Source organism: Camellia sinensis, chromosome 3 (genome assembly GCF_055761805.1).
Source record: "Camellia sinensis isolate YWXY chromosome 3, ASM5576180v1, whole genome shotgun sequence".
NCBI lineage: Eukaryota > Viridiplantae > Streptophyta > Magnoliopsida > Ericales > Theaceae > Camellia > Camellia sinensis.
Genome location: NC_138963.1, coordinates 203,927,483 through 203,999,571, shown reverse-complemented (window position 1 = coordinate 203,999,571; position 72,089 = coordinate 203,927,483). Strand labels below are relative to the sequence as shown.

The 72,089-nt window shown below is 32.1% G+C and overlaps 3 protein-coding genes and 1 long non-coding RNA gene across 6 annotated transcripts; 1 reads left to right on the top strand and 3 right to left on the bottom strand.

Annotated features, from left to right (window-relative positions):
• Nucleotides 1–389: 389 nt before the first annotated feature.
• On the bottom strand, nucleotides 390–6,878 carry LOC114281995 (polyadenylate-binding protein 2). The gene is made up of 9 exons (XM_028224615.2): nucleotides 6,163–6,878; nucleotides 4,840–4,958; nucleotides 3,658–4,314; nucleotides 3,432–3,509; nucleotides 3,265–3,354; nucleotides 2,050–2,187; nucleotides 1,192–1,368; nucleotides 892–1,095; nucleotides 390–803 (listed from the first exon to the last, which is right to left on the bottom strand). Exons 1-9 carry the CDS (start codon nucleotides 6,419–6,421, stop codon nucleotides 558–560), a joined length of 1,968 nt encoding a protein of 655 aa, XP_028080416.2. The 5' UTR covers nucleotides 6,422–6,878; the 3' UTR covers nucleotides 390–557.
• A 5,859-nt stretch (nucleotides 6,879–12,737) lies between these two features.
• On the bottom strand, nucleotides 12,738–14,738 carry LOC114281996 (WUSCHEL-related homeobox 4). Of its 2 annotated transcripts, none has more exons than XM_028224616.2 (3): nucleotides 14,204–14,738; nucleotides 13,427–13,738; nucleotides 12,738–13,141 (listed from the first exon to the last, which is right to left on the bottom strand). In XM_028224616.2, the coding sequence occupies exons 1-3, from the start codon at nucleotides 14,444–14,446 to the stop codon at nucleotides 12,995–12,997; spliced, it is 702 nt and encodes a 233-aa protein (XP_028080417.2). In that variant the 5' UTR covers nucleotides 14,447–14,738; the 3' UTR covers nucleotides 12,738–12,994. The 2 variants fall into 2 exon arrangements, with proteins under 2 accessions (XP_028080417.2, XP_028080418.2); XM_028224617.2 differs by having other exon boundaries at nucleotides 13,427–13,729.
• A 32,653-nt stretch (nucleotides 14,739–47,391) lies between these two features.
• Nucleotides 47,392–69,399, top strand: LOC114281997 (uncharacterized). 2 transcript variants are annotated; one of them, XR_014365130.1, is made up of 4 exons: nucleotides 47,392–47,558; nucleotides 49,915–50,016; nucleotides 53,407–53,474; nucleotides 69,068–69,399. It is a non-coding gene; the product is annotated as an uncharacterized LOC114281997 (long non-coding RNA). The 2 variants fall into 2 exon arrangements; XR_003636097.2 differs by lacking the exon at nucleotides 69,068–69,399 and having other exon boundaries at nucleotides 53,407–53,604.
• LOC114281998 (ethylene-responsive transcription factor ERF011) lies at nucleotides 59,154–60,666 on the bottom strand. Its single transcript, XM_028224619.2, has one exon. It carries the CDS (start codon nucleotides 59,876–59,878, stop codon nucleotides 59,369–59,371), a length of 510 nt encoding a protein of 169 aa, XP_028080420.1. The 5' UTR covers nucleotides 59,879–60,666; the 3' UTR covers nucleotides 59,154–59,368.
• Nucleotides 69,400–72,089: the final 2,690 nt, after the last annotated feature.

The window sequence follows — 72,089 nt, the reverse complement described above, 5'->3', positions numbered from 1 at the left end:
GAATCTCCCAACAATTTTCCATCCAACCTAAAAACAGGTCTCTTTATGTATTTATTTTTTCATTAAAAAAAAGAGAAAAGTGCTAACACCTAAGTTACATACTTCACAGAAATCTAAAAGCCAGATTAACATATAAACATCCAAATATTCACAGAGCCCGCCAAAAATCAAACAAACAAACATATAAACAACCGAATACTAGCAGAACACAAAAAAAAAAGTGCTAATATATTGAGGTAAGGTGAAATTGCAATGCCTAATCATTAAAACTACCACAATGAAATCATGCAAAAGGCTAGGCAATGCAGAAAACAAAACACAATTAGTAAATTTGCATGTCCAAACGGAAATCAATCTCAATCAAAACCATAGCAAAAACATACTGCAAATCTCAGAATCATCGGAAAATAAATTATCTAAAATCCAAAGCAAACAAAATGTTTCAAACTACAAAAATCCTACATGCCACTAAAACCAATCCGAAATACTAAATAGAATCCAGTACCCTCTCGCTACTAGCAAAACTTCAATTTAGATGGCAAACAAACCATAATTTCTCAGGAAACAAGGTGGTCATTCAGGGACAGAGATGCGAGCTGGTCAGTCGGGCTGTTGGACTGCTGCTGAGCCACGACATTCCTAAGGACCTCCATGGCCTCTGCAACTTTCGCTTTCAATGCATCTGGTGATTCGAGCAAATGCAGAACCTCAGTCTGGTCCATCTCCAGAAGCATGCCTGTCACCTTAGCCGCATGCTCATGCTCCAGCTGATCCACAAGCGGGTACAGATTTTCACCCAGCATCTACCAACCCACAAAATAAATTTGAATGTTAAAAGCATATTCTAAAATAGCCATGTCACAGAAAATCCAAGTATCAAAAATAGCATACCGTCCTCTGCTGATCAGGTGGTGCATTTGCAAGAGCAGTAGCCAAAGCTGGAACTGGCATGGGCTGTCCTATAGCAGCATCACGTGGCATCATGCCACTCATATCGTATGGAACAGAGAGCATGCCACCAGGAACTCCAGGCATTGAAACATCTGGCACATTGCGACCAGGCGGGTAACGATAGACACGTCCCCTAGGAAGCATCTGAAAAATGAATCGCACACAATTATTGCTTTTGTTGTAGATGTGGCCATGAAGATGAGCTTCAAAGAAAAAAGAATAAATCACGTGTAAACTAACCTGCTGTTGCATCATTGGCACAGGCTGCTGCGCTTGTTGCACGGGACCAGCTCCCCGTCTCCCACCAGGCCGCTGGCCCTGCTGACCCTGATGGACCATTGGAACAAAGAAATTTGGCATAGGAGCTCCACCTGGCCTCATTCCAGGAACAAGTTGCTGCTGGTAACCAAATCCAGCCTACAAAATGAACATGTTGAATTAGAATTAATCAAAAGCTGCCACAAATAACTACCAGGAAAACATGCCATACGGCAGAGAAAAAGCTCAACTGAAAACAAGGCAACCCAAATTCCAGACACGGCTAATTAAGCTACAAAAAATTCCTGTCTTCAGGTTTTACTACCAATTAAAGATATTAAGCAAAAAAAACAATAAAAAGAACAAATCTCAAACCAAGTTAAACTCTTTAAAATCCTCCTCCAAATCTACATTAAACAATACAAGCCATAAATGTTGCAATAGATTCTTCATAATTTCTCGTACATTATTCACATGCAATATTAGAGCCAAACTAAAAAGCCATATAAAAGAATGACAGCATTACATCAATGCCCAAACTTTAAGATGTTTGGGAGTAAATTACAGGACAATTGGTCAATTTATTGAGTATCTGTTTGTGAACAAGCAACACACCGTGTGTGTGTGTGTGTGTGTGTGTGTGTGAGAGAGAGAGAGAGAGAGAGAGAGAGAGTAACATCAAGAAAAAAGCATTGATTTTGAATTACACAGCTGCCAAGTTACTTAAAATGTGCTTGTGGAAACAGAGGTCAAGGAGAAAGGAATGTTCAACATATAAAGGAAGCGAGCAGAAATGGGCTAAAGAAAATAAATAAACACAAGTAAGCAAACAGTCAATACCTGGGGAGGAATAATAGCAGGGGGAGCTTGCCCATAAAATAATTGTTGTCCAAGACCTGGAGCACCTGGGGGATACATTGGCATACGGGGAGCAATTGATGGAGCCATTGCAACTGGCCGCATTTGCGAAAACTGAGCCTGCATAAATGACGTAAACATATGTAGAACAGAAGGCACAGTGGTCAAATCTTTACCCCAATTAAGAACCACAATATTATGGGCTGATTTTTTTAAACAATATTAAGAAACAAACATGGAGTTATACATGTACATACAAAACAATAACATCAGCAGTCAATGGAGGATAAACAAAGGAGGTTGTGGGAGACAACCAGCTCACGTCTACATTCACATCTCAGCTTTACCACCGCAAATATAAAGAGAACATTAAACAGAGATCAAACAAATGCAGGACATCAATCACCATTTACTAACTGCAAACTAGAAACGTACACCTTTGCAGCACTACAATACATCAACTACCATTTGACTTCATAGCTACAAATGCTGAAACAAACAAAATAACCTAGGGAAAAAAAGGAGCTCTTTGACAAACTCCAATTATTCCAACTGAAACCCTATCTCAGCATTTGCATGGAACCACAAAATCCAGATCACTGTGTGCCTATCTTTAAAATCCAGATCACATTTATGCACCTATAGTTTGATATTACGTTTAAGACAAGTATTATTAAGCCTAGGCCCCGTTTGGGGACTTACTTTTTTAGTCAATTAGCCAAAAAGTTACTAAATTAACCAAAAAGTCAACAACTTATACCAAAAAGTCAAAGATTCTCTTTTCTCTCTACTTTTTGCACATCTTTCGTAATTAGCCAAAAAGTCATCCCAAACATACAAGTTTTTTTTACCTACCTTTTTAGCCAAATAGCCAAAAAGTTACTAAATTAGCCTGCTCCCAAACGAGGCCTAAGTAACCCTGAAAATTACCATCAGTACAAACCAAATGTACCTGCATCTGTTACTTTCAAGAACTAGTAACAAATATTTAAAAAAAAAAAAAACATATAACAGGAACCGCAACACATGAAAAAAAATAACAAAAGCATTCATTCAAAAATAAATTGAGTTACTACAAGTTGCATACATATTTTGGTGAAGCAATTAATTTGCAAAAAAACTAGAAGAAACACTAGCATGATTTGTCATTAACAATATATTTAAAAAAACGCTGAATTTTTTTCCCAACGCTGTTACCTGCAACCTTGCTCTCCTCTCTTCTTTTCGCTGGGCAAGAGCAACATAGAGTGGTTTGCTTAGAAACATTTTACCATTCATCTCCGCAAGCTGCACGTGAAGAAGTAGAAATTAGGCATCACCTTAAAACAACTTAAACAAATGCAAATTCACAAAAATCCACTTACAGCACGAGATGCTTCTTCAGGTGTAGAGAAGGCAACAAATCCTGAACCTCTGCTAATTCCACTAGGATCACGCATGACCTATAAGTTTAAGGAAAAAAATTGAGGGAAAAATAAAGGGAAAAAGTATGAGATCCATCCACCTTGTTAACAGATTTATATGTAGGTAGATAGAGAGATAAAGGACATAAAGGTAAGTGAATTTCAATATTTTTAAATTGAACAAGACCTTGCAAGAAGTAATTGAACCAAATTCAGAGAACAGTTCCTTCAGCTTATCATCATCAACGCTGTCATCCAAGTTCTTGATATACAAATTCACCCCTTGAAATTTGTCCACCGCTTCCTTTACAGTCTGCTCAAACCGACTTTTTAGTTCAAGCTCTCTTTCAGACTTCTTCTGGGCTTTCCCAACGTACCACTCCTTATCATCAACTTTCTTACCATTTAGAGCCTCAACAGCTTTAGCGGCATCATCAGCATTTTCAAAATTGATAAATCCAAAACACTTGGATTTTCCATCACCATCCCTCATCACTACCGCACTAGTAATTGTTCCATATTCACCAAATGTATTCTTTAGATCCTCATCAGTTGTTGATTCTGAGAGGTTTTTCACAAATACATTATTAAATTTTGTCTTGCTCATGACAGTATCTCTTTCCTGCTTACGAAGAAAATGGCCAACGTAAACTTGTTTATCATTAATGAGCATGCCGTTTAACTTATCTATCGCATTCTGAGCAGCTTCCTCATTATCAAATTGTACAAAACCATAGCCTTTAGATTGGCCAGAAGGATCAGTAGCTATCTTGCAAGAAAGAATGTTTCCAAAGCTAGAAAAAGTATCGTGTAATGCTTTGTTGTCAATTGCTTTGTCCAAATTCTGCATCAAAACAAAACAAAAAAACAGAAATGTTATTCAAATGTGTGCGGTACAGGCAAAACAAAGCTGAAAATTAGATGTAAAAGGGGAAAAATGAGTCAAAGCCAATCTACTTGGGCAAGGTTATACATTCAGTTGAATGGTCTTAAATAACTAGCACCCATAATCAAATTGGCATTTTCATAAATAAAATGACAATACCATATCAAGCAAAGACAAAAAGAAAAACATACAAGAAAGGCCTAGACATGCAATTCCTGGCCATTATTTCTCTTCAGGCCTTGGTAACTGTTCTCTACAACATCCAACTTGGTGCAACAAACCCAGAGGTACAAAATTCAAGGAAACATCTACCTAGTTTCCTAGAACAATATTCTTCCAATCGGTCTGATAAAAAACCTAACCTACTGCCATTGCATTAAGGTTTCCTGGTAGCCTAGCAGCCACCAAATACTCTAAAATCAAGGAAGGAAAATAATTACATAATGGATGGGGGTGGAAAATGAAGAAACAGGACATTGATACCTTGATAAATATATTTGCAGTACCGCTTTTGCGAATACTGGGATCCCGATGAGAATACATAATTCTGATAGGCTTGCCATTAAGCGGAGTGAAGTTAAGCACATCCATTGCCCTTGCAGCTGTGATCACAATTAACCAAAAATGTCAAATATAGTTAGAATTACATGGCCATGCACCGGCAAGCAAACTAATGAAAGAGAGGCAAGGATTCCATTCAATGGCACAGGTTAACATGACAAACACATGTTAACTACACTAGTAAATATTTGTATTTTGTATCTAGGAATGCAAATAACGGTTTTACAAACTCAGGAAATGGCCATAAACGAGGCAAAATGCCTTAGCTCAGAATCAAAATTGTAAACAGGCATTCTAGAATATCTATGTTTAAACAAACATAGAGGAGTGCGTAAGTCACGCAAAATTTGTCCATATGGAGCCAACAAAGTAAAAACCGCACACACGAAGCAAATAACAATTCAAAATACCGCCGGTAAGAAATCAAGCAACAGAATATATCAAATTCAACATGATCATGCACAAAGAACTTATTGCAAGCTATGAAGAACTAACCCAACTCACAAGCACAGATGGAAACATCATTACATGAAAGCTGTAGCACAAGTCCATTCTAGTAGTCTTTAAATTAAGCCTGCAACACAAGTCCAAGTGGAACTGTAGATACTAAGAGCCCATTTGTTTCCACATATTTGCAGCCAATTGAATTACATGCTTAAGCAGATGTACTTAAAAAGGTGTTTGGTTCCACTTTTCACATTAAACTTGTTTGCCTTTTCAGCTCAAAAAGCTAACTGTTGTAAATCTGGGTTTTAGATTGTTCTAAAGCTAAAATTAACCTTTTTATAAAGTGTTAGCAAACAGGGCCTAAGTGGATTCAACTAATGCAATTAGCAATAATACCTCAAACCCATTAGTCCCTTCCCTTTTTTCTTATTCAAGTTGACCCAATACAAACTACTGGCACAAGTTCTTAAATTGCTTGGACAATTGACTGTGGAAACTCGATTTACACACATTCGACGCAACAAATTGTGTTAGCAACATCAGAAAATGTGACTACAAAGAGCAATACAATGCTACATTATCCATCTTGTTTATCAATAGTAATGTACACTATAATCTACTAATCAACACATCATCAGTCAATTAAATAACACAAATGTCGCAAATTTGCTTGATAATTAATACACCATATACATCATCGAATCAAATCAACAACACTAATTTAGCAAAATCGTCAGAGATTCGAACAACCCCAATTCAAATTCGTATCAACAGAAACGCAATTACAAGAAAACTGACCATCTTGAGGATTGCTGTAGTTAACATAGCCATAGCCGAGAGATCGCCGAGTACTGAGGTCCCTACAAACCCTAACCGACACAACCTGACCAACCTGGTTGAACAGATCATAGAGCTGCGAATCAGTCACGCTGAAGTCCAAATCCCCAACATACAACGACGTCGTCACGAACTGGTTCGCACCACCAGCCGCCGCCGCCGCCGCCGCACCGTTCGGACCCGAAACGTGACTCTGATGCTGCACCTGAATCTGCGCCATAAAAAAAAACCCTTCCCAACCTCTTTTTCTTTTTCTTCTTTTTTCAGATTTTCCCCCCTCTCCTCTGGGGTTGAAGAGACGAAACCCTAGAGAGACAACACAACAAAACACAACGCAACAAAATACAGATAAATTAGCTAAATTTCTTTTTTTGGGGTTTTTGAGGGGATAGGAGAGGAAGAAGAAGGGTAAAATGGGGATAAATCGTCGGGAGATCCGAACGGAACTGAGAAAGATAGAGAGAGAGAGAGTGAGAGAGAGATTTTTTTCGGAGGGCAGGGACGAACTGCACCGCACCGGCTGAGATGGAACTGTGGAGTTTATATACGGGGACTAGAAAACCCTAATTTGATACGTGGATGAGATCTGGACCGTGTGATGGATTCGTGGCCTTGTACCCGGCAGTTTCGTTTTAGACGACTAGGCGAAGGAAGGGAGTTGATAAGTGACGGGGTGGGTACGATCTGGTGCTTCGCAGGGTTGTGGAGATCTTGCGGCTTTCGCTTTTGATTTTGATGACGTGTGTGTGTGTGTGTGTGTGTGTGTGTGTGTGTGGGGAATCAAACTGTTAAGGCCTGTCATTTTCCAGCCCAGTTCAGTCAAATCTAGAATTCCTATTTTGGGCCTCATACGCTAAACTTGGGCCTTTTCACTACGTCACTGTAGCGTACTCGGGAGTGATTCTATTCACACCCAAATAATAACGTACATTAAGGGTAAGTTTGGCATCTTAAAAAATATTTAAAAAGTCAAAAAGTCATTATTTTATTTAAATCACATCATCTTATTTAAGTCACATCACATCTCTATCACATCACTTCAAACTCAACCCATACTCAACTCATATTTCATAAAAAGTCAAAAAGTGTACTTATAGGACACTCCAAACAACCTCTATATTAAAATTTTGAAAATTTTATTTTTATTATATTTAATGTAATTATATTAATAATGGCAATGCATATTAAATTTTAAAATAATTTTTTTCTCATAATACATTCTAATCGCACTCTTCATATTCAAATTTCTTTCATCTTCTTTATCAAATTTCAATTATTTTTTCTCCACCCTCTTCTTTATTCCAAAATTACAATCCACCTGCCTAAAACTTAGCATTTTTTTTAGATCAGCAAAAAATATAATATTTCATAAAAATGCAGTAATAAATGCACCATCCAAATACAATCCAAAGCAGAAAACAATATCCCCTACCTCTAAAGCACCGAATCAAAAAGAACACAAACAATTACAAACGTACAACATAACAACTGAACTAGGAATATTAGCAAAAGCCAATATAATGCAAGAAATAGAAAATCAATAAGTCTACCCCGAAATCAACATCAACATCAACATCACACATACACCTGCTCCCAGTAAACAAAAGTTTCATCCTTTACAAATCTTTTCCAGATTAAACAAGTCATTGAAAGTTACAACGGACCAGGCAGTCTTTATTTTAACCTAACTCACCATTATCGTCGAGGGAGGAAGTATTTTTTGAATTAATTTGTTTATTATTTAAGTGTATCACAAATTATGATTTTAGTTTGAAGGGTAATTTATGAAAAAAAATATAAGGTGTATTAAGAGTAAATTATAACCATAAATAATTTATAGAGAATACTGAGAAATCGAGCATACTGAAAAAAAAAATTTGGGTACAAACAAAGTCACCTCGTACTCATCTAATCGTGAGTTCTTAATTGTCAGTCCAAAAATTTGATCACCTTGTTTTATTTTCCTACTTTTCAGAAAGTTAAATTTTATTTTTCTTAATTTTATTTTTTTTTGTTTTTAGTAATTTTCTTTTGAATATTTTAAGAATTTTTTTTTTATTTTGTAGATGAACCTAACTTGCATAAATTAAAAAGTATAATATTTATGAAAAAAAATAAAAAATTGATCAAATACAAAAATATATATGGGAAAATTATTTATAAGTCCTATTAGGGAGACTTATGCTACATATGGTCCTATGAAAAAACTTATGTTCTCATAAGTCCTGTGTGAAGTTTGTTGACACATTTACCCTAAATATTAGTTGTTAATATCATAAATAATGGTAAAACCATATATAGGAAATTGAATGTTACCATAGATTAAGTTTGCGAAATGTAATGTGATACCTACATAAACGTAAAGTAACGTGTCACGTTCCGTTTCGCAAACTTACTAGGTTTTTGATTTTTTAAATTGAATTTGAAAATGTTACTTGTTCGTGTATTTTGAAATTCACATTCACATAGATATGATCTATGGTAACATTCAATTTCCTAGGAAATTGAATGTTACCATAGATTAAGTTTGCGAAACGTAACATGACACCTACATAAATGTAATGTAACGTAACGTGACCATATCAGATGGGACATTACATAAACGTAACGTGACGTGACACCTACATAAACGTAATGTAACGTGACACCTACATAAACGTAACGTAACGTGTCACGTTACATTTCGCAAATAGGATCTTATGGAACACATTCTTATCTAAATAGGACTTGAGACTTTATAACAAATTACATAGGACTTAACATAGCATAGGTGTCCGAAATAGGACTTATAAATAAGTCTCCCAATATATATATATATATATATATATATATATATATATAAATTAAGTATATTTTCGTATTCTTATGTATTATTGAATTTTAAAATATTTTTTCACAAATATTTTACTTAAAATATTTTAAAAAATCATTAAAAATTTTAAAAATACAAAAAATAAAAAAATCAATTGTTGAAAGATTACAAAAAAAATTTAGATTTTTTCTTTTATAATAACATAAATCCTGAATTTTTAGTTTTATCAATTTAAATCCTAATTTATTTATTTTCAATCTAAACTATTTACCTATTTTTATTAAGTAAAATCAACCTAAAAAAAAATTATTTTAGTCATTAAACTCAACAAAAATGGCATTTTAGATATTTTATGTACACCCACATTTAGTTTAATGGTTAAAATATCATTTTTTTCATCGGTTTTACCTGGCGAAAATGAGGACATGTTTATATTGAAAATAAATTAAAAGATTATAATTTAAATTGATAAAATAAAAAAATCATAATTTATTTTACTGTAAGAGTCCTACTCTAGGATTTTTTTTTGTAATTTTTCCTCTCTTTTTTTCCAGTGCAATTTCAGGAAAGTAATTAAGTTTTTTCAATTAACTACTCTCATACATTTTTAGCTCAAAGTTAAGAAGTCAGTCATTAACAAACGTAAAAATTGATAATTGTTGGACATTGTTGTATTTTTATTCTTTTTCCATTATGAATATCTTTGTTATGTTGGTTGCTAAGCATTTATAATTGTTGGAATACTTTTATCTAAACTTAATTACTTTTATATTTCAAAATAAATTTAGCAAACTATTCATGCATCACTGTTCTTCATCCATTAAAAATCATTTGTGATATCACTTAAAAACCATGCTAGTATTTGATGAGATGATCTAGATTAAAGCTAGAAAGTTAGGATCAGAGATGATATGGGAAAGATTCAAAACTTCAACTAATCCAATGAAAAAAAGGGAAATTAATATTAAAGAGTAGTTTTGAAAAATTATTATATAATAGTAAAAAAATTTATGATTTTAATTATTAATATTTATAAATTTTATTATTTTTTTATAAATTTTATTCCGACTTCCCCCATGAAAAAAATTCACTGAGAGATGGCTCTTTGTCTTGAAACAGAGGCTTCATTTCTCTCTTCTTTTATATATTTAAGCCCGGAAGTTAATGGGCCAAGCTGACATATTGGGCTGCTAAATTCAAAAAATGATAACCTTGTTTGGTTTTTTTATTTTTTTTGTTTTTAGTGATTTTTTAAAAAATATTTTAAGTAACTTTTTTTACATGCACATAATTTAAATGTATCTAAAAAGTAAAATATTTATGAAATATTTAAAAAATTTAATAAATACACAAACATATGAAAATTTACTATTTTTTGTAATTTTGCTGTATTTGATGAACTTTGTAAAAAAAATTTATAAATATTATACTTTTTAAATGTATTTAAGTTACGTGGACCTACAAGATTAAAACATAAAAAATTAATTTTTCTGAAAAGTGAGCGCAATTTTCTAAAACCAACAAGGTAAATATGATTTTATTAGTATGCCGAATTTTAACAGAAGGCTCAAACATTTTTTTTTTTTTGTTGATAAATGGATGTCTGGGGTAGTTGTGCATCAGACGAATCTCTAGTGACCTCTTGGAATAATTTAAATTTGAGATTTTGGATCTTGTCATTTTTTGTTGATATAAGAAATGGATATGTAAATAAGGTACTCCACATACTCGTTAGGAAGTATTGTCCTTAAGCACCTATAGCGCATATGCAGGGAACCTCACTGCACCTACGTTGTTGACGAAGCTAAGACTTGCGTGTTCTGGGCGCTAAGAAGTATGTTTAATCCAAATAAGAGGTTATGAAAACTCGAATCCAGATTTTGAGCGAGAAATTCGAAAGTCATGCCACTAAATCAACCCATCAACCCCTGTTGGTGAATCTTATTATTATCTACTACTTGGATAATCATGTGGAATTATGACTAGAAGCATATTTATCTAATATATTATTTTTTTTCTCCATTATATCAAAAGTTTTATATGAGAATTTTGTGGTCAGTTGTATCTCTTGTTTCAAAAAAAAAAAAAAAGATAAATTACAAATAAACCCTTTGAGGTTTGCTTAAAGTACAGATTGTTTCTTGTGATTTCGAAAATTACAAATACTCCTTTGTTAGAATTTTTTATTTAATAGAATTAATTGAAAAAATGAAATTCATAATTGCTCTCTAATACAATAATAAAATTATCTAAATTATTAATTGAAACATATTTTTAATATCATTAAAAACTGTTAATTGATTTCATGATTTATTAATAAAATGAACAATTTGTTATGAAATTAGAAACCTCAAGGGTTAGAATGTAATTTTCAAAATTACTGGAGTGATTCGTATTTTAATCAAACCTCAGAAGTATATTTGTAATTTATCCAAAAAAATTGAAAAGTTGTGAAAGATCTATATATTATTCCAAATTAAATTTATATCATAAATTTAAATTCTATATAATTTTAAAATATTTTTTAAAGTACATAGTAATTATAATTTCAAAATTCAGCATCCTTTCTTTCCCTCCAAAATGCCATAGTAACTACTAATATGCGGCCCCACAACGCACTAGCTGGTGCAAAATCTGCATGTCTGCTCGACTGATAGTACTTGATACTTTGTGTTGCGTTATGTAATCTTACTTTATGAGAGTCTGATTAGGCAGAAATTATTACACCAAGTCTATGGTTATATATCTATCTAATAATACTTTCTAAATTGAGCTGTGACATGAGGCCTCGAAATTGAGGCTCGAAATTGCCTCAAATGCAATTTTTTTTTTTTTTCTGGGCTAATACATTACAAAAAAAAAAAAAAAAAAATAATAATAATAATAACAAGCAAAGCATCAACCCAAAAAAAAAAAAAAAAAAAAAGGAAATTCGAGCCAAAAATTTGAGGCCTCAATCTTTTTCCTTCTAATTATTCATCACATTTTTTAATTTTTTCGACTATGTCAGTATTAATCTCCTATTATTGGGCGGATACAATCATCATGACACTCTCAAAATATAAAATAATTAGGGGTGTTTGGAAACATTTAAATAAGTCACATTTAAAAAAAAAATAAAAATTATGTTAAATTTTTTTTTCTTTTCTAGTCGGTTTTGTGTAGATGAATTTAAAAAATTAATTTTTTTTTGAAAAATTAAAATAAAAGACAAAAAAATAATTGTTTTTGTTTTTTTTTTGATCTTATTGGACTTTTTTTTATAATTTTTTTGAAATTTTCCGGTCAATCTAGTCAAGTAGAACCAAAAGCTTACATTTAATTTTTTTAAAAACAAAATTCACTTAAAAAAAGGCAACAAAAAATTCACCAATCTTTTTTCAATTTTGAATGTGTGGGAGTGGGAAAGGGAGTGGGAGTTGGTGGAGGTAGATGCTTGGACTTCAGCGTCCTTAGCTTGCCCACTTTTAACCTAAAAACAAAGCTTGTCCTTAGCTTCACCACTTTTAACCTAAAAACAAAGCTTGGTTTGAAAGTTATCGTACCCGTCCCAAATCTTTTGTTTAATATATGAGGTTGGGTTTATTTCTTAACAAAAGATCTAAAATTATTTATTTTTTATATTTATTTATATCCGTAGATGTGATCATGATGATCCCATCTACAAATACGAACAAATACAAAGAATAACAAGTTAAACTTTTTTGACAATAACTTGATACCATTTTCCAAGAGTGACAAAGCACTTTGGCTCCATATATGCATGTCAGGAAGACTAACAAAGGGATCAGGAGGGGTACAAAGATACAACTTGTTTTTATTCTTTCCCCAAACAAAGAAAGAAAGAAGAAGAAGAAGGAGGCAAAAAAGAAAAAGAAAGAAAAAAGCACATTGAAGCAAAATTCACAAAATGTTGAACCAAAAGTCATGAGATTGAATCCAAAAAGAAAAAAAAAGAAAAAAAAAAGCTTCAAACCCATTTCATCTGCCTTCAGGGTGTAATGGGAAAAGCTCCAGAGTCTTGTCTCCCTCCTCTTTACAATACCTCTTGTCTTCTTCCAAGCTTTCCAACACCCATGTCCTGCACTTCCTCTTGTTTGGACTCTCTTCTTCTCTCTCCACTTGTCCCTATCCAAAATTTGCACTAAAAATGTAAAAAATATTGTTCTAAAGATAAAAAAAAATGTCATGTACCTAAAGAAAAATGATTCAAAATTTAAAATTTACAGAGTAGAATTTTACTTGTCAAGAGCCTACAGCCTACATGCATAATGAACCTACACTCCGTTAATTGTTTGGGTAGAAAACAGCTATATAAAAAATATTCTTCGTATTTTCTGACATTTAATACAACCGAAAATCAACGGGAAATATTTTTTATGATTAACGAAAACAAACTTATATGAGACATACCCTAGTAGATGTGTCCAATGTTATAGTAGCAATGGTGGTGGCCGGAATACTCCTAGTACAGTGTCCGAGGCCAAGAAGACTAGCACTGTTGCGTTTCTGCTTCTGTCTCTCGCGTGCTTTGTGGTTTTGGAACCAATAAAACACATTCTTTCCTTCAATCTTTCCATATTTACCAAGTTGTGCTGTGATTTGCTCAATCTGCTCCGCGTTCGGGGTTCGCATCCCTCCCCTATAAAGCATCTCCAGTATCCCTATTTGTTCTGTCGTCGGATTCCACCTTGTCCCACCTGGCTGCGTCTCCACCTGCACATTCTTTGTTTCACAAACACCACAAGTTATACCAAATATACATGCATATGTCAGAAGTTAAAACATATCAGCCTTTGAGCATGTCGTTTCAGCGGTTTGGAGGAAATAATCTCATCCAAACTGTTATCAAAGGGTTGACAATTTCTTAACTCATTGTTAACTCAAATGACTTTAAAACTATCGGGTTGAGCAAAATTTTAAATCTTTACACATTATACAAACACATTCTAAAGTCATAAAACCTTTTACTATAATTGTGAGCGACAATAACGGGGGGACATGGAAAATGAGGAGGGTGAGGTGTCAGAAAATGGAAATATATTTTTTGGGTTGAAGTACATATAAATATTGATAAGTAGAGCGGGTTGGCACGACTTGGATGGTTTGGGTGAGTAAGTGAGTGTTTTTTTACATACTTTTGTTATACGTATCGACAGATATTTAAAACGTAATTGAGAATCCCTTTACCTGAGTTGTTTCACCCATGTCCTCGGAGCGTCGGAGGGGCTTTGTAGGGCTGACAGTTTGAGGTCTAATGAAGCTCTTGAGATCGAAAGAGGCAGCAGTGATGGTGGAGTCGCTGCTGCTGTTGTTGTTGCTGGAGTGTTTGGGAACAAGAGGGCGAAGACGCTTGCAACCAAGCGTGAGGGAGGAGGGTTCGTGCACCCAGAATCCACGTGCGAACTGATGAACCTTCATGCTTGATTCCATGTGTGTGTATATCTGTAAGGTCCGATGAAAGAGAGAGTAGCCATTATATATACAGAACAAGTTTGGAAAAAAAATATTAATTAAAAAAAAAAGAAAAGAAGGGAAAGAATAAAAGTGGGAAATGAGGTGGTGGGTGCCCAGAAAAACCAAGACCAAATGATGAGGCGAGGTTGACTTATGATTTCCATATTAAAAAGTAGAAGAAAAGAGAGAGAGAAAAGCATATGCATGATCAATGATTAATGTATTGGTAATGAGAGATATGTGAGATAGAGCGTGTGGGTGGTGGAACAAATAGTAACCCATCAGTGAAAATCATTTTATGGAGTATCATTAATGTTAGGAATGTCGTTTGAAGTAATTATTCAGTAATTTCGAAATATGAATATGTGATATTTTATAATATTATAATTGGTGGAGAAGGTATGTATGTGAGATATTGTAGTGGGTGATTGGAGAACATAAGGGACATTGAATAATAATTAGGCCAAGTTTGGCATCCTCTAAAAAATTCAAAAAGTCAAAAAGTCACTATCCTATTTAAGTCACATCATCTTATTTAAGTCACATCACCTCTCTAACACATCACTTCAAACCCAACTCAAATCCAACTCATATTTAATAAAAAGTCAAAAAGTGCACTTATTTAGTCTTCCCAAACTTGGCCTTAGTTAGGGAGTACATATACGTGGTACTCCGACAATATTGAACAATTTCCCCTCATTTGGATGCATTTAGTCGAATTGAAGAATTTGTCTACGTTGAATTTTAATTGATATCTTATGCGCATCTCAACTAATTTCAATATTTACATAAAGTGCTTTTACAAGCGTGGCTTAAGGAATTGATAGTAGCTACTGAGAGTTGAATATAAGATTTGGAGAGATTACAACCTCAAACTCCCAACTGCACCGACTAGGCCAAATTTATCGAGGTGCACGTAAGCTAATCCGAATATCTAATTATCAAAAAAAAAATAAAAAAATACATATATGTGGATTTGAAGAACTCTCAACACAATTTAAATTTATCTATTTAAAGTCTCTTTGTTAATAAGTTATTTTAGTCACTAAGTTATTACAAGTTATATCACTATTTTTACTTTTTTATAGTAAAAAGATAAAAACTATTATTGAATTGATCTCGGAATTGGATCCCAGTAGTAGCTGTTGCCCAAAGGTAACCAATTCCCAAACGGAAATTGCACCCAAGCATAATAATCAAGCTCACTCAACTTGAACTTGTCTACTTAAGCCTTATTATCCATGCATAATAAACTAAGCTAGAGCTAATGAATTACCAATTTACTCGCAAATTTGAGCACTCACCGACCACCTCCCCCCCTCCCCCCTATTTTAATTAGTATGTCCAGATTTTTTTTTAAAACATTTTGTTTGGAATAAAATTATTAATAATATCAAAATATGAATAATTTATACAATAATATTACGAATTCAGACTTAATTATCTAGAAATTATCCAAAATTATTATCTTGTAATTTATATTTATTTTATATATAAGTTGCATGCAATACAAATTTAATTTTATAATTACCCACCTAAAAACATGATTTTGTCTGATTCCCAAACTTTTTCTAATTTATTTAATGAATAAGCGATAGAAACGACAGAAATGAGAATTGATGAATCACAACATCACTAAAATTATTATTATTATTTAAAGTTATTCACTAGCCAGTGATACTATTTGGCTTTTGTCCTGATCATTTAATTATATTTCAAAATTTACGTGTTTCAATTTTTTTATTATATAATTTAATAATTATTTATATAATAAAAGAAAATTACTATGAACCCACTTAAGTTAATTGAATTTATCCTGAATGAGATGTGTGTGATTGAAATTGAATTTATATAGTGTAGGAGTTTATGTGTAGAATAAATTTGAAACATAAGATGACAATTTTAGATAATTTTTAAATAATTAAGCCTGAATTAATAATATTATTAATAATAAAAAAGAAAAATATAAAGTTAGAAAATTCGGTGCAAATGCCACCGTGGGATCCAAAACATATTAGGATGTATGATGATGATGAATGAGGGAGGTGTGTGCGTGTGGGTTGGCCAGTCTAATCAGGTCGTTTTTTTCTTGCTTTCATCATGAGAAAGGTTTTCATGCTTTTCGGTGGCCTCTCTCTCTTTTGGCTCTCTCTTCCTCTCTTCTTTTTCTTTTCTATTATTAAAGTTAGGAGGAGGAAGAAGATGGAGAGAATGAAAAAGAGATTCCTCCAATCCCATAACTTGAAAATGCAAATTCTTTGGCCTTTTTAAGATCATTTCTGATATGGGTTGATAAGAAGAACTGAATGCTGTCTTTTAGTGGTAGATTTTTTTTTTTTAAAGGTGCAAAAAAACATATACCAAATCCACATGTATTGTAGTTAAAAAAATAAAATAAAAATCCACATGTATATGATAGAGCCAAATCTAAAAATCAAATCCTTTTTTTCTTTGGGAACTGTAGGACCAAATCCAATTTCCCAAATAGTCTTAATCCACCATCTCATCTTTTTATCCCAATTTTTTTTTAAAATATATAATATGCCCCTATCTTGATTCTAACACTCAGTACCACATATATAATTCATATTAATTAATTGATTATTGTTAATTTATGTGTGTCATGTGATATGGTATTTAATATAAGGCAAATGCTAGTTATTGTTGTTGAACAATGTTTAATAGTAGAATTGAGTGAAAAATGTATTGAAATAAGTAAAATAATAAAATAATAAATTAAATTTAGCCTTATTTTGGCAACTAGGAAAAAAAGTTAGCTTATTGACTTATTTGGATAATATTACCTCTTTAATTTTTTTTGTACATTTTTTCAAAACAAATCAATAAATTAACTTTTTTCCTAATTACCAATAACAAGCCTTACTAAGGCCTCGTTTGGCAATTGGCTGTTTTAGTATAAAAGTTAAAAAGTTACTAAAAAAATTAAAAAGTCAACAACTTATACCAAAAAGTCAAAAATTTTCTTTTTCTCTCTACTTTTTGCACACTTTTTCGTAAAAAATCAAAAAGTTATCCCAAACATATTAATTTTTTTTACCTCATATTTTAACTAAAAAGCCAAAAGATTACAAAATAGCATGTTCCCAAACGAGGCCTAAAAAATATTTTTAATTTAGTACGGTAAGCTGGCATGCATCAAAGTGGCACGACAACAAAAACACATTTTAGTGACACCATACTAGTGGTATGTTCTTAAAAAATGTTACAAAAAGAATATTTGGTGGCATTTTTTAAAAAAATGTCATAGTGCCATAAACATACAAGGCTCTAGTAGCATTTCAATTAAAAAAAGTGTCACTTCACTACAACAAAAATGTCACTACAACAAATTTACACTTTAGTGACACTACACTACTGGCATGTTTTTAGAAAATGCCACAAAAATAAAAATTGGCATTAAATGTTTTAGAAAAATGCCACAGAATCACAAACATATAAGGCTCTAGTGGCTTTTTAATAAAGAAATATCACATCAATTTTATGGCATTTTATAAAATAATGACACAAAAAATTATGTTCGTGACATTTATCAACAGATGCCACTAAACTTTAGTCGCAATAGCATTTTTTAAAATATGTCAAGACACTAGGTAGGTGCAAATTACTTTTTATGACACTTAGGTGAAAAGTGTCATAAACAAATATTTTATAGCATTTTGAGAAATGCCACTAAGCCAAAACCTTTCCAAGCTAATAATGACATTTTTGAAAAAACAAAAAATGTCAATATATTTTCTAAATTTTTAAAATGCAATAAATGATTAAAAATAAATAAATTAAACTCAATATACACTACAGGAAAAACCACATTCGGCGACTAAATTTCCTGACCAAAACAGTATTGGTTGCCAAAAGTAAAGCTTTTTTGGCGACTAAACAATTTTAGTAGCCAAAAGTCTACAATTGGCGACTAAAACTAAGTTTGGTCGCTGATTATATAGGTTTTAGTGACTAAAAAATTTTTAGTAGCCCAAAGTAAAGTTTTTTGGCGACTAAAAAAATTTAGTAGCCAAAAGTCTACAATTGGCAACTAAAAATAAGTTTGGTCGTTGATTATATGGGTTTTACCGACTAAAAAATTATTAATAGTCAAAAGTAAAACTTTTTGGTGCCAAAAAAAATTTTAGTAGCCAAAAATCTACAATTGGCGACTAAAAAATAAGTTTACTCGCCAAAAGTGGTCATTTTTAACGTGGGAGAGCTAAAATCCTAAGGCGGGAATTAAATTTTTTGGCGACCAAAATTTTGGTAGCTGAAAGTGCATCTTCGGCCACCAAATCTGATTTTGGTCTGCAAAAGCTAAGTTTTTTAGTAATTAAAAAATAATTAGTAGCCAAAAGTATAGAATTGGCGACTAAAAAAGTGGTGTTTTTTATTTTGCTAGTAAATAGTTTATTTTACATAAATTATGTTCAATAAAATAATTATGTTTATACATATACATATACTTTTATATTAATATGGATGTATGCACTATATAAATAATATATGTTGCATATATAATCATGTGGTGCTATAGAGGTATAGTGGGAAGAGTGTGGTGTATAAGGTTTATGGTGCAGGAGGTTGGTGGTTCGAGTCTCCGCAAGAGCGGATCAAATTGTTCTACAACGAATTATCGTCACGAATGGCACTTGATAGCATCACGAATAGTGCCTACCATGACATTAAAGTGTCACTGAAAGATTTTAGTCTTGATGGTATAATGACATTTATAAGTGTCACTAACTCTTTTTTTAATGGCGCTTGATAGTGCCACAAATAATATCTACCATGACATCAAAATGTCATTAAAATTTTTTAGTCATGATGGTATAGTGGCATTTATAAATATCTACCACAACACGAATATAAATGACACTTGTTCAAAATGCCACAAGTATTATCTATGGTACTTTTTCACAAACGTGAGATGGCTACTCAGACGTCGTGCAGCCAACACTAAAATAAATAAAATTTGCCTTTTGGATCCCAAAGAAAAAAAAAAAGAAAAAGAGAGAGAGCGAGGTGGAATTGAATTAACAATTCAATACTCTCACTTAAATCTTGTTTGGAATTGTTAATCTTTTGAGGGTGGAATTAGCATTTTCATGGAAAGTCACAATTGAATCTCATAAGATTAATGACTAATAAACATTGTCAAGCCGAGTAGTATAAACTTGAGGATAATATTTAAAATTTTGATTTAGAACTTTGTCAAAACATTAATTAACTTTAAAATTTTAGAATTATTCAAGATACGCACAAGTTAAACAAGACAGCCGACTCAAAAAAAAAAAAAAAATTGTGAAAAACCTCTCACTCTCTCGCAGGTCCAAGGCCACGCCTTTGCAGAGATCACCAAGGTATTCTGTTGTTTATTCCAAGTAAGAGACTATAACCTGAGAACTTGTTCTAATATTCCAAAACAAATTCCACTTTAGTCAGGATTCACTCAGCGAGGGTACATCTAACCCACACCAAGTGCTATGGTAACAACAACTTAAGAGTTAACCTCCTAACTAACTGCGCTAGAGGTAGGGCTGCATATGGATATAACCGTTCGTGAACAGGCTTGAGTTTGGCTCAGTAAGAGCATGTTCAAACTCAGTTCGTTAATTTTTTTTTTTGCGTTGGAGCTCGAGTTAAAATTCGAGTTCGTTAAATTTTTAATAAACAAGGCCAAACATTATAAAACTCGGCTTGTAAGCTCGGCTCGTTTAATATTTATTATTTATATATTAAATAATATAAAAATATGTATAAAAAAAATAAGATAAATATGTTATTTATATATTTGAAAAATATATAGACAGTACATTTATATAATAATGGTAGTAGATATTATTATTTTGGTAAAATATTAACTTTTTTTTAATATGTTTATAGATATTATATATATAAATGTATAATCAAAATTTTAGTTGTAACTTTAGTCTCATATGCAAGTATGAATTTATAAATTTTTTGGCTCGTTAAGACTCATGAACATGCTCGAACTCGAGTAAAGTCTAAATCAACTCAGCTCGAGCTCGATTTCGTTAAATTTGTATTGAGCTCGAACTCGTTAAAATCTTAATAAATAAGTCCAAACATATTAAAATTCGACTCGGCTTGACTCATTTGTAGTCATATCTAAAGAATTGTCCCAAAAAATTTAGAACTTAAAACCTAAAATTTTAACCCCAAACCCTTACCAAGTATGTTAGTACCTTGGGTTCATGATCAACGTGTTAAAACTTGACTATGGTGTATGTACGCAAGTAACTCAAAAATTCTAAGTAGAGCGGTGATTATTGCGCAATTATTTGCGGCGGCTACCCTGAAATCCAAAATAAAATGAAGACAAAAAATCTAACCTTAAGTGATATTTTATGTTTTATTTCCATTCTCTCCACCGTAGAACATTTATGAGATCATTCATGTTAATTTACCCGACAATGACACCGTCGTGTGACTTTGTGTACGTTAAGGTACCCCACAGCTTCTTGCTAAGTTCTGCATGAAAATCAAGAGATACGCTTTGATTTTGTAGTATCAAAATTGACTCTTTCGCCCTTAATACTCCTAAACTTACGCAACAACTATTAGATTTTTTTTTTTTGGTTCAAAAAAATTATTATATATTTTTTGAGAATTTGTATTCTTTTGAAATTGATGCGGTGTGTTCAGATCAAAGATTTGAATTAAAAAAATCGTAAAAAAAGAATCAAATGTGAAAATACTAAATTTATAATTCACATACTGTCTAAGCGAGTTATAATTTATTTCTTAATTAATTAATAAAAATAACTTAACATATTTTATTTTGTTTGTTTTCCTCTATCATTAATATAAAGCACTATATTAATAATGTTGCATTAAAGGCAAGTCATAGACGGTCATTAGCATTATCCCAAATCTAATTTATAACCTTACTTTCAAGGGCATCGAATGGAATAAATTCCTTGGAAGGGAATTTTAACAAATTTATAGCACCTTTTATAAATGAAGGAATTTTTATCATTCTTATCAATGTAGACATCGTCTCTAAATTTCTTATTTCCTCCACAAGAACATGAAATTAATACTTTATAAACAAGTCTTATTTACAAACAAAAACAAATTTGTTTACTCTAAAAAGAAATTTCTTAAAAAATTGTCGACCAAAAGTTGCAACAACCCCGTATTAAATCTATTATTCAAAAAATTCAAACTTTATTCGAAACAGATTTATGTTCAAAATTGCCCCATACTTTTTGGCACCGCAAACAACATATGATTGATTTACGATATAAGAAAGATTTTAATGAATGCCATATTCCTACCAAAGCTACAGTCATCCAAATGGATAAAAAATTAATGAAACACTGCAAACAAGAGATCAATGATCTTCTCAATAAAAAATTGAGTTGCCCTAGCAAATCTCTATGGTCTTGTCTTGTCTTTTATGTCAATAAGAATGCCGGGACACCTCGTTAGTTATTAATTACGAACCACTCAATAAAGTTTTACAGTAGATCAGGTATCTCATTCCAAACAAAAAAGATTTGTTAAATCGGCTATTTGAAGCTAAAATATTTCAATTTGATATGAAATCCGACTTTTGACAAGTCCAAATCACAGAAAAAGACTGATACAAATGAGTGGAATGTTATCCCTTTTGGCCTAAAAAATGCCTATTTTGAATTCCAAAATATTATGAATGATATTTTTAATATATATATATAGCCTTTACAATTGTCTATATTGATGATGTACTAATTTATTCCAATTCTGTTTCTCAACATAGCAAGCATTTATATAAATTCTATCATATTATTAAAAATAATGGTTTAGTTTTTAGTGTCAAGAAAATGCAATTGTTTCAAACCTCTATTAAATTTCTTGGTCATATCGTTCACAAAAACACCATTATTCCCATTTAACGATTCATGGAATTCTCCAGTAAATTTCTTGACGAAATCTGTGATAAAACACAATTACAATGCTTTCTAGGAAGTTTAAACTATATATCTAAGTTCTATGATCTTCATAAAGATACTAAAATCCTTTATACTTGCTTAAAGAAAAACCCTTCTCCTTGGACACAAGAACATACTTTTGTTGTCCAACGCATTAAACAAAAGTCCAATTATGTTTATCTATTTCAACTGCTTACAAAATTGTTGGGACAGATGCTAGCTATGTTAGTTATGGTGGCATACTCAAACAACTTTATAAAGATAAAGAACAACTAGTTCCATTCACCTATGCTATCTGGAAAGTTCCCCAAATACGGTATTCTACCATTCAAAAAGAAATTTTATCCATTGTTTCTTGCATCAAGAAATTTGAATCTGATTTACTTAATCAAGAATTTTTATTACGCATTGATTGTAAAGATGCTAATGAAGTTCTTGAGAATGATGTCAAGAATATTGTTTCTCGACAAGACTTTGCTCGCTGGCAGACAATTTTATATGTTTTTTTATTTTAAAATTGAATATATTCAAGGAGACTCTAATTCACTCCCTGACTTTCTCACTCGTGAATTTTTGCAGGGATCTTTGGACACCTCCACATCAAGACCTCCGCCCCCACTAATAACTTTTTAAATATCAACATATTTTCAATCATTATTGTCATTGCTCTATTCAAGGTAAAAGCTATTATTCCTAGATGGCGCATAATCTTAAAAACTATTCACAGGCTATTTTCTCCAAGGAAGGATCCAATTTTCAACACATATCGACTGGTTCAGAAGACCACGGTTACTACACCCATGATACCACATATCTTATTATTTCCATCACCAATGATCATATACATATCGATTACAACAACACTCTGATACCAAACCAGAAACCCTTATTTCCTATTATTTCCCCAATAATTGGCATTATATTCAATATTTTGGTCAACATTCCCATATATGTTATGAAAAAATCATAGAAAAAACCGGATCCATTTCTGTCAAACATTTTTATTCTAAGGAGGACAAAAGTCTTCTCCAATATTCCAAGCTCCATATCGTCAAACTCATTTCTTCTGAGAATGGGGTCATCCAACCGTTTTTTGAAAATTTTCTGACCTTAACATTAAACCCAATCAATATAATTATTATGATTACCAACAAGCTTGGTTTTATGTCTTTTCTTTTTTTCAAAATCAGTTCTTCAAACACTTTTGGTGGATCCGTTTTCCCACTTGGTTCGAATTATGATGGCATCAATTTGGACTCCAATTTGCTGCTTTTCTAGAACCTTTACAGGACTCCTATCAAATTTATCGAAAAGAAGTTGATCCTCATTTTCTTGAATTCTTATACTTTGTTATTGATTTCAAATTTTCCCTGGATTATGGCCTGGCAATATACTATCTCGGTAGTGTTCAATACCCCATACCTTACTCGCCAGATTGCTTTTAAGTGGTGGAAAAATTACAAAATTTCAACATAACAATATCCTGACCAATTGCTCACTTTTTACAAATAATGGAAACAAAAGGCATATGTTAATCCCGTTCCTTCCATGTTTTCCTCTAGTCCCAAATCATCAAAGTTTTTTTGAATATGATGCATTTAAAGCAGAATTAAAACAAAAATTAAAGGACAAGTATCCCTTAATTTCCAAACCAAAATTTGAACATAAATACAAAAAAAAAACTATTAAAATGAAAATGATCCTAATGACTGAAGCAGAATCTCTTTCAGACTTAGATAAGGACATTGTATTGGAAATTCTTTTCCTAATTCTCACCAAAACGAAACAACCGACAGTCTCTCCAATAATTTCACCAGCATCTTCTCCAAGGATTCCCACTCAAAACTTTGATGACGACTTTTCTGATACGTGTCAAGGTGTGGACCTAAATAATTTATGATCCGCGAGATCTCTGCCGCCCACAATATCCAAAGAAAATATTCGAGGACTAAATAATATCAATAAAGTAGATTCTCATATCAATAATTCTCCAAGAAAAGCGAACCTGTGATCCAAGCAATCATGTTTTGGCTCATAAAGTGGATTCTTTCCACCACCAAAGTCGAAAGCAAAGCAATTATAGTCTCCACCGACAAATGCAAAAGGAAGAAAAAGTAGATTCTCTTTCTTCTCTTCGGACTTCAAACATTTTCAAATCTGGTTCCACTCTTCTATAAAAGACAGCCCTTTCCTATGCAAAAGGCATGCTTTCAGAATTCAAGACTTCTAAATATTATCACATTGTAAGCATATTTAGTGTGCATAGTGTAAGTGTGAGTGTGTGCTTATTGGATACTTTGTCCAATCTGCTTCCATGATTGTAATCCTTTGTAAGCTTTCTTTTATTATGTATTCTTATTACTAGTTTTAATATAAGTGTGATGTTTGTTTAATATACTTTTGATTTTTGAATTTCGTATTGATGCCGGGTTTGAAGCCTCATCCCACCCATCCTGTACATCCAAATTTGGAAAGAAAACCAACCTAATCAAACACCCAGCTTCAAAAACATTTACAATCTTTAATCTGTATCTAATCTCTATCACAAAGATATAATACTTAGGCTTCCTTTTTGGTATCAGAGCCAAGTTAGTTTAGAGTTGATTTTGTGTCTTCCCATTTAACCAATGTGGCACCTAGGTCATAAAAGTTTGTAAGTCGTTAAGTCGGTAGGTGAGAGGTCGTTGTTGACTATTTGAGCTTAAGCAAAACCACTTGTTGACAACTACAGTTATAATGACAAGATTATTTAAATCATTCTTTAATCTAGTTTCTAGTGAAGGTTCCTCAATGAAACCAGCTATTATTAATCAAAGTGATCTAGAAATAGAAAAGATCGAAGAACGTCTCAAGAATTGGAAATTACCCACCAAAGATATCGACTGCTTACATGATAAGAAATTTGAACTCAAACAAACTTACAAGATTGAAGCAGTTGAACAAATTTTACCTGTAACACAGGGTAATCAAAATTTTCAATTACTTGACCGTGAAACTATTCTTAAACTCCAAAGGAAATTCAATTTCCTACATTTAGGTCTTGTCCAAGTCGGCGTCAAACCTATGACACGGCTACATTTTAATAAATCTGTCTTATGTACTCTTCGAGATATGAGGCACCATGATTATAATGATTCATTGTTAGGTGTTATCAAATCTAGTCTTGCTCATGGACCTATTTACTTTGAATATTTTTCTAATTTCAAGGTATTTTTAATAGATCTTACTATTCTCAATATTCTTACCCTTAACATCCAAACCAAATGCTACAAAATGGACTCTCCATCTTTCAATATTATGGTTTATTATCGTGTTTATCTCAAAGCCATGACCACTTCTTGTCCTGGCTTCAAATATATTGCTCCAAACCCTAAACAATCAACTATCTGATTTCATGTTCATCAAGAAAATGCTGAGGTTATGGTTTCTTAAGTTATAACTTGGAAAGAAGTCATACAAGCCGATGCGGATGACAACGGAGATACATGGGTAATCCCTAACGTTGTCCCAGCCTTACCTCTCAACCACAAACTAATCCAAATACTATTCTTCAAAATCCAAATGGATCCGTAAGACTCTGTTTCTAACAATCCAGATCTGTTTGTACCCAATCACAAATATCTTCACAACCACCTTCCACAAGATACCATACTCCTGCACAAACTCCTCAAAACCCTGATCATCACTCAATAGACATACCTTTACACTCTACCCGAAGACAACCTAACCAAATTCCATATATAAACTATGCTGATTTTAGCCGCTATCCTCAAGATATAGATTTCGACATCGATTCCTTATCAATTAACGTTATTCAAAATGATTTCACAATCAACCATGATTTACTCTCAAAAGAATACAATGCTCCTTATAATTCTCATAATAAAATTTATTTTAAACGAAATCATACTACCGTTCAACAACAAACTATTTGATCTGAATATTTTCTCACCTTAGAACAATTACAACAGCATATACGTTTCTTCCATTGGTATTTTTACCAATACTGTCCTCGTCACCAAATAATAGTTCCTCAAAACCTCATATCAGCACATTTTAACGTCATTCAAAAAAACTAGTATGTCCCTAGTGGCGAGCTCGTTCAATCTGTCCATTGTCCCAGCAAAACTTGTACTTTTTGAGGTGCTGGTTTTTCTTTCTATGCTAAACCTCATAATCAACCACCCATGGAAGGTACCCAATCTTCTAAAACAACCCCATAAACTAGTTATGACATTGGCCAAGTATATGAACAATTAAGTTATACAAATATACACTTTCAAACAATGGGTGAACAAACTACTCGAATTGAAGAACTGGTTGACAAACTATATCTCTATGTTCCTCTAGACCAGGCTAGACAACCTTCTTTAATTCAAAATCTACCCTACCCAACTTACTCTTTTACTAGTCCTTCCGATGAGTTCTTAACAGAACTTAACAAATGCAAGGACACATTTATTAAAGTCCTCAATGACAATGAACCAATTCATTATCTCATTGTTGATACTTCTAATCCATCTACTCTTGAAAAGAAGGCAAAAAGCCCGTTACCCATAGTGGAACCATTAACGTCCTCCAAGATAGCCCGATGTTACAAAATTTGTATACACAATTCACCTCAAACACTCTAACCAAAATCCAAGAAACTTCTATGGTTTTTACTCGACTACCAATTTGAAATTATTATCCTAGACCTACTCCAATCGATCTGCAATTAAAAGAACGCCATTTTGATACCCCTTTCTTATATTCCAACAGAGATTTACGTAAATGGAATATTGATGGAAATATTGATTACCAAATCTTTAATCTCGGACAACATATGGTTATGGCTGCCAATACTACACTCGCTAAACACCCCTCCAATAACAATGACGACATTGTTGCCCGCATGCTTATTTTCAGATTTACCGGCCAGCTTAAAGGCTGGTAGGACAACTACCTCACCCAAGAGCAACATCAAGCTATTTTACCTGCTGTTAAATGAGATTAAAATGACACTCCTATCCTTGATCCTATAACTCGACAACCAATAAGCAATGTTGTCACTACTTTTGTAATGGCTGTAACCTAACATTTTATTGGCAATACTCAAATTGTTCTTAAAAGATCCAAAGAACTCCTTATCAATTTATGATGTCCAACCTTAACCCATTTCTGTTGGTGTAAGGATATATTCCTCTCCAAACTATATCAGAGGCATGACGCCAACCAAGATTTTTGGAAAGAACGGTTCACCGCCAGACTTTCTACGCTTTTCGCCAAAAAAGTCAAAACTCGAATCCACTCCAAACATAATGGCCAAATCCCCTACAATCAATACACTTTTGGAGAACTTATATCTGAAATTTGCGTTGAAGGCTTATCCTTATGTAATGATATCAAACTAAAAAGCCAATTAAAAAAGGAAAAAACCACTGGTCGAACCGAACTCGGCCAATTTTGCTATCAATTTGATTACAATTCTATCATTCCTCCTGTATTTGGATCTTTTTCCTAGAGGACCCATGTCCACAAAACTTGCAAGTATTCTACAAAAAAAAATATTACAACAAAATTTCAAATTATAAAAAGAAACCTTATTACAAAAAGTGAAAATTCACTAATTCAAGTAATTCGAAGAACACATCTAGATCAAAACCCAGTTCCTCTAAGAAATCTGCCAACTGTTGAAAATGTCGCAAACTCAGTCATTATGAAAATAAATGTCTCACCAAGAAAAAAATCCATGAACTTAATATTTCCAATGAATTTAAAAATCAATTAGAATCAATTCTTCTTCTTGACAAAGAACCCGAATCTAATTCTGAATATTGTTCTGAAAATCCTTTTGACAATGACTTCCAACTTAATGAAATTGATAATGATATCATTACTTATTTTGATGAACCTGAAGACCATCCCGATACCTCTCATGAATATCTATATCAATCAACAAATGATTATTATAAGGCAATTTCAAAACTGAATAGTCTTAATATTAATGTTAGCCACACAAGAAAAAATGATCCTTGAATTTATCGACAATATTGATGATCCAGAAAAAAAGCAACAAGCTGTGCTCAAATATTCAAATTCCAAACAAAAAAATGTTCCAACTACAAACACTACTCAAGAATTAAAATATGACACTTATGATTTCAAAGATGTCATTTATAGGGTCAATAAAGGACCAACCCCACTAAAGACACCTGCCATCCAAGATTTACAAAATGAAATCCTCAACCTCAAAATAGATGTTCAAAATTTACAATCCCGAGTTCTTGTCCTTGAAGAAAATTCAGCTGATATTGATGATTTTTTTTTTAAATATATCATTTCCTTATGAACCACACCTTCAGGAAGCATCCAACAAAAAGCCTAAAAAACAACCACTTGTCATCAATGACTCTGTCAATCTACTCCTTAATAGTATTACATTTCAAAAATGATATATTGAAATTAAAGTAGTAATACATGATTTCATTTTAACAACTATGGCACTTGTTGATTCTGGTGCCGATCTCAATTGCATTAGAGAAGGTCTTGTACCTTTTAAATATTTTGAAAAAACTAATCAATCCTTAAGTACCCAAATCTGTAACCAAGGTATTTGTTTAAATACTGAATTCTTGTTAGTAAAAAATATGTCTCAATTAATTACATTACGAACTCTCTTCCTAACCATGATAGCACATTTTACAATCACAAATGAAGGAATTTCTACCATTCTTACCAATCAAGACATCGTCTTCAAATTCTTATTCCCTCCACAAGAACATGAAATTAATACTTTAAAAATAAATCTTATTTACAAACAAAAACAAATTTGTTTACTCCAAAAAAAAATTTCTTATAAAGTTATCGACCAAGAGTTGAAACAACCCCATGTTAAATCTCTTATTCAAAAAATGCAAACTTTATTCGAAAAGGATTTATGTTCAGAATTACCACATACTTTTTGGCACTGCAAACAACATATGATTGATTTTCCACATGAGAAAGATTTTAATGAATGCTATATTCCTATCAAAGCTAGAGCCATCCAAATGGATAAAAAATTAATGGAACACTGAAAACAAGAGATCAATGATCTTCTCAACAAAAAATTGATTTGCCATAAAAAATCTCCACAGTTTTGTCCTACCTTTTATGTCAACAAGAATGCCGAATTAGAATGAGGGACACTTCGCTTAGTTATCAATTACAAATCACTCAATAAAGTTTTACAATGGATTAGGTATCCCATCCCAAACAAAAAAGATTTGTTAGATCGATTATTTGAAGCTAAAATATTTTCTAAATTTGATATGAAGTCCAGCTTCTGGTAAGTCCAAATCGCAAAAAAAATACCGATACGAAACCGCTCTCACTGTACCTTTTGGCCACTGCGAGTGAAATGTTATGCTTTTTGACCTAAAAAATGTCCCTTCTGAATTCCAAAATATTATGAATGATATTTTTAATCCATACAAAGCCCTCACAATTGTCTATATTGATGATGTACTAATTTATTCTAATTCCGTTTCTCAACATAGCAAACATTTATATAAATTCTATCATATTATTAAAAATAATGGTTTAGTTCTTATTATCAGGAAAATGCAACTGTTTCAAACCTCTATTAGATTTCTTAGTCATATCATTCACAAAAGGCACCATCATTCCCATTCAACGATATATGGAATTCTGCAGCAAATTTCCTAATGAAATCCGTGATAAAACACAATTACAATGTTTTTTAGGAAGTTTAAACTACATATTTGAATTCTACAAAGATCTTTATAATTGTGGGTGTTGATTTCCATCCACACAACCAAACAGGGAACTCAGCTTGAGAGTATCGGCAGAATAGATTAAGCCTATCAACTTGTAACAAGAAGGTAAGAATACCGCGGTGGTTCGTCCACCCGGGGGCACTCCGACGATCAAGTCAGTAAATCATATCTCTCACAAATATGAAAACAATACGTAAACTCTCAAATAAAAGCATCTCAAATAAAGCATCCCTTATACCTACAGGAGTGCCTCACTTTTATAATGGTTAGTGTCCAACTTTCCCTAGAAGTCTCACTTCATGAGACTTTATTCTTTACAGGGATAACATCTATCACAACATCACACTATTCAGATTAAGATGAACTTCCTCAAGAGTCCCATCTCTATCCAAATAGGTAGTTTGATGTCATCTAGAACTCTATCCAAATATCTCGGATTTTGGTATCACAGCACCATATCTTGGCACCATGGTCCACCCATGTGGCACCTTGGCTAACAACTTCGGCCACGTGGACTATCCAAAAAATATGTCCCCACAACTGCTCCCTATGTTTTATTACCTCGGCAAGCTGAGGTGATGGAACCTACATCATTTCATCTTTCAACATGTTGGCTAAACAATATGTTAGAGATACTCTTCGACCAACGTCATGACTCGCCAACGTAAAGAAACAAGGACTCAAATGTCCACTCATCACGAATCAAGAACCAAGAACCATCATGTTTTATCTCATCCAGGTCCAACATCTCGACAGAGATTGCACTACTAGTAGAGATCATGGCTTGCTAGTTCAAAAACATAAAGATCTGAGTATCAACTCATCAAGAACCAAGAACAAACAAGTTCTGCCCCCATCCAATTCAACATCTCAACCGAGATCAACATTTCAACCAAGATCAACATCTCAATTGAAATCATCATGTCAACCAAGATCGTCATATTAACCGAGATCATCATCTCAACTGAGATTAATATTTCAACTGAGATCGCACTTCTCAATCAAGATCATCATCAGATTGGAGCATACAAATCACGTCCCCATCGCGTCGCATCAGTTCTGTCCCCCGGTGCCTGATGTCAACCCGGACATGTCAGGAATCGAAATCATAACTTTTTGCCATCTTTTTCCAATTCTAGCAAAACCTTTTCATTTTCTCATTTCGTCTTTACCTATGCCTCTAGACTCTCTTTCTCTTGGCCTCTGCAAACCATCATCGCTGTTCTTGAAGCATTCATTACTATGAATACTTCATTTATGCCCAAGGTTCAAACTCTACTAGCTGAACCAGACTAGCTGCCAAGCAATTCATCAGTTACTCTATGCATCAACCCACAATTTCAATATCAGTGCAAATGCCAACATAGTGACAATCTTGCTGCCAAGACTAGGAGCAAGAAACACCAAGGTCCTAAGCTCCTAGCCTACGACCTTAACAAACCTTCAATCGCTATATTTGCTGCATGTTAACGAGTAACCATCGTCGTAACCAATGACGACATGTCTCGCCTACTACTTGTCGTAGAAGACCTTTTTTGCTGACATCTCTGATGTCATAACTGTGCAATCCACTCCATCTCCTTATAGTCAATCCAACATGCTCATGCCTCTAGCAACTCAATATCTCGAAAGAGAAGCACATAGAGCAAGAGGACCAAGTTTCTGCTGCCAAAGTTGAGGCCATTGCCAATGCTGCTAAAAAGAAAGCTGTCGAAGTTGAGAAGAAACTAGCAAAGGCACTAACCAGCAAGGAGCAAACGTCAAGGCTTACTTTGAGGGACAGGTTGATGTGCGAAAACAAGTCAACATGGCCTGCAGCAAAGGCTACTATCTCGGCTGGATGACAACCCTCAGAAAGCTATCTGTCCCTAAGGACTCACCCCTCCATGACATCGGTCAACTCAATGTCCCTTTCCCTCACTCTCCTAATCAATTTGAGAATGAGGCCGAGTAAGCAGAAGAGGCCGATGACGAAGAGACTAAAGACAAGAAAGAGGTCGAAGCCAAGGCCAAGGTTGCAGAGAGAGAATCTGAAGTTGCTGTTGGGACCAAGTCCCCTACTTTAAAAGATCAAGCTCTAGACTTGATTGAAGAGGATGGAGATGAGGTCTTCAAGAGCACCTCACCAAAGAAAGCAAACACTTCTGAAACCGAGATCACTGTCGCTGCAAAGAACCTGGACCAGACTCTTCTAGAAATTGAAGCTAAAATCGCGGCTAAGAAGTCTATCCAACTGTCTGCACAGACCGAAACAATGCCAACAGCCGAGGTTGAATAGTCTGAGATCAATGCATAAGATCCTAGTACTTGGGAATTTTTCTTTCCATTGTACTTTTTTCTTTGTAGTTGTATTTTTTTCATTGTTTTGAATAGTATTTGTTTTGTCGAGCCGATGTGCCTGTTTATGTACTTAAACAAGCTGTCTATTTTCAATGCAAGTCTTTTTTTTTTCTTCTAAGTGTTAAATATTGCTTTCATGTATGCTTTCTATATCTTCTCTGTCTTGTATATTTTTTCATACTTAGAATTTTTCTTAACTTCCCAAGTCTGACAACTTGGTTCCCTACCTCGGGTCCCAGGACCTCAGATATATCCAAATCTCGGATTATAACTCTTGTTAGTTATCTCGGCCGAATTGCACTTATAACATTTTTTCATTAACTTTTTACAAGTGTTATTTCTTCACTTATACTTGTTGTCTTCTGACAAGACTTCACCCTTCCAAGTCTAACAACCTGGTTGGGTATTTAAGATAATTACACTTCAGGTACAGTACAGTACTGTCATCTTGGATTAACTTATATCGAATAGTATCACTTGTCAATGATCTCGGATAATATCAATTTGTAAATTTTTTCAAAAAATTTCACAAGTATTATGCTCATTCCCACTTCCTACCCCTTAATGTGAACATGAATACCACTTATGTTCATATTAAGGATGCATCACATGGTTATCGCCTAAGTCTTTTTTAGACATTCTTTGGCCGAGGTCATCATGTTTGGCTCGCCCAAATGAAGCACTTAAGGCTTAACCTTAATGTACTAAGAGTACCATACTCCTCGGCTTTTTTTTCAAACTGACCAAGTTATGGCCAGTTTCGCCTTGTTTCATGCTAAAACATCGCAAACTTTGTTCAACTCTACTATCACGGAAAGTCTAAGTTAGTCATCATGTTTCATGCCGAAACATCGCAGACTTAATGCCGAAACATCACAGACTTAGTTCAACTCTACTAATATGGCAGGTCTAAGTTATTCGTCATGTTTCATGCCAAAACATCGTGAACTTAGTTCAACTTTACCATCATGGAAAGTCTAAGTTAGTCGTCATGTTTCAATCAGAAACATCGCAAACTTAATTCAACTTTACCATATGGCAAGTGTAATTCAACTCTACCATATGGTAAGTCTAAGTTATTTGTCATGTTTCAATCGAAAACATCGCAAACTTAGTTCAACTCTACCATATGGCAAATGTAATTCAACTCTACCATATGGTAAGTCTAAGTTTATTCGTCATGTTTCAATCAGAAATATCGTAAACTTAGTTCAACTCTACCATATGACAAGTGTAATTCAACTCTATCATATGGCAAGGGTAATTCAACTCTACCATATGGCAAGTCTAAGTTATTCCTTATGTTTCAATCGAAAACATCGCAAACTTAGTTCAATTCTATCATATGGCAAGTGTAATTCAACTCTACCATATGGAAAGTCTAAGTTTATTCGTCATGTTTCAATCGGAAACATCGTAAACTTAGATCAATTTTACCATATGGCAAGTCTAAATTATTCGTTATGTTTCAATCGGAAACATCACAAACTTAGTTAAACTCTGCCATATGACAAGTGTAATTCAACTCTACTATATGACAAGTCTAAGTTATTTGTCATATTTCAATCGGAAATATCGCAAACTTAGTTCAACTCTACCATATGACAAGTCTAAGTTATTCGTCATGTTCACCATGGGAGCATCGTCATAAGATTATTCAATCTTATCACACAATCATGCAACAACATTTTCACGCTTCTTTACATAGGCTTCGACATCCTTTTGCATGTAGGGCTACTAGAATCCCTGTGATATAGCTCTGTGGGCAAGGGATCTACCCCTTGTATGGCTTCTACATACTTCTTCTTGGATCTCGTATAAAAAGTCTTCAACCTGGGAAGGGTGTACACATCGCAATAGAGGTCTAGTAAAAGTCCTTCTGTATAGATGACCTTCTTCTAATAGGCAGAACCTGGCCGACTTCAGTATGATCTTGTGTGCTTCCTCTTTGTCTTTTGGAATTCGGGATCTGCTCACTTAGATTAAGCTCTTCTCTTCTAAGACCTACTCATCTAGCCTGAGATCTTGTCTTCTGAGATCTGGAATCTACTCACTTAGGCTAAGCTCTTGTCTTCTCAGACCTAATCATCTAGGCCAACATCTTGTCTTCTAGGATCTATGATTTGCTTATTTAAGTTAAGCTCTTGCTTTCTCGAAACTAATCATCTAGGCCGAGATCTTGTTTTCTGGAATCTGGGATTAGCTCACTTAGACTCAGCTCACTTAGGTTGAGCTCTTGTCTTCTCGGACCTAATCATCTAAGCTGAGTTGTTTTCTTCCAGGATCTAGGATCTATTCATGTAGCCTAAACTCTTGTTTTCTTGGACCTAATCATCTAGGCCAAGACCTTGCTTTCTAGATCTGGGATCTGCTTACTTGTGCTGAGCTTTTATCTTCTCGGACCTAATCATCTAGGCTGAGATCTTGTCTTCTAGGATCTAGGATCTGCTCATTTAAGTTGAGCTCTTGCCTTCTTGGACCTAATCATCTAGGCCGATATCTTATCTTCTAGGATTTGGGATCTATTCACTTAGGCTGAGTTCTTGTCTTCTCGGACCTAATCATCTAGGCCGAGATCTTGTCTTCTGAGATCTGGGATCTGCTCACTTAGGTTGAGCTCTTGTCTTCCTGGACCTAATCATCTAGGCCGAGATATTTTCTTCAAAGATCTGGGATCTATTCATTTAGGTTGAACTCTTGTTTTCTCGGACCTAATCAATCTAGGTCGAGATCTTGTCTTCTGGGATCTAGGATCTGCTCACTTAAGTTAAGTTTTTGTTTTGTCGGACCTAATCATCTAGGTCAAGATCTTGTTTTCTGGATTTGGGATCTACTCACTTAGGCTGAGCTCTTGTCTTCTCGGATCTAATCATTTAGGCCGAGATCTTGTCTTCTGGGATCTGGGATCTACTCACTTAGGTTGAGCTCTTGTCTTTTCAGATCTAATCATCTAGGCCGACATGTTTTTTTCCAGGATCTGGGATCTGTTCATTTAGGCTGAACTCTTGTCTTCTAGGACCTAATCATCTAGGCCAAGATCTTGTCTTCTGGAATGTAGGATCTGCTCACTTAGGCTAAGCTTTTGTCTTTTCAGATCTAATCATCTAGGTCGAGATGTTTTCTTTTAGGATTTGAGATCTTTTCATTTAGGCTGAACTCTCGTCTTCTCGGACCTAATCATTTAGGCCAAGATCTTATCTTCTGGGATCCAGGATCTACTCACTTAAGTTGAGCTTTTGTCTTCTCGGACCTAATCATCTAGGCCGAGACCTTGTCTTCTGGATCAGGGATCTGCTCACTTAGGCTGAGCTCTTGTCTTCTCGGACCTAATCATCTAGGCCGAGATTTTATCTTCTGGGATCTGGGATCTGCTCACTTAGGCTGAGCTCTTGTCTTCTCGGACCTAATCATCTAGGCCGAGATGTTTTCTTCTAGGATCTGGGATCTATTTATTTAGGCTGATCCTTCCATACTTGAAAGTCATCTCATTGGGAGCGCTCATGCCCCCTGTCTTTGTATCTCTTTTGGAAGGGTCTTCATTTCATCAATGTCGACGCATTCTCTATCTTCGTTGAACTAGTCGTTGCCAACATGTTTATCTTGCACGATGATGGCCATCTATTCTAACTAAGTTCCCATAGATGGTGCCAAATTGTGGGTGTTGATTTCCGACCACACAACCAAACAGGGAACTTAGTTGGAGAGCACCGGCAGAATAGATTAAGCCCATCAACCTGTAACAAGAAGATGAGAATACCGCAGTGGTTCGTCCACCCGAGGCACTCCGACGATCAAGTCAGTAAATTTTATCTTTCACAGATATCAAAACAGTACTTAAACTCTCAAGTAAAAGCATCTCAAATAAAGCAATCCTTAGACCCATGGGAGTGCATCACTTTTATAATGGTCAGTGTCCAACTTCCCCTAGAAGTCTCACTTCATGGGACTTTATCCTTTACAAGGATAATATCTATCACAACTTCACACTATTCAGATTAAGATGAACTTCCTCAAGAGTCCTATTTCGATCCAAATAGGTAGTTTGATGTTATCTAGGACTCTAGTCCTCTATCCAAATATCTCAAATTTCGATATTACCGCACCGTATCTCGGCACCATGGTCCGCCCATGTAGCACCTCGGCTAACAACTCTGGCCACGTGGACTACCCAAAAAATATGTCCCCACAATAAAGATACTAAAATCTTTTATACTTGCTTGAGGAAAAACCCTTCTCCTCAGACGCAAGAACATACTTTGTTGTCCAACGCATCAAACAAAAGTCCAAATTATTAGATATTTTTTGAGGATTGGTATTCTTTTGAAATTGATGCTCTGTTCAAATCAAAGATTTGAATGAAAAAAAATCATAAAGAAAGAATCAAATGTGAGGGTACTAAATTTATAATTTAAATGCCGTCTAAGTGAGTTATAATTTGTTTCTTAATTAATTAATATAAATAAGTTAACATATTTTTTTTTTTATTTTCTCTATCATTAATGTAAAGTATTATATTAATAATGTCACATTTATGGCAAGCCATAGACGGTCATTAGCATTATCCCAAATCTAATTTATAACCTTACTTTCAAGGGCATCGAATGGAATAAATTACTTGGAAGGGAATTTTAACAAATTTGGTTCACTCATGTCATTTTATTGTTCTAAAAAAAGTCATTTTGTTGGGAAATTAGCTGGGCCATATCAAATTTATAAGTTGTTATTAAGATACAAATAATATTAAAATAATTAAAAATTTGATGCAGTTATCATACACTTTCAAATGTTTTTCTAATGCTTTTTATATGTACATTTAATGTTTATTAATGAAACTATAATTAATATTTGGTCCACTGCAGTGATACTATACATTTTAATTTATCCAATAAATAAAATAAAATAAAATAAAAAAAACCTTCACAAATAAGGGGTGTTTTGGCAACACAGTAAAAAGTCAACTTTCAATTTTTTACCCATTTTAGGTCAAATTACCTATCACATTTTTTATTCACAAAAAGACAAAATAGATTAAAAAAGTCAAAAAATTAATTTTTTACCAAGTTCTCCAAACACCACTAAATGGTTCTTCAACCATGTTTGTATAATACGAGTAATTTGTCTAATATGTGATAATTATTATGACATTGACATAATTAATAACCCCTTCATTATATAGTTATAATGAATTTTTTTATTATATTATTTAAAGAATAAAAATAGCTATATAAAATTATTATTATGTGAATTTTTTTTTTTTAAAAAAACCTTCATAACAATCGACTATTTTCTTAAATAAAATAAATAAATTTATATAATTATTTTGTAGCATGTAATACAGATGTTTTTTTTGTTGAGCCTAACGTGACACATGCCCATCAATCACGACAACGTAATTTTCCTTGTTCCTAAATCTATACCTAGTTTCGTAGGTGTTCATAATTCTGTACCTAAAGTACTAAGAAAATAGAGCTGTAATCCCATTCCCAATATGAGTGATACGGTATATAGTAGAAAGAATCTATGTGTTATTAATATATTAATTTATTATACTACCGTTTTCATATCTCATATTAATATGTTGAAAATATATGGAATAGTATTCAAAATTTGACAATTAAATTTGTATTTGAGGTGCTTCTTGTCGTAATGTAGGGGGCATATTCAGATGATACAAATAATTTATTTTATTAAATACATTAAATATAATATGTATGAAAAAAATTAAATTAATTTGGCATCGACAATTATGTAATTAAATCATATTTGACTTACAAAATTGGATAATAAATATGATTTTTATAATTGTGGAGAAGTGATTTTAGAATAATTCTTCAATCCAAACGATCCATTGTAAGATTTTTCCAATTGTCACCTAAAATAGAAGTAAAACTCCGATTGGTGGTGCCAGAATTGACACTCCAACGAGCAAGTTAGCTTCTTAGAAAGATTAGTGTTTTTGGTTTTTTAAGGTATAATTTTTTTAGAACATACATTCTCTTTCAATTTCTCTTTTCCTTTTATAGAGTCATTCTTTATGATATTTTTTTCCATATAACTTAGCCTTTCATCAGCACTTTGTCAGGACCCATCTCCCTATTATACTTTTTAGAAAGGGACAACCTAGTCCAACTTAATGGGACCATGCCGACTTACCTGATATATTCAGCTCTGATGTATGGCACCAATACCCTTAACTCGATGTTCTCCTCATTTTGTCTTTCGTATCTATTCAGCAATGACTTTTAGTTCAGTGTGTTTTGATTTCATTCAGCTCATCTCGAATGGGTTTAGATGTACTTCATTTTCCATCTTAAGTATATATTTGTTTCGACTTCCACAATAATGGATTTTTATTATTATTATTATTTTTTAATTTTAAAGACAATATGGTATCATCTTGTGGCTAATAATATTTGTCGTACTATTGACTTGTTTGATAAATTTTATAAAATGAATTATTTCAATCATCTTGATGAATTCAAGTTCCATTGTAATTTACAATAAGAACTATTGTCGGTTGTGCATAACAAGTCCCCAATTTCCTTGAATTTAACATTCTCTTTGAAACTCTAATTACCAAGGTGTAATCGTTGGGCTATGTTTGTTTGGTCTCTTACGTGGTGAGATTAGATTAATAATTCCGTAGGTTCCACAAAACTCATGTTTGGTTGTGCTACATACTAAGGAATTATGAGTCCCACGGAACTACCAATCCTACTTGAAGGTAGGATTAGCATTCTCTTATGCTGTGTTTAGTTGAGAGATTTGGAAAAGGAAAGGAAAAAATGTGTGTGAAATTAGGTGAAATATAGGTATATTTTATTCACATTTTACTTTCATTTTCCATTTTCCTTTTCAAATCCCTCCTCAAATCCCCCAACCAAATACAGCATTAGAGGGGGTGAGATTGCTAATCCAATCCACTTCGATTGAAGCAAAATGTCTATTTTACTCTCTATTTATCAAACATAATAAAATCTCTTTTTAATGTAATAAGGACTTTTACGTAATTCCATAAATTTAATCTCAACTAACTAATACCACCACACTACTCCTCAAACAAACACACTTTATCTTATTAATGCCCAGAGTACGCTGGAATCGTAGTTCCGGCCCCGACGTAGGTGCGGTGTTGGTTTCAGTAGATGTCTGTGAGTATTAATAGGCAATGCTCCTTGGCGAATGTGTGGAGTAGTCTATCTGTATATCTATTTTATATATCTAAAATACTATCACATTACTAATTAATCTTCTCACTCAATCTTATCGTATTCATAATCTCATCTAACCTAATCTGCCAAACAAATATGGCCTTAGATGAAAAATATAAAATCCCCGAGATATTGATTTGTGATTATGTTTCAATTTTAAACAATGAATAACAATCCCAATCAAATAATAAAAGACATATCGACACAACGATTTAACGTGAAAAAAACAAAATTGGAGCACCTTCAATTATGATAAAAAAATCACGGGTCAAAACTACAAAAAAATCCACTAAGAAGACAAAAAGAAATCACACAAGTGTATCCTCAATTACCCAGCGAATTCACGCCCAAATTGAACCGACCCCTATGTGCCTCTTTTACCACATTAGAATTGTCTTACCCAATGTTGAATCCACAATATCGATATCGAATTCATGATGATGAGTCACTCCAGAATTCACCAAAGTTTCAAGCCCAAGTTTTCCGAATTGTACTGAAGAACCACTCTCTCTTTTGTAAACAACACAATAATAACAACCCTTGATATTTGATAATCTGTAGTTCGTTGATTAATCGATCACCTTTTATCAAATAAAATAGCCTCCAACAGAAAATACTTTGTTTTTTCTTTCTCTCTAAAATTCTGGACGGCTTAAACCCTAGAAATAGAAAACTGCGCACTTTATAATAAACTGAATCACGAAGACTGCTTGAAGACTGCTCGAGCGCATACTTCACTGCTCAAGCGGCGTAAGTAAAGGCGGTGCAAAACATATATGATGACCGCTCGAGCGATAAAACTTTATTCCTAGAAATTCAGGCGCTCTGCAAAAGTAATGGATGATCTTTTTCTCCACTCGATCCCTATATATAGTTAGCGAAATAGCATACATGAAAGGATCAAGAACACAAACTCCTCTGCATAAGTACAATTTGGGTTAGATTCACGCTTAAACACTCATAGCCTCACTGAAACGAAAGAGCAAATAAAATTACAACTGAAAGAAGTTTTGTCAAACAAAATTGTCAATTATAAAAACCTAACATTAGAGATTAGAGCTCTAAAAGTTACCCACTTTTGTAATTTGCAAAACTAGCCAATCTCATGGTCTTGTAGTGAATAGTCAGGAATGGAGTTGCGAGAATTTAAACCCACACCCAAATTTTAGGGTTGCTTTGACTTTTTAGGATTTAAGGCGAACTCAGAAGATGATGGCCCATCTGTCATATATATTTAAAAAAATATATTGGTAAAATTATAATAATCTTCAATTTATTTTTATTTTTTGCTTGTACCTACACAAAATTTGTTGTATATATAAGCAGCAAAATTAGTATTTGTTTACACATGAAAATCACTTAAAAATATTAAGCTAGAAATTCAATTTTAAATTGTTGTATTAGTAAGAAAATCAATTATAATTTATTTTTCATAATAATTATAATATAGTATTTACTGAGGAATTTCATATGATTTTTATAATTGACATAAATCATAGTCGTTGAGATTGACATAAATCATAATCAGTGATTTTTCCTGGACCATAGCTGTTTTTTTGGCGGATTTGTTTTTTTTGTTTTTTTGTTTTTTTTTTATTGTTGTTTGCCTCCATTTGGGAAGTGAGTTGACTTTTTGGCTTTTTAACTTTTTTGGCTATTTTAACTTGGGCTAAAAAGCTTAGTTTGGGAAGGACTTTTTGGCTTTTTTAAAATTTTTTGTAAGAGAATAGTATAATGATTATGGGTTGGATGTGATGTTTTGTTTTTTGTGGCTAAAATAGCCACTTTAGCCCTTCCCAAACAATGCCAAAGTTTGTTTTGTTATTTGGTTGGGATGACCCTTTGGGGTCTTAATTATGTACTATTATTGTCTTTTATTAATATAATGTTTCCTATGTTCTCAAAAAAACCATCCATTACTTTTAAATAATTTATTAATTCAATTGTTTGTTTTATATTTTGTAAACCTTCATTTTCAAACTACTAATACTATAATGTAGTTTGCATTCGGTTAAAATTGAATTGAATTGAATTGAATTGTCATTCTCTTTATAAAATGACTCCTCACAATGATAAATGATTATTTCATTTGTAATATTTAAATCAAACGTGATGATAGATATTATGATGAAATATATTTCATTCAACTTTATTTTAATCAATTAAACATAAATTAAGTCTGAAATAATTAACCAAACATAAGTTAAAATCAAAATTATTTCAAGATCATATTTTTTAAACAGAATTTGAGAGTCCGAGACGACGGCCTTACCCGCCTTATAGCTCAGGGCCAGCCCTGCCAAACTCCAGATACAATTCATCCGACACTTGAAAGTCCATCCTTAAATCGCGCCAGTGCCAGGACCCCTTCCGTGTCAAAATACAAACAAACATGAACATGTTAGTTGGCAAATGGCTGTAGGCATTTGTCATGACCAATGTGGATGATATATTATTTACATCTCCTGTGCCTTAGCTCTCAAATACAACACAAATCACAGTTGATTTTTTTCTTCTGCCAAGTTCAACCGAAGGACTCTGTACTTGGTCTAACATGTCGGTACGTAGGAGAAAAAGTCTAGACACCTGGCATCAAATGTAATCACACAAAAACCACGCAATATCTATCTATCTAGAGAGAGAGGGAAATGTCATCTCCACCCACTTTTGCAATTGACTTTTTCATTTCCATTACTCTCAAATTTCTGTTTGCTTAGTTAGAAACCTTTTTAGATTGGAAATTGATGGGAAAGGGATTGTTGATGCTATTGCCAAAGAAAGTGAACGTGGGTAGGCATCATTGTCTTGATTGAAATATATTCCCATCTAGATTTAGAGATGCCCATCTTTATATACATAGTTCATGATGACTTTATGTTCTACAGTGTAACATACTTTCTTTTTCTTTTCCTCTTTCTTTTTTCCTTTTTTCTCGAGAAAGTGAGAGAGAAACAATAGGTGGGATGAGGAACATGATCGCATGGTGAGAAAATTGTCATGTCATGTAAGGGAAAGTGGGTGCAAATTTAATGTGCAAAGGGAAAGGCATTTGCTATTGGGGGTAAATGGATGACAGTTCAAAAAACAATTTGAAATGCATTAACTTTTTTCTTTCCTTTCATTTTATTCTTTCTTTGCTTTTTTGTTTGTCTTTATTTATTCTTCTATGTTTCTTTAACCTCTCTTTGTGGTGTTTTGCACAAACTCAAAATAGTTTAATCTTGACTCTTCTCAAAGTCTAACTGTCCCTTTCTCTTCTTCTTTCCCTCCAATTATGTTAGGAACAAAAAAATCATCATTGAGTGATCTTGATGGATTCTGAATGTCGCATGAATGAATCTTGGTATAGATAAATTTGATTCACATATTTATTTTTTTTGCACATAACTTTTCTATTTACAAAATACTATATACTCAAAAAAAAAATTACAACTTATTGACTTGGTCTATTATATTTTATACTTTAGATTTCAAATTTAAAAGAGTTTTCGGAGTAGTTTTTCTATTCCATATGATATAACATTTGCAATGTGATGGTTGTTTGCCAGTTAATTCATTTTAAGATTACTGTGCATCACAACTCGACAAGAAATAATAAATTTATGTTTTTACTACAAACTATCTATCAGTGAAAACTTCCAAGGAAAATCTTGTATTTAGGGGGTTGTTTGGGTGTTCTAAATAAGTTTACTTTTTGACTTTTTAGACTAAAAAGTTGAGGAAAAAAAGATGGTTGTTTATGAGGACTTTTTGATTTTTTACGAAAAAATGTGTATTGAAAAATTGTGTAAATTAGTGTATAGGAGAAGTACGGTGGGCAGAGTAGGCAGTATGGTGGGTAGAGTAGTGTAGGAGAAGCTTGCCTCCTTTTCGGGCATTGAATTGAACGGTACTGTTCGGCCCGTGGAGGCCCGCCACGGGTCCCGTTTTGCTAATCAGAACCGTTCAATGTGTAGAACTCATTAAGTATTATATACCTGTAAAAAATCACGTTAATAGGATATTGATAGCTATCTGATCGGATTAGGTTTTTTTGTCAATCATTAACTATAACAGCTTCCATTTTTTATACAAAACTAGTTTGATCATATAGTTAGCGATATCCGATCAACGTGATTTTTTAAAGCATATATTATTCGACAAGTTCTACACATTAAACGGTTCAGATTATCAAAACAGGACCCGTGATGGGTTCCCACAGGCCGAACAACACCATCTTGTTTACTTCTCTGCCTGTTTCCTTTGTACAAACGGTGAGCAGCTAAAATACAACTCACGTAACATGTGAGTTGTACTTTTTTTTTAAAATTAATTTTTTTATATAGTTTTTGGTGAATAATGATAACTTTTTAACTTTTTTAGTAATTTTTTGACTTTTTAACTTTTTTGAAGTATGCCAAACCAGTCCTTAGTGGCTAAAATTTGTTATAATGTGTCTAGTTTGAATATCTATTGTTGTAATTAATCTTAACTAAAGATAATAAAAGTATTAAGAAATGGTACTAAAGATAATAAAAGTATTAAGAAATGGGGGTATTAAAATTTTCTTTTAAAAAAATATATATTTTGATGGCAAACTTATAGAATTTGAAAATATTCTTAACTAATATACTCGGGTTTTTTTTTTAAAAAAAATCTTGGAAGTAAGGTCTCAATGGCCCCCTTGAGTCCTCACTCTACTATGTTGCACCGTGCATCAATCAATATGATAGATATACTGTATGTAAGTAGCTTTTTTTTTCTTTTTTTGCAAAAATACATACATATATATATATATATATATTTTGTTGTCAGTTGGATTTAATTATTAAAATAATTAGTGAAAATTTAATAATATATATCATTACTCATGAAACTATCATGACCCCCAAGGAAAAAACAATTCAGATCACCTTTGGTCAAATTATTTTCTTTGTGTGTGATAAGGATAATGTAACATAAAATGTAAATATACATGTGACTTTAAAAAAAAAAGAAAAAGAAAAAGAAATATAAGCTGTGTATAATTATGAGGAAAAGCAAATATCAAAAGTGGTTCAAATAGGATTGGAATGAGAAGCAAATATGCCCTCTCTTATAATTTAACCCAATAGACTCAAAAAGTTCATTCTTTTGAAGAGAAGAAAGAAGAAAAAAAGATTGGGAGTTTCAATGGTAGAGTTTTAGAAAACTCTAATGGTGTGTGGGTCTCATAATGATATTGATGTTTGTGTCTTGTGTTTTTTTTTTTCTTCCTTGCCAAGTCATTACAGTTATGTTTAGAGTTTCAAAATTAGAAGGATGTATCATTTATGAAAAAAGAAAACAGAAGGAGAGGAGAAGAGATGAGAGGGTAGCTAAAATATGAAAAAAAAATTACAGTCAGTTTGTTTGGTTTCACGATTTAGGATTCAATTTTTAAAAAATTGAACTATTTTGTTTTTCGTGTTTTTTGTTTTATTTTCACTGAATTTTTTTAATATTTTAACCAAATTTTTGTTTTTTAATTTTTAGATACACCTAACATATATACATTTAAAAGTATAATATTTATGAAAAAAATCTATAAAAAATTCATTAAATATCAAAAATATTAAAAAAAAATACGAGAGTTTAGTACATTTTTGTATTCTTATGTATTTATTGATTTTTTTACAAATATTTTACTTTTTAGATAAATCTAAATAAGTTACATCTAAAAAGTTAAAAAAATGCTTAAATTTAAAAAATATTCATTAAAAACAAAAAATAAAAAATAAAAAATAAAAAAACTTAATTTTCAGAAATTGAAACCAAGCATAGTGATTATTATGTTTTCCTTAAAATATATTACAATCTTCATAAACAACTGAGTTCACACAATGAGTAAAATATAAATAAATAGCATAAAGTATCAATAAGTCTAAATAATTAAATTTAATTCTCATCAAGTCTTACTGAAAATAAGTTTTAGTGTAAAATCATTGCTAAAAATAATTTTTTGTGGCTATTTTTTACATATGTAGCCAAAAATTGGCAATTAATGATTTTTTTTTTGTCACAATTTTTGTAAATTATCGCTAAAATTTACAATTAGTGACCTTTTTTTATGATAAATTTTTTAAACTATCGCTGAAAGTTGAAACATAGTAATGTTTTTTCGTGACAATTTTTTTAAACTGTTGTTAAAACGTATAATTAATGACAGTTTTTGTGACACATTTTAAATTATCGTTGAAAATCAATAATTACTAACGTTTTTAATAGTGTTCGATGAAAAATGTCATTGATGCTCACGTGACCTATTAGACAATAAGTTTATCCGGTGGTGTTACATGCACCAATTAGTATATACATTATGCTATTATTATTGACCTTATTTATTATACAAATTATAAATACTCAAAACCTTTAAAATTATGCCACATCATCTATTAATATACTAGTTAGTAGATTAATTGATACATATAATATTATTAGGACCTATACATAAGTTCCCATATAAATAAATAGTAAACCAATAAATAATTACAAATTTATAAAGTATAAATGAAAATTGTGTCCCAGAAGATACTTATACATGTAGCTCTATCAATTTGCAAATACTGCTTTATTTATTTAAAATTCTCCCATAAATTTCGAAAGAAATATTTAAAATATAGAAAGATAAAAAAATAATTATAAACTTATAAAAATACAAGTAATTTATGCAATGAATTATGCAAATAAATATTATGATTTCATGAATTTATAATTGTTTTTTTACTTCTCATTTTATTTTATTAGGGAAACTAGATGTAGGTAAAAGAAGACTTACACCATCATAATATTTCATTTACATCCTATCACAAAGAAACTTACACCCTTTGGCCGTGTTTGTTTTAGAGTTAAATAAATGGGAGGAGATTATAATAGAGGTAGAGTTATTTAGGCTAAGTTTGGGAAGTCCCAAATAAGTCAAAAAGTCAAAAAGTTACTCAAAAAGTTAAAAAGTTAACACTATTCACCAAAAGTCAACAATTACGGCTGCACAACTCCCAATTCAAATTTTCCTCTACAAACCAATTTTTACAATTTTTTATTACACATTTTTCCATAAAAAGTCAAAAAGTTAACCCAAACATCCATATTTTCAATCTCAATTTTTTAGTCCAAAAAGACAAAAAGTGCACTTATTTAGTCTTCCCAAACTTGGCCTTAGTGTTGTGTTTGTTTGTAGAGTTGGGGAGGGGATTAGGATAGAGGAGATGATATAGATGGAGGTTAGAAGGGGTATTGAGATGGAGGAGATGATTATTGTATTAAAAAAATAGTGAGGGGATTACAAATTTTTTTATTTTTTATATATTGGGAATTTTTTTTAAAATATTAATGTTTAATTTTTTATATTTTTTTATTTGTTTTATTATTTTATATAAAAATAATTTAACAATTTCTACACTAATAACTATCATCAAAACAAACACAATTTTAATTAATTTTCTTACTATCAATCCTCTCAATAACAATCTCTCCATTCTATCTCTGATAATAAACGGGCCATTTTATGTTAATAATTTTTTTTCCATTGTAGTTGCTTATTTTATTTTTGTTGATATTTGCCGTAAATGGGGCGCAAAAGAACAAAAGACTTTTGGTAGAAGAGGACAAATGTGTAGTGTAGGGCGCTAAAAAAAAAAAAAAACAAAAGATCCTGTGGTTGATAAAGCAACGCCGTCGTTTTGATATCCTTCAAATCCTTTCAATTTCAAATTTCCTTTCAAGAGGCGGCCCTTCGATTCCATTCCATACTCTCTATTCTATTCCGCCCCTGTTTGAAGCCATTGGAGTCCGAAGCATTTCATCAGAAGAAGGACCGCACACCTTCGATTACACTGTAAAGTACTCTCTATCTCTCTCTCTAGCTCTCTCTCTTTCTGTGTTTGAATCTGTGGAACACGATGAATCTTGTACTTTGTTCGTTGCGATGTTGTGTTTGACTCAAAAATTGATTTATATATGTATGTATTGATTCATGTATGCATATCTGTATATACATAGTAATATTTGTTTATTTTGATTGTAATATTTTTTTAATTATCGAATTGAGTTGGATCACTGTGCCATTGTATTTATGTTGGGTTTTCTTTTTGAGGAGCAATTTTGATTTGTGAATAAGATTTCTTGCCTCCTATTTGTCCTAAGAGAATGTAAATTAGATAAAACTATTGCTCATTAAATGAAGGGATTCTAACCCCACTACCCACTACCCACTACTAGGGATGTAAACAAGTAAATTTAAGCAGAATATTGGGGGTTTAAGCTTGACTTGAAAACCTAAATGAATTTCAATATGTGTTTAACTTAACTTATTTATCTTTTCAACCAATGGGTTTTACTTGAGCTGAACTTGGCTGGTTTGGTGTCTTTATAATTTATATAATTTTATGGAGATGAGTTCAGAAAATTTACTTGAGCTTTTAAATTTTATTTTCTGTTTTTTTCTCCCAAAGATAGAAACTAGCTTGACAAAAATAAAGTGTAAAAAATTATTTTTCCTCTGAAAAAGAGAAAACCATTTGAAAATGACTTAGTATTTTAGAATTTTTCATGTTTTTACCAAACTAATCTTTTATTTATTTATTTTTTACAGCAAACAGATTTTGAAAATACAACCAAACAGGGAATGAGTTTCAAAATGTGTTCAATCTTTAACTTGTTTACATATCGAGATGAACTTGAACAATTTTTTAATAAGTTGAACACGAGTGGAGCTCAACCACCAATACACAGTACTCCTCCCACAACCGACAAATTATTGACCCATTCATGCTGCAGGATGGAATTGATTTGTACTTAATGTTACAGGATGGCTAGTGCAGAAAAATTAGATTATACGAGGCCTAGTGGACTAGTACCATGTTTATAAAGAAAAATAGTGAGTTATGAGGTTGAGTAATTTATGTTGACCTTTAATGGATTCCACATATCATCTTGCAATTAGTTGTTGACTCATTTATGTTAACTTTACCATTTGTTTTTTCATGTAGAGGTATATTAATCATTCGTCATTCTTGTGTTTGACACCCACTGAGTATTATTGGAATGCTACTTATAGTTTGGGCGAAAAATGTTTTTCAAAAGATATTAATCACATTTTCTAGTATTTGGCATGATAGAAAATGAATAGCAATGAAAATTGTTTTCTATGGTCAACAAAAAATAAGCTTATTTGGGAGGAAAAAATGTTTTACTTTTGAAAGGTGGAAAACTTTTCCGATTTAAAAGTGCTACCACACTACTACTACTGCTGCTGCCACTGCCACCACCACCAATACAACCACTAGCACATTAGTTCAAGTCGAAACCAAAATAAGAAAATATTTTCTACAATTTTTTTTTGAAAAATGTTTTCTGTTAAAAAAAAAAAAATGTTTCCATTGGAAAATATTTTCCACCAAAACAAACCGAGTGTAAGTTTTCCTTTCCTGTGTCCAGTATTTGCTGCTGGTGGAAGAATTAATGCCTGGTTTAAGCTGGCAGCTTGCTTTCATGTGTGAACTCTACGATTTCTTTCCCAATAACATCTTCAAGAATTGAGAAATATTATTTATGCGACTCTTCTAAAATTTGAATTGTAAAACCTAAAAAATGTAATCAATGTTATCGCTGCCATCTACCACTGCGCCACCACCCCTGTGTTTATCTTAACTACACTTGTGTCAATACATGGGCCTTGCTTGCAAACAGTTATACTCACATGAAAATGTAATGTCCTTGTTTTATTTTTCTGCGTGAGAAAAAAAATGAACTTACACACTTAGATTGTGTTTGGATCATGTATTTGTGTAGAAATTTAAAAAAGGGAAAGGAAAAGGCGAGGGAAATGTGAAAAGAAAATTTAACTTATATTTTATTCACATTTTCTTTAAGTTTGCAAGGGAAATGGGAGAAAAAAAATTCACTTATATTTTATTCACGTTTTTTTAAGTTTTCTTTTTCCTTTTCTAAACCTCTACCCAAATAATGATCTAAGCACAACATTAATATATATATCTTTTCATTTAAGCTTAAAACTTATTATTGTTGGCATGTCCTTATCTGAAATGCATTGTTATCTACCTTGGATTATGACGTAATTTTGCTTGCATAAAAGTATGTTTTGATCGACATAACACGAATACTTGTCTATGTATTTAAACTTTTTTACACAAGGTATCAATGATTTTTATGGAGCTATCTTTTATGTGTAGATCTGCAATGTTACATTGATTCGACACTGAGTTGCAAATTGCAATGACGTCATGCTCCATCATGGTTATGTGTCACTTTAATAAATCCACCAAAAAGAAGTGGTATGGTATTTTAACTGCTGTCATGATAATGCTCGTTCCTTGCTTGGTGCAATCTGTTTTTCTGTAAGCATATGATTGTTGCAGCATTAGGCTTTATCATTTATGAATTTGTTTATTCCTTTTCGTTTACCCTACAAATGTTCCTGTTTTGCACTTTGAAGTCTGAACACATTACAATATGAAACTGAAAGCAACTTTTTCGTGTCTAGCAATAGGGTGTCATGTGTATTCAATAACACTGGCCACTAGCTAATCATTTATTGTGGTTATACTAAATAAATTAGGCAAAAGCTGGCTGCTGCCAATTGTAGTTCTTTAGGTTGTGTTTGGATCTAGGATTGAAGTAGAGATTTGTGTAGGGAAAAGAAATGGGGAGGGAAGGGTGGCAAAAATATAAGCTAGTTTTCTTTTCCTCCATTTTTTTTTCTCTTCACAAATTCTTACACAAATCCATGATTCAAACAAGTGATTTTTCTTGATTTGAATAGCAGGTTTTGAATAGCCATAACTGGAATAGATTTTTTTTTCATATAGAAGGAATATGCTGTAAAAATCAGGTTTTATGTATTTTTAACTCATTAAATAATTTTTGGGTAGGCCAGTAAATTTTTTGTTGGTGATAATTATAAATAAAACATTAGAAAACACAAATAATAAAAATTACAATAACTATTGTAAGGGCTGAAGCGCGGGAAATTCGCTCTCTTTAAGGAGATTCAAGCCCTCTATGGTTAGGCAAAACCTCACACTGGTGCCGCAAAAAAAAAAAAAAAAAAAAAAAAGCAACAAATTTGACTTGTCCCCCCCAGGATACAACAGCCTGACTAAGTCATATGGTTCACCAATACTGCACAATTGGTTGAACCCAAAGCTTTACACATACACCATTTTTTATTTGCCTGATAATCTCACAAATAAGAAACTTGAACTACCAATAAGAGAGGTGAAAGACTCAATTTATAGGAGATGAAAGCTTGGTAGACAAGTTTCCTGAAGGATTCTTGGAAGTTGCTTGGAGGATAAGTATAAGAGAGGAAGCTTGGTGAGAAAGTTCCTTGGAGGAGACTTGGAGGCAAAGAAAAAGACTTGACTTAGGCAAAGACTTGGAGAGAAAGAAAAAGAAAACTTGGAGAGAAAAAAAAAGAAAATCAAACCTATAACACATTATAATATTAAAATATCTGCTAACATTTTTGTAGGAAAAAAAAGATATTACAACAAAGTTAATGTCATGCCTAAAGCATCCTAAAGCAAAACTCTTAGCAAATGACATGCTTCATGAAGCAAGCTACCCAGTCTAGGATGACTAAGAAAAACTCTCAACCCGAGAGACTAGGAATTTCCATGTGGCTAGGAAATCCCCTTTGCCTATTAAAATTTTAAACACGAAAGTTGTGTTTGGATCTTTGGAAAGGATTTGTAAAGAGACAAGGCAGTATTATTCTAATTCCCTCACAACCATTTGGCAAAGGTATAGGCGTAAAATGTTGCTAGCTAAGGAGGTTTATCTACATAATCTTTGGTTTGCATTTTCTTACTTTGCTTAGATGTGGGAGTTGAAACAATTTGCTTAAAATATGTTTGAAGTGCCCACTTTTGCCCTGAAATTCTTAACAAACTACAACTTCTCTTGAAGTCTCTTCTTTATTTCTTCTCTATAAGAGTATGTATCAACATTTGGAGTTAATTTATGTTCCTCCGGTGAAGGCTTGTGTGGTTCCCTCTCCTCCTCCTTGCTAGTCTCACAAAAAATTTGAAACTAAAAATTCTTTTGGAAGCATGGTGAGAAGTTTATCACTTGGTTAGAAGTAGAGGGTGCCCTACTTTCTTTTCGTTTTCCACTACCATTTTCTCGCCTTTCCCTTTCACTGCTTCTTGTTCTAGATGTGGCAAGGCAATGCTTCACCTTTGATCTCCTTTCGATTCCAATGTTTGTACGAAAGAGGTTTAAGTGTTTAATTAGAATGCAAAGTATAATGGCCAAAGCATTTACAATAGGTACAATTGCGTGCTGCCAAATGACCAACCACTCATATCTCATAAACATCATCATCGGCAAATTCAATTTTGAGAGACTTGGCCAATGCTTTGATACCTTCAACCTCAAAAAACTTTCTAGCATCTAATAGTACATAGTTTCCTTTACTTCCAAAAGTATTATCATTTCGTCTTTGGTTAGGTCAAATCCAAATGTGTATATTGTATAGGTGTAGAATGAAACTCGTATACGTTAACAAGATGAGAAAAGAAACACCAAGAAAAAGAAATGCTATGTTAAAACATGGTTATCCTTTGTTGTAAAACAAACACCATGGTTAAAGAGAAACTTCCCTGTAGTTATTGTTGAGTAAATAATTAAAGTTGCTCGTCTCTCTAATAACTTAAGCTTTTAGATAAATTGATAGTCATCAATTCAATATGTTATTAAAGTAGATGATAGATTATATGTTTGAATCTTGCCATCACCCAATAATTATAATATTTAGTATTTGGCCTACTTAAATGGCGTGTTGATAATATAAAAGTTAAGTTGCTCCCCTTCCTAACAACTTAAAATTTTAAATTGATAGTGAACAATTCAATACCTGTATATTAAATAAGTTCCTATATCCTGAATTGGACTCTTTTGGTTCAAGGCAAGTAGGAAATGTTTTCTTGAGGCAGGGTTTTTTAATTGAAGATATTTTTCTTCCCCCTTCATTGGACTGCACAATTGTTAACTTAAATTGTTATGTGTACCTTTTAAAGTTTTTTTAACTAAGCCATTAAAGTGTTTTTCTTATAGTTATATTTGTGTTATAGAGAAATAAATACTTGTGGATTTGAATTAGTGGAAGACATGCTTTCGTAAGATGCTTGAATTAGTGCGCAAGCAAGGCATGTTAACTTGTGGTTGCATATTATTCTGTTGGTTAAGTGTCTCATCCAAATAAAGGTCATTAGTGGAGAATTTTGTGCCAAATTGATTGGTTATCTGTTTATGTCTATCCATATTGAGGTCTGGGGAGGGTGGCGGCTTGGCCCAATAGGAAAGACTTACTTTGTGGCGGCACAGGTTCAAATCACGAAACAATTGAACTCCTGTTATTTTGTGATATAAATAGGCAATTTTTTTTTAAAGTTTTTCGGATATAGAAATATTAAATTGTTAAATTAACAACCATGTATTGATGCCAGTTAGCAGAATCTGACAATTGTGTTTGGATTTTAGATTTATATTGAAATTTGCCGCTTCGCCCCCAAGTCTTTGCTTACTGATTGCTCTTTACTTTTTTTTTTTTTGGTTCTTTTTAGTCAAATATGTGCTTAATGATTATATGAAATTAAATCGAACTGTAGTTTATTTAAATTTATTTTAGTTGACCAAGTTATTTTATTTTTTTAATGCAGGATTTCTTGAACCGCCAATTCATTTTATTCTGCCGACGGTGCATTTGTTTAATTTTTCCACCAAAAGGGTATTGTTTCTTAACTATTTGTTGCATTTTCTCACCCGACAACTTCACACTAAAAAAATACAAATGAATGTGTAACTGCATGAATTTGAGCCTAGTTCAGATAATTATATATTGGCTAAATTATCAATAATTCGTAATAGTTGGATTTAATTCACATCAAGTCTTATTGAAGTCTTAATAAAATCGTTACAAAAAAATTTTTTTGTGATGATTTTTTTACATATGTTGCTAAAAATTGATAATTAGTTAACTTTTTTTGGTCACGATTTTTATAAATTGTCTCTGAAAGTTGAAAATTAATTTTTTTTTTTGTGAATTTTTTTAAACTGCCGTTATAACTTTTAGTTAGTGACATTTTTTGTAACAAAAATTTTAAACTAACAATTAGTGACGTTTTTAATAGTATTTGATGAAAATCCCATTAACTATCATAGGATTTATTAAACAATAAATCTACCTATTAGGATTTACACGCAAGTCCTCTTTATATCTCTTGATTTTCAATGAAAAAACTGAGGGGTTGAGTTTATAAAAAATCATTGCAGGTTTATCGGATAAATTATACTTTACCCTTTTTATATTAAGTCACCTATTCACTTTAGCCCTTAAAGTTAATATTTTTCTACTTTGCCTCTTTATGTTTTAAGTTTCTCACTTTACTCCTGAAATTAATTTTTGTTTAAAATTAGACAAAAAATGAGATATTGATATTCACATATAAAAATATTTTATTATATATAACTCATACGTCTGAGGTAAACTTAAATTTCAAAATAATAATATATTTTTTATATTATGTGATAGTTATTATGTCATTTTCTGTCTAGTTTTGAATAGGAATTAGGTTTAGGAGTAAAGTGAGAAATATTTGAAACATAAAGGGTCAAAGTGAGAAAAAATAAATTTTAAAGGTCAAAGTAAAAACGTAATCAAACATAAAGAGGCAAAGTATAATTTACCCAACGTTTAATAGTAATAACCTAACGACTTAGAATGAATCTAAATTATGCACTGATTATGTACATGTTTTTATGGTATTTTCGTGCACATTGCTATTCTAAAAACATTAAAAAATTCAAAGGAATAGGTTACATTTGTGGCTTATTCTGTAAAAATCTTTTGTGTATTTAGATTTTGTTAGGTTATGTATACATGAATTTTTAAGAGAAATGAGAATCTCATTAGTAATTAATTCATGGGTCAATACTAAGTGTTAGTTTCATTAATGTTGTGCTTGGATGAGGGATTTAAAGAGATATTTGGAAGGGAAAATGAAAATAGTAGGTAGAATATGAATAAAATATATCCACATTTCACTTAATTTTATACATCTTTTTCATTTTTCTTTTTAAATCCCTCTTTAAATTCCTAAACCAAACACAACGTAAGTATCCTTAATGAGAAAATAATGGAATTGGAAATATTGTGGGCCTCTATATATTTTTGTAATAACTCTTAAACGATTAACATCCTTAAGAATGTGATTCTTATTTACTTTCTCATTTTAATACATTCTAAACACTAAAATTATAAAATTCAGAATTATATTTTCATATCGTTCAAAAGTACTGTCATTCAAATATAGAAGGGTGGTAATTAAGAGTTTTAATAATAGGGCTCTAATAAGAGCACTAGTGACATGGTAACCTAAAAAAAAAAACAAAAAAATAAAAAAACAAAACAAAGGCAAAAATATCAAATCACACAGTAAGACTCATAGGTTAGAGCTCTTCTAGAGCTCACAATTTAGAGATCTGAAACATTTTTCAATATAGAATCTATTTTGTTTTATATATATGTGCATCAATTTTTATTAGTTGGGTAAATTTCAATATAGGGTAGCCTTTTAAAGCAAATTATAAATAAGTGTAAACTTTATTAAAAATGTTTTATTCACATAATTTTTCTTCACAAATTCTCTGAATGATGTGGTAAGAAAAAAAAGTACATTAATGACTTACACTTTTGCATTTCTCTCTTTCGTCAAAACTTTTTAATCAATCTTATCACATCAAGAATTTGTGATAAGGGATTTTGTATGTATATAATATTGTTAACTTAATAATTAAAAATATAAACTTTTTTTTATCTTATAGTATAATTGATTAGTAATTTTTCCTTACAACAATGTTAGAGATTCACATTTTATATTCACGATATGACAAAAGAGATGGAGCCCATATTATTGAATGTGTAATCATTCAAAAATAAAAAATGCTAGACTCTACCTCAAATTTTTTTACTAAATGTCTTATATAGGTGTGGAATCCACACAATATGGATCCTACACTCATGTGAGACATTTCGTAAAATTTTTAATAGAATTTTCGATATTTCTAACATTATTCTTCAAAAATTAACAATTAATCCCTATCATATCATATCATTATAGGAGATTTTGTGGAATTTCAAACATTTTCATTTTCCTTATTAGTTTTATTAGATCAGCCGACCAAAAGAATAGATAATTGGAGGAAATCCTTGAAAACCTAAACTGTATATTGAATGGAAATAATAGTTATGAGTAAGGTTAGGGATCATAAAAAAAAGTGTTATGAAGATGATTATGAATGATTTTTCATCTTTAGAATACATATATAATAAAACACCACATATTAATTAAAGAATAAAAAAATTTTATAATATATTTTATACTATTCTTTTCATGATCCCTAATATTATAAAATGGGTATGGAGAGAGAAAATCCAAACTAGAAGCATTAATGATTAAACAATGAGGCGTGCTGTTAAACAAAGACAAAGTCAAAACTGGATTGGAGAACAGTTAGGCAGCTAAAGATTTGGCGCCTTAAAGAAACCGTAGGAAAAGGAACCGCCCCGAAAGTAGTAATAGATTGCACCTAATCTAAACAGTTTGGCAATTGGTCCCCCCATTCCATGGAGATCATGCATATATTATTGATATGGCATGCATTATGGAGATCAGGCAATAGTCCAGCTCACTTTGTAATTAAACAAATGTGATTCCAATTAATTTTTTTTTATTTTTTATTTTAAGTCAAATTACATTACCAGTATTTATAATTTGGGATTCGCATTATTTTGGTATTTAATTTTTTAATTATGACATATTTGATCCTGCATTTTGAATCTTATTTTAAATGAGAATAATTGAAAATATTATTGCTTAATTTCAAAGACAAAATTGTCAATTTGATAAAATATAAATTAATTAAAAAAAAATAAATGTCAATTTTTTTTTTTAATTTTTAAAATTATTTTCACTCATCAAAGACAAAATTATATAAAATTGATAAATCTTTTAAATATTTATTTATTTTACTAAATTAATTTTTATTATGTGTTTGGATGATAATAATATAATGTGTGATTGTTAATATTTTAATGTGTAATCAATATATTTAATATATGAAATGCTTTTAGTTTTGAATTTTTTGATTATCAAAGTTGTCGCTAGGGGTGTGCGCGGTGCGGGTCGGTGCGGTTTGAGAGAAAAATAGAAACCGTATGGCGGGTGGCGGATTGATAAAAGTGTCATTAGAATTTGCCATTTTTCTTATCAAAAATCGGCGGTTCGGTTGGCAAATAATGACAGATTTGCCTTGGCGGTTCGGACGGATTGGCGGTTTATAAAAAATATAATTCAAATTACAAAACTTAAATCAAAGAGTAAAAAAAAGACGAGAGATACCGTGATGTTAAGCATCTTGTGAAGCTTTCTTCTGATGCAGCAAGTGTAGCAACAACATGATAATATCAACGACTATGCCATCAGTTCATTATAAGCATCTGTGGAAGTTACAATGATCAAATACAATACATAAAATTAATATCATTCAGGATTTACAATATATTGAAAATGTTTACTGTTGAAAAGTATTTAGATTGAAAAGTGAGCTGATGCAAATTTGCAACATGGCCAGAAAAAAAAAAGATTGAAAAGTGAATTGGAATTCAACTTTATTTTGGATTACTGACATCTTGAATTCCCATCGAGCAGTAATGTAATACTATATTCTAAGGTATAGAATAACAAGCAAACTTAAGTAAAAAAGAATTTTTAGAATCTTATAAAACATGATTTAATAGGGTGCGGGTCGGTGCGGTTTGGAAGAAAAATAGAAATCGGCGGATTGATAAAAGTGTTACTAGAATTTGCCATTTTTCTTACCAAAAATCGGCGGTTCGATTGGCAAATAATAACGAATTTGCCTTGGCGGTGCGGTTTCGGCGGTATTATACACACCCCTAGTTGTCGCCATATTTGACTTTAAAAAAAATAGAAACTAATTTAATAAAAATAAAAACAACCATCCATTACATGATTCTCATGCAAACACATAATAAAAATTAATTTGATAAATAAATAAATGTCTAAAAGATTTATTAATTTTGTATAATTTTATCTTTAGTGGGTAGCAATAATTTTTAAAAATTCAAAAATATTTTTTTGTATATTTATTTTTTTCAAATTAGTTTATATTTTATAAAATTGATAATTTTACCCTTGAAATTAAACAATGGTGTCTTTAATTGTCTTTATTTAAAATATGATTTCAAATTTAAGGTCAAATGTATTACAATTGAAAAGTCAAAAACTAAAATGATATAAGTCTCTAACTATAAGGACCGTTAATGTAATTCGACATTTTTTAATACCAAAATTAGTTAATTATTTTATTTGTATCGATAGTAATGTCCAATTAATTTAATTTAAATTATGTTTAGTCCAATGAGATTGATAATCTTTGCAATGAGTGGATTCATAAGGTGGATTGGGAATTTCATGAGATTAGACATGAAAATATAAATTTATTCTTATTTTATTTAACGAGGATTTTTTAATCAATGTTACAAATTTAACTTTAATCAATTAATACCACAATACTCGTGTATTAATAAATATAATTTTTCTCATGTTACTTAATTCTATTATATTTGTAATTTCACTATACTTAAATCCGTTAATCAAACATGACTTAAATATTACAAATTAAGTAAAAAAAATTTAAATAAGTTTAGCATTTAAAAAAAAAAATCATATTATTGAGAAAATATCCTTACCCAAATTTTCTATTTAGAAATACCGTTTATTACTTCATGTAATAAAAAATTATAAGATTTATTATAGTTAAAAATAATAATAATTCAGATATTTTTTAGAGTTATATAGTTAACAATTTTCATTTTTTAATACATAGCATAAAATAATAAATAAAAAACCTATAGGCCACCTTCCCTCTCCATCGTGCACCACCCATTAGTGAACAACCTTGCCACGGCTTCCAAGTTCCACCTTCTCATGACGGTGACAACCTTCCCCTGTCTGACCCTGATTGAGGACCACGCCACACCACACCCTCTCTCTCTCATGACTGTGACAACCTCTCCGATTGAGGACCAGTGACCCCTATCCTCTCTCTCTTTATGTGGCGAGGTGTTTCACAGCGATGTCACAAATACTGGTTTCTTTCTACACACCCAACTGTCTCTCCCTCTCTCCCTCTTATCTCTTCTTATCTTTTGTCTACTCGTTTGTTTGGCAACTCATAATATCCCCACTGTAGGACCCAATCACTGTTTCTTTCTTTATCTCCTCGTTCCATTGCCCACCTCTTCTCCTCCTTCTCTTCCATCAACAACCCAACAAAACTAACACATACATCCATACATACTCACATAACAAGAACAAACAAATTAATAGAAATCACAAAAATTAAATAAATCACATATCAAGAAAACACAGTCCAGATCCATGTGTATATCCATAACCATATTTATATGAAACTGATGAACATCAGAAGATGCTTCACTAATCTCACATCATCCCTTTGGATCATGTGACATGAACGTATCGACTTCGAATCGAATCAAACCCTATCAATTCTTCCATGTTTTTGTATATGATTCTCTCACTCATCATCTTCATCGGAGTTTTCGGGGTTTGGGTATTCGTTCAAGTCCGGCTTCAGGGAGGCTCGGCTAGAATTTGATTCCGACGACGGCGCATGTTGGTGGTGGTGCTGGGAGCTTTCGATAGCGTCAACCCTAGCTCCGACCTCGGTTGCTTTTTTCCTTATTGAGGCGGCGGACATGTCGTGAAGCTCGTCTTCATCGACGATGTATTCCGGGAAGTTGAGCCTGGCGGAGGGGCCTCGGAGGTAGTAGACGGCGGTGTCGTAGGCACGTGCCGCCGCCACGGGGGAGGAGTAGGAGCCGAGCCAAATACGGGAGCGCTTGTTGGGTTCCCGGATCTCCGCTACCCACTTCCCCCACTTTCTCATCCTTATCCCTCTGTAGGGCTTCTCTTTCTGGTGATGTTGTTGTTCTTGTTGTTGTCTTCGCTTGCGCTTCTCTGGTGTGCTTGTAATACTACTTGTTGGGCTCGTGCTTGTGCTTGAACAACACTCGATTCCTTCCATTAGAGAGGTTTTGGTTTGTTCTTGAAGGAATGATTTAGTTGTGAAGATGATGATGATGATGGTGAAGGGAAAGAAGAAGAGGAGGAGGTTGTAACTGTCTCAGAAAACGATTCCCTTGAGCCCTTCTGTTGTATTTATGCGTGTGCATATATATATATATATATATTAACCACATGTATGTAGATATGTATATGTATGTAAAGGAGTATGAATGAGGTGCATAGACAGCACGCATTGGGTTGGGGGAGAGGAGGGTGGGGTGGGGGTGCGAGTGTCTTACTTGGCTGCTAGTCTATCGTCTGGGCACGGCCGCCACGTTGATCTTCCTTAAAAGATAAAGGATTTGCTTCTCTCCAATCTATGATCGGATCGGAGAGTGTTGTTAGGTTCGTGCTCACTTATTACAGGTTTCGTTTCGATAATCTGAATCGTTTAATGTGTAAAACTCATCGAGTATTATATGTTTATAAAAAATTACAATAATTGAATATCAATAGATATCTTATCGGATCAGATTTTTGTCAACGGTTTATTTTTTTACCTTCTATTTCTTTTTTATAAAACTGATTTGATCATGTACCTATCGATATTCAATCAATGTGATTTTTTACAAGCCTATAATACTTGACAATGTCTACATATTTAACGGCTTAGATTATCAAAACGAGACTTATGTTGGATCTCTGTAAATTTAACAATATCCTCTAATCTAATTGCAAATTGAAGGAAAGCGAAACCCAAAGATTAAAGTCCAAAACTGGCCGACATAAACTATCGGTTTCCCCCTCTCTCCCTCTATCCCCTAATTTAATATCTTCTATATTAATAGAGTAATACTGTAAATTTACCTTCATCAATTGAGAAATTATCGAAGAATTAATTTCTACCCCATCTCACGTAAACTTTACAGTATATAAATTAATCTCTATTTTATAATTATTTATCTAGAAAATTTTGGATGAATACGTACAAATTTATCTTTATCCTATAATTACTTACTCAGAAAATTATAAATGAATGCGTTTGGATTATCAGACTTTCTCATATTAATATATAAAATAAAATTTTTTTTTATCAGACTTTCTCATATGCGACATTTGAGATCTTTAGTTATGATTTATTAAGATTTTAGTTACGACTTATTTATATATATTATAGCATTAGTTATGATATTATTTTATAGGCAAATTATACTAACAATCTTTATAGTTGGAGTCTTATGTTATTTTAGTCTCTAACTTTTCAATTGTGACACATTTGATCTTGAATTTTAAATATTGTTTTAAATAAGGACAATTGAAGATGTCATTGCTCAATTTTAAGGATAAAGTCGTCAATTTAATAAAAATAAATATCAAAAAAATATTTTTAAAATTTAAAAAAATATTTTTACTCAGTAAAGATAAAATTATATAAAATTGATAAATTTTTTAGACATTTATTTATTTATTTTTTACTAAATTAATTTTTATTATGTGTTTGGATTATGATTATGTAATGGGTGATTGCTTTTATTTTCATTAAATTAGTTTTTATTTTTTCAAAAGTCAAATATGGCGATAACTTTGATATTATTATTAAACCAACCCATTAAATCAAAAAATCTAAAACTAAAAACATTTTATATATTAAATATATTGATTACACATTAAGAGTCTAACAACTACCCATTACATGATCATCATCTAAACACATAATAAAAATTAATTTGCTAAAAAAAAAAAATGTCTAAAAGCTTATCACTTTATGAAATGCTATTGATTTATCTTCTATTTTGTTTGCTGAAGCTCTATAAAATATATATATATATATATATATGACCTATAATATCATGTTTTATTACTAAATTAATCATTTATAGGTGTTAGTCTTTTTATTTTATTTTATATATATAATAGAATAGTTTTGGTATTATAATAAAATAGTATTTATGGTTTCTTTTCACATCCAATCTTTTTATTTTTTGAGAGATTCAAAATAAGAATTATGAAATAAGTGTATTTCTCTCTGTTTCTTTTCATTTTACTCAATTTCTCTCATCCTGGCTTATTCAAACAAGTGATATGGACCATAAAAGATACATTTGTTTATTTTTTTCCTCCAATTACTCAATCAAAACGAGCTGGTAGATTCAACCGCTTTAAGAGCATTTCCAACACACTAAGTGCATAATGCATGTTAGTCAAAATGCTTAATATAACTTCTTCTTTTTTCTTTTTTTTTTTCAAACTTTAATACACTAACTATATGATTAAACATTTACTTAATTTACATTTACTAGCTATATATATAGCTAGCTTTCAAAGATTATGCAAAATTTATTTGACCGTTATGATCATTTTCCTTTATTTTTGTTTAATATAGCATTTCATAAAGTGATTAATATTTGAATGAATAGCTAATTAAAAAATATGATTGGACAGAAAATGTTAAAAAGTGAATATGTAAAATAAATAAATATATATATATATATATTATATTCGTAAAATACCTAATAAATGCTATAACTATTTAAACGTTATAATTATCAGATATAATTACAAACTGTATGTATGCCGACCTCTAGTGAATCTATATTTCTCTTAGCTTGGCCGAAAGAGTGATGTATGCTTTTACATACAGCAAGATTCTTTCAATTATTAATTAAATTCGTATGTTTTGTTATTTTTATTATTAATTATTAGAATAGTGGAATTGCTCCTTCTAAAAGGTTAAATAGTGATTTAATTTTATAGTTAAAAATTAAAAATTTGCCAATTCATTAATGAGAAAAGTAATGTAATATTTGTTAATAGTTGATGATAATAGAGTAATTAATCTTTTATATATTGGAAAGTGATTTATAAATTGAAATATTAAATTAAAAAATATATGATTATTGTTTTGGTGATACTTTTAAAAATATCTTATCTTTATAAAAAAATTTAATTTGAATGAGTGGATATAAATTTATTATTTTATAATTAATTATTTATAAATCATTGGTATTTTATATTCCACGCAAGGGTTTGTGGAGAGTCTGCTGCGGCTGATGTTTGGGTGTTTTTCTTTTTTTTGTTTGGGTGTTGTTCGGCTTCTATTACGGCAGCACACTTCAGATATATCCTTTGGCGTGTAGTAATTATTTCACTTTACCGACCATCAAAGTTATATTTAACCCAATTATTAATAGTTTGATATTTTGAATAGTATATTGTACATAATTTTATGTTGGAAAAATTAAAAAAAAACAAAAACAAAAAAATTCTAAGGTTTGAACCTTATAATAAAATAAATTTTGAATTTTGAATTTTATAATTAAAATTTTAATATTTTGATTTATTTTCAACCTAAATATCTTACTATTTTTGTTAAGTAAAATTATTGAAAAATGTATATTTCAATTATTAAACTCAATAAAAACTTGTATTGTAGACATTTTCTGTATGCCTACATTGAGTTTAATGATTCAAATATATATATATATATATATATTTTACAGTTTTACTTAACAAAAAATAGGTGGAAAGTTTCGATTGAAAACAAATTAAAGTATTATGATTTAAATTGATAAAATTAAAAATTAAAAATTTATTTTGTTACAATGCTCAAACCTTGACTCTTTTTTTTGTTTTGTTTGTGTGTGTGTGCGTAATTTTCTTTTTATTACATTATTTTATTTTTAGACATTAGTTAATGAGACTCATTAATAAATATACAAAAAATAAAAATTTATTCTTACTTTCTTGTAATACCTTTTCAACTTTTTTTTTTTCTTCTTCTTGAGTTGGTGAGACTTTAAATCAATTTTTTTAAGCTAAGCTTTTGTTTGTCAAACCGAATTCTAATTTAATTAATTTTTTTTAAAAAAAAATTAGAAAGAAAGAAAGGTGAGGAGTTGGATAATATTTATTTGGTTTGGCTAGGGGGATGAAAACGATAAGGATGATGGTGAGTGCGGCTGTTTGAGAATTCCAAGGGAAATTGACGAAGAAATAGATTGGAAAATTTGATGTGAGAAATGGAAAGAGAAAAATAAAAATAAAAAAAATAAAAAAGAATTGATAAGATTTAAATTTTTAGTTATGTTTGATTGAGTTAGGAAATGAAAAAAATAAAAGAACATAAGTAAGATTAAAAGACAAAAAATGAGATTGTATTTCTCTCACTTTCTTTCCTCACGTGTTTTTTATTATAATTAAATAAAAAGTGAAATTGTATTTTTCTTTTCCTTTTTATTCAACCACACAGTGTAGTACGGTTCTATTGGGAAAGTCATTAATGGTTTCATATGAATGTTTTATGTGACATAAATCGCTCAAACAAAACGCCACTCAATATGGTGGACCCACTCTTCTTAGATTCATTAAAAATTTGATTAAATATATATATATATATTATAAAAAATTAAATTATTAAAATTGATTTGATTAAAACTTGTTTAAAAGTTATTGAAAATGTAAATAAGTTAAATTTAAATACAAACTTTAATAAAATTTTGTTTGGTTGTGACTTGAAAACCAAATTATCAGCTATTAAAAGCCTATTTTGCTATTAAAAAATCAAGTTTATTAGGCAATTTTTTTTTAATTTTTTTTTTCAAATTGTTCACTTTAACCATCTAAAAAACAGTTAGAAAAGTAAAAAATGTGTCGCACAAATTAATTTTTTAAAAGCTAATTTTTACATAATAAATTGGCATTTTAGCTAACTCTAACATTTTAGAGTTATATTTGGATAATAAATTTTAATAAAAATTTAAAAAAAAATAATAATAATTTTTTTTTTAATTTTTAATTCACATTTATTCTTTACTTTTTTCTTTTTTTTTTTCTATTTTTAAATTCATACTCAAATTTATGTCCCAAGGCAGCCTAGTGGAAACGTTTTAAAAAAAGCTATTCTGCGTGTGTGAGAGATATTATGGAGGGGTAGGTCGGTGATGGACGAAAGAGTATGAGAAGTGGGATTGACTTTCCGTCTACGCAATGACCAACCAAGCAAGTGGAAATTAATCATCAAGGGAGAATCTACACCCTGTTTGGCTTGAAGTTGGACTTTAACTTCTTTTTCTAATTTTGATTATTCATCCTATTTATAGAAACAAAAACACATGTACCGATTCTTAAATCACACCTACAAATGAAAATTTTAGAGTAAAAAATACTTCTACTCCAGGTGAAGTGTTTAGCGTGAACAACATATCAAATTGGAACTGGTGTGTAAACATTATTTTTAGCCGCAATAAATTGTTGCATGGATTTTGTATATTAATCTAAAGTGTATAGAGGATCAAAAATAAAATGGGGTATAAATGTTCCATAACGGAATGGAGTACACATCATATGGTATCGTCACTTTATGAAACATTTGTATTTGATTTTTGTGTTTTTATCATTGCTGCTGTAAAATTTATTTAGGTTTCAAATTTAATGGAAAAAGGAAAAGAAATAGAAATGAAAGGGAAATATTTTTTTTAATTTGTTTTTTTTTTTTTGTTATTATCATTTGTATATATGGCCTAAGCTATGTGAAAAATGAAAGAAGTATTTGTTTAAAAATCAGTAGGAAAAATAAGAAATAATACACAGCGAAAATAAACAGATTCGGGCATTCCTTTGTACGCTCAAGCAGAATCCATTGATTATGTAAGTGAATCATGTGCCTACATTGATATTTTTGAATAATTCCCAGCAAAGGAGTAGAACTACTAGAGAATTACCCATACTCTTTACAATACAAATGCATGGTTCTGTATTTCTATGGAGAGAGAAAAAAAATAGAGAAGACTCTAGGAGACTGATCAGATACGGTTAAAACTAACTCTCACTATATAATACTTATATTATATGGGAGTGTTATAACCATCCACAACTCTATCTCTTCAACAGATGAGATAGTGGGTTAATTACACTTATCCTAAGATAAGTTAATCCAAGTTCACTTTGATCGAGTCTCTTTTTATGAGTTTTGGCTCATGCCACCATGGGCGACCAAATCAGGTATGTGTTCTAAGCCTAACCCAATTTCCAACATCTTTCACTCGAACTTGCGCTGGCATGACACCACGCTTCCTTTATCTTAATCTATACATCAAACACAATCATACTGACCAATGGACCATGCGACTGTTGAAAACACATACATGTGGGAGTTCTACACTAGAAACTCAAAAAGAGCTAGCATAGAGACATCAACTCGAAAATAAAAATAATGTCTCATATACCCCAGACCCATCTAATTACACTTATCCAAAAAATATCTCTAATCACTCAAAGTAACATGTTTGACCCTCTCAAATTCTTGCAATATATTCACACTCATTCCGCCTTTCATACAGAGCGATGTGAGTTGCTGGCAGCGAATAAACAACAGTGGTGTAATACTAGATGATTTTTCCTTCATCCTCATGCCATTTAGTTTAGGATTGATCGCTTTCCCAATGATATCCCATAAGGCCGAATTATACATGACCGCAGACAACATACAAAAGTAGCAGAACATCAACCCTTTACCTCATGACATAGTCAAAGCTCACAAAAGGGTACATAAATGAAAGTCATATCAATAATGACACAAAAGACTCACACGGTAAGGAAACAGGAATTTATTCTCTTACCTCATTACTCAGTCGTTCAGCACATGTAGTATGAATACATGCTATGGTGGAGTAATTCTTCCAAAGAGTGACGTCATACTCGATACACTGTACAGATCTCAGTCTAGTCGCTTTCTAGCGCCTAACCTGAATTCTCTATTTGCTCACTTTCCAAGTACCGAATGATATCTCGCATCTAGTTAATCATAGCAGGCATAACTTGGAAAGTGGTTACTAACATCCATGTTTGGTCTTTAACACGACCTCATTTTGGTTGCAACTAAGGCGACATACATAATGGATAATTTAAGCCTTTCTTGGCTTCAAATTAAATAAACCACTAGTCTCATCCTTACTCGCTCCCAAGCACTAAGGGCGATTGCTTGTATGAGTGAGCCAATATTGCCTGTTGACATCATCATGCGCAAATCATTTGACACAAAGCATAACAGTATCAATATTCTATAATCTCACAAAAATAAGTGATCGATTAAAAAAAACACAACCACAATTTGCGCAATTCTAGATTTCAAGCATAGGCTCTATCAGCACCTCTTGCGATAAGCATATACAACAGAATCCACCATGTGCGCCTCACATGAAGTGGTTCAAGATCACTACCTCTTACGCAATTACCTCTCTAAAATATTTTGGTGACCAATTTGCGTTTATTCAAGATGTGCGCAACTAGCGCATTGAATCTTACAGGGAGCAAATTTATACACAAGTAGTAGAGTATCATAACCACTGTCTAATGAGCAAGGTCAATGCCTAAACTACTCAGTTGACCATTTACAAAAGATAATACTCATCTTGTCGTGTACTTAAGGCTCCCACAACAAGAGATCAAGGAATATAGGTCATCTATTTCTCCGAGAGACAATATAAGGATTTACTTATAGCGATTTCAGTTTTAACCTGACTCTTGTTGTATCCCGAACTCGGGTTTAATCGTTTCATATTGTTGTTTATAAGTTGCTTCCCTTGTATCTCCTTAAATTTGGCTATGGGATTGTTATGGTTGCGTTTGGAAAAGGTTAATTGCTTAGTTTCCAAACTCTTGTTGCCCAGAATTTGGTCCTTCACTAGAGTGGCACTTCTTGCGCTCTAACGGGCTTTGTAAACTCTCGGTACTTTTGCAGGTTTGCAAAACTACCGAGAGAGTGTATTCTACGCTCGAGCGATCTGTTCTGTGCTCGAGCAAGTTCAGCTCGAGCGGCCATTCTTGCGCTCGAACGATTGGTCTGTTGTCTGCAAAACTACTGGAAGTGTGCATTCTGCGCTCGAGCATCACTTCTTGCGCTCGAGAAGAACAACTTATTGTGTTTGATGTTCGAGCATCACTTTTTGAGCTCGAGCCGACTATGCGTATATCAGTTCGTAACAGCCACTTTTCACATCACTTTTTTCATCTCTTTCTCTCTCTAAAACATTTCAAAACCCTAGATCATGAGTTTCTCTCTCTAGAACTCACTTTCTCTCTACATTTTCATCTAGATCCATTAGTTTCTCTACCTTAATGTCTTTAGGAAAAAGGTAAAGCACCTTAAGGGCTACGTTTTGATCTGAATAAACCTTGCCTTTGACATCTTTGGATTTCCTACATTGCTTTGCTTGTCTTCTCACTTTGAGACAAAGACTTTCTACACTCTCCTATAACTTTTAGCTTAGTTATTTGTTGATTGTGTAAATGATGTTGGGATTGGAGGATTTTAGACAAATCTAGGATTTTGGTTTAAAATCTAAAAAAGGCTTTTCAAATGAAGGTATTGAATATGGTTATGGATGTATACATCAGGATGTATTATGTTAAATTTGTTGATTTCGACACATAGGTTGGATTTGGAAGAAATGAAGCTTTGCCATAAAATGTTTCAAATAAGTATTTTGCATAAATAATGAAATTTGTATTGGAAATGTGAAATTAGATGAATGTGTATATAAATGGTGGAGTTGAATGTGTATCATCTCTCACCTATGAAAATTTGGATAATTTATCTATTTTGGAGATTGTATATCTGTTCAAAAACATCTGTTTTGGGCTATTGGTAGAGAATAGCTAAGATTGTTGTAGCAATTGCATGAGGATTAGGTGAATTGGAACTAATCTATTATCTGTTGTCATTGAATATGACTGTGTTTTAAATACATTAAATATGTATGATGTTGGGAGGAGAAAGAAAATGTACTCCATATTTGGGAAAAGAAAGGAGATGGACTCCATTGAATTAATTTGGCTTGTGTGTCTAGGGTGAAAGTCCCGAAAACAGCGCGTATACATGGGTGCCGATCCCACGGACGAATTTTTCATAAAATGACAAATTTGAAGTGTTTGTGTAATGATTGTATTGATTAGAGAACTACTGAGTTGTAGCTTCAGTTGAGTTGTTTGGATAATAATGGGCTTCACTCATGGATTGAGGTGAAATGAATTGTCATGAAATGAATTAAGATAAAATGGCTTGAAAAATGAAACTTGACATATTATGATATTGTAAGAATACGAATGATTTTATCACGGGCATTGCTTATATCTTTGTTAAGAATTATACATTGTGTTAGATTGTTTCTACTGGGTTTTGACTCACCCTATTTGGGAAAACCGTTTTCAGGTGTTGGGGACATACCTCCGCTAAGACAATAGCTTGGGAGAAATTGGAGCTGAAAGCTTCTTTTGTTCATTATGTTATCGTTTTGATTTAAGCCGTTTTGATTTAAGCCAAGGGCTGTATATGTATTGGATTTGTATCCACTTTTGTTGTAACCAGGCACAACCTTGGAAATATGTAAGCCTTTAGGGCATATAAATATTTGTTTAACTTTCATTTCTCATTACTACTTGTAACACATGCGGTAGATTCAGGATAATCATTTATGAATGTATAAGGGATGTGTCACCTTTTGTATATCAATTCTGATTAATGGAAGGTTACTATTTTGTTTACGTCTCTATGTATATATTGTTAGGAGTTGATTTATGACATTTATTTCAGGGCATTACAATAATTGAGGCTCTAACTTTTACAGATAGGTCAGTCAATGGGTTTGCAATTTCGCATCTAGAATCATTCTAGGATATTCTTTATGTAAGTTATCAAAGACAAACTGAGAATTCTCCTAGAACAATCCCTAAGGATCGTACATCTAAGCATATAAATTACATCACCATGTCTATCATGTCTAAAACAAATGACTACCAACCCTAGGTAACGACAACCCTATAAATTCCTAGCTCATAATGACTAAGTAAGGAAAAATTTTTTTTGGACCATTGATCATGCCTCAGTGGTCTTCATCGATCATCTTTGGCCCATCATGGCTCAATGAAATCTAGGAACAACTATTTGGATAACTATTTTAGGCTGTAATAGATTTATTGGAACTAGCAATCTTTTTGCACTCCTAATTTTTTGCCATAAAAGCATAAGGTAAATCCCTATGGATTTAGTTATCCAATTCTTCAACGAAAAGTTGGGTCACAATGTCCACAAAGTAAAGTTTCAAACTCATGTCAATCATAGCCTAAGTCGAAGTAACCTTACTCTCCATGAGGAAGTCTTCTCATGGTCTACACCTTACTCAATGGTGCGACTTTTCAATATCTATCAAGCCTTATGTCTCAAAGAGTGACTATCCAAATCGTATATAACTTTAGAATAGTTTTGCGTCATAGCAGAAAGTCAACCAAATCCTAAAATTGTTAATCCTTAAAGACTTTGTCATAAAGTGCACAACGTTGATCCACTTTCTAAAAGTAGGGGATTAGAAAGCCTTTGGCATTATCTTAGGCTCTTTATCATCTTGCGGAGCAATCATGAATGTTTCCCTCTCAATCACCCAGTGATGACGTGGAAAATTTTCACATTCGCTAACACACAACTAACAACGTAGAGTATTCTTCTGTAATTAAGTAATCCACTAGTAGGCACGTTGCTCCCACTGTTCCTAGGATATTGGAAATTTCTTTCTATTTTTAACTAGGCTACATAAAGCGCCATACTTAGAATTCTTTATCTTATAGAATTCCAAAACTCTATTTACATCATCTTTACTAAGAAAACTTTATGTGACTTAATTACACTCCCGCAAAGCTGCTCACTTATAAGCACATGACCCGGAGGGTTTATATGTCAATATACAATAATGCACCACATGACCTTAAGCATTTACATGACATCATGCTATAATACGTCATAGAACTCTAGGTCTTAACTTCGCAACCTTCTAAGAAGTAAAATAAAGATAAGCTGCTGATGGTTACAGATCACCCACAAATGGCTCTCCGCTAATCTATTTCTCAAATGGAGTGTAAAATTTGATATGGAGGCACTTAAGCCTCGTTTGGAACAAGTTATTTTAGTAAATTTTTGACTTTTTACAAAAAGATGTGCAAAAAAATAAAGAGAGTGATGTGACAACTTACAGTGATTTTTTGACTTTTTGGTTAAAATAGTTACTTCCCAAACGAGGCCTTAGTTATGGACATAGACAACAAACTAAAGTGCAATTTTCAATTGGGAAACATATTGCGCCATCATCCATCTAGCATAAACAATACTTAATTCCTTATCTCTACTACACTATTGTGTTACTGAGTACTAGAAATAATCAATTTTCTAAGCATCCTTTTTTTTCACAGAGCTTTCTAAAAAATAACTCAAATAGATACTCATTACCAAAGTTAAAACTAAAAGCATGAAAACTTTTACCTAATTGATCTCGATCTCATATGTGCAATGTCAAAAATCATCTCAAAACTTTTAACTTATGGGAGATCAAATAGTCTTGACTAAGATGCATATTGTAATCTATAAATGTGTCGAGATTGGGGCTAGCTATCATAACCTTACATATATCCAGTCTTAAATATCATTGTGGACTAAATGCGCCAATATAGATGCCCTTCTGTGACTTTTCTACTTATTTGTACGCAACGTTGCGAACAAAGTTACATATTCACATGAGAGCAAGATACTACAAGCGAGCGGGCTCAAGAGGGCCTACTCAAACCATCTATGTCATCTTCTTATTAATGTGATTAAAAACAATAAGCCACTGGTTCATGACTGTAGACACTCCATTTTTTACTGCCCTTAAGACTTGGGCGCCACAGGTTGATCACTCGATGATGAAAGTTATGCTATCCAATTGCTCGATGTATTCAGCAAGAAGAGCTTCTAAATCCCAACCTTATACCCCATTTTGGACCGAAACTTTTTTGGACCTTAAAACCCTCTTTTTTCAAAATATTTTCCAAATTCTTCTACGATATTCCGAGGCTCATATTTCATTTAAAATATTACACTTTTCGATAAACCAAGCAAGGACAAAGTGGAAATAAATTAAAGAGAGGTGACATCTTTGAAAAATCTTTTAATCCTCTTATTTCTAGGTTTGGAGTTGAAGAAAATTAGAGGAGAGGGAAGAAAACTAGTTGGGGGAGAAGTTGGGCATCAAACCGTTATGAGAGAACTGAGCAACCTTCACCAAATCAGTCATATCTCTTTGTACACTTAGAATTTAGTTGTAAGGCTATTTCCATTAGAAATTGGACTTCCGGGGCTTCATTTTGGACTCAAGAATCTCATAAATTCGAGTCCGGATGAGGGAAATATGGCCGTTTGAAGTTAGGCA

Bases quoted from the DNA above. Each gene is read 5' to 3' on its own strand.
- LOC114281995 (XM_028224615.2), bottom strand. From the start codon at position 6,421: ATGGCGCAGATTCAGGTGCAGCATCAGAGTCACGTTTCGGGTCCGAAC. The intron at 2,188-3,264 runs GTAACAGCGTTG...TCATTTATGCAG, and splicing joins AGAGGAGAGCAAGGTTGCAG to GCTCAGTTTTCGCAAATGCG. The intron at 1,369-2,049 runs GTATTGACTGTT...TTCATTTTGTAG, and splicing joins CTGCTATTATTCCTCCCCAG to GCTGGATTTGGTTACCAGCA.
- LOC114281996 (XM_028224616.2), bottom strand. From the start codon at position 14,446: ATGGAATCAAGCATGAAGGTTCATCAGTTCGCACGTGGATTCTGGGTG. The intron at 13,739-14,203 runs GTAAAGGGATTC...TGTGAAACAAAG, and splicing joins ACATGGGTGAAACAACTCAG to AATGTGCAGGTGGAGACGCA. The intron at 13,142-13,426 runs GTATGTCTCATA...AATTTTGGATAG, and splicing joins CATTGGACACATCTACTAGG to GGACAAGTGGAGAGAGAAGA.
- LOC114281998 (XM_028224619.2), bottom strand. From the start codon at position 59,878: ATGGAAGGAATCGAGTGTTGTTCAAGCACAAGCACGAGCCCAACAAGT.